This window comes from Phascolarctos cinereus, unplaced genomic scaffold (assembly GCF_003287225.1).
Source record: "Phascolarctos cinereus isolate Bilbo 61053 unplaced genomic scaffold, phaCin_HiC Scaffold_726;HRSCAF=1367, whole genome shotgun sequence".
NCBI classification, from domain to species: domain Eukaryota; kingdom Metazoa; phylum Chordata; class Mammalia; order Diprotodontia; family Phascolarctidae; genus Phascolarctos; species Phascolarctos cinereus.
This window is the reverse complement of record NW_027556098.1, coordinates 167,851,761-167,923,849: the sequence shown is the minus strand read 5'-3', so window position 1 is coordinate 167,923,849 and position 72,089 is coordinate 167,851,761.

Here is a 72,089-nt window from a genome sequence, read left to right as displayed (position 1 = left end):
GGAATTAAGCTGGTCAGGAAATGAAGAGATAAATGACCAGGAGAGTTCATTTAACCTTTCTTCCTTCCACTAGTAAAGTTGCATAGTGCTTATTTTTAATACCACCTGATAAGAATCATGCATGACCTCCTCATGTTAAATGCTTAAATAAATTTTATAAAATATAAAACAAATTTCCCCACCACAAGAGTTCCCAAAGAATTTATGTTAGTACACGTTTAAAATCACAGTGTATTTACTACATCAACAATTTATACTCTATACCATTTTACACTTATTTTAAAATTAGTCTATAGCACCTCCCTCCCAGGCTTGTGAGAATTCAATGAGATAATAGGTATAAAATCAATTTGAAGATCTTAAAGCACTATATAAATATTAGCTCTTATTATTACTAAGTATCTAGAATGAATTCATTTCAATTAAACAAATATTTGTTAATCACTATGTGCAAGGGACTATGGAGGGTCCCAGAAGATACAAAGATGAAAAAAGGTGAGTCCTTGCTCCCAAGGAATTTAAAATCTATTTGGGGGCAGGGGTATACATTGTGCCTACATTTTAATTAATGAAAATTCCAGACAAAAAAAAGAAATCTGAGGAGGGAGAAATCACTTTTATTTGGGAGAGTCATGTATAATTTCATGGAGATGGAAATACCAAACTTTGACCTTGTTGAGATGAAAAAGGAGTAAATTCTGAGATATTCTGAGAATATCTGTTTGAATTCACAAAGGTATTAGAAGGTAACAGGAAATTGGAAAATAGAGTTGTAGTTAGCCTGGAATGTCAAGTGTGTGGAGCAAAGAGTGAAATAAGACTAGAAAGGTAGATTGGAGACAGATAATGAAGACTTTTGAGTGCCAGACTAGGAAACATCTATTTTGTTCCATAAGTGATGACATCAAGAAAATGGTCTAGTCAGATTCGCACACTATGAAGATTATTTTGGCAGCTCTGTGAAGGATAGATTGGAGCTGGAAGAGATTGGAGGAAAGTAAGGTAATTAGAAAGTCTTTATCATAATCCACATGAAAGGTAATGAGGACTTGAACTAGTGAGGGGGTCCAGTGTTATTGTAGATTTGAAATCCACAAGACTTGTCAATCATTAGCATAAGGACAGAGAAGAGTCAAAGATGACTTTGAAGCTTCTTTTATATAATCAAATCATATTTTTACAATTTTCTCTTCTCTTTCTCAGTACTTTAATATTCATACCAATGCTTTCTCTCTTTTGATCATATCTAATTTATCCTTTATATATTTTGGTTTTAGATAGCTGTTGGCATTCTGCCTTTCCCCTTAGACTGTGAGTTCCTTGAGAACAGGAGTTATCTTCTACCTTTTTTTGTATCCCCACTGCTTACCCTTCTTTATTTATACATTCTAGTATGTTTTTCTTTATCTTCATCTTGTTTTGTTTTGAATTATGTTTTAGGTTGTTTCCTTTTGAGGAAGGTCCACATCTTTTCAGCATTGAAAAACTCTCTATAATCTTGTCTTCCCAACTTCATTCCATCATCCCTCTTTCTACTACTCTATGCTTCAATCAAACTAGTTTACTGCCTTGGCTTTTGTTATCATGGGTGCTCAGAATTCTCTCATTCTCCATTTTATCTCTCTATCAAAATATTCTTCTTGTGTAAGAATCAGAGAAATTAAATTTTATCATTGCAGTCCTGTATAACCTTATCCCTGGGGTACAGCTATTTGTCACAATGGATAGAGTGCTTGGCCTGGAGTCAGGAAGACTCATCTTCCTGAGTTCAAGTCTGGCCTCCGATGCTTACTTAGTTGTGTGACTCTGGGCAAGTCATTTAACCCTGGTTGCCTCAGTTTCCTCATCTGTAATATGAACTGGAGAAGGAAATGGCAAACAACTCTAGAATCTTTGCCAAAAAACCTCAAATGTGAGTTACAAAGAGTCAGATCCAGGACAGCTAGGTGGCGCAGTGGATAGAGCACTGGCCCTGAAGTCAGGAGAACCTGAGTTCAAATCCGGCCTCAGACACATAACACTTACTAGCTGTGTGACTCTGGGCAAGACACTTAACCCCATTGCCTAGCCCAAAAAAACAAAAACAAAAAAACAAAAAACAAAGAGTCAGATCCTATAGGCAACAGGGAAATACGGAAGTTTATTGAGTAAGGGAATGACATGATCAGTCAGATCTACATTTAAGGAAAAACACTTTGGCAGCTATGTAGAGAATGGACCAGAGACTCAAGGCAGGGAGAACAATAAAGAGGTTGTGACAGTACTCTAGGTAAGAGGTCACAAGGACTCAAATGAAGGTGATGGCTCTTTGAGTAGCAAAAGACAACTTCACTGGACCTCAATTTCTTCATCTGTAAAATGAGGCGATTACACTAATGATTGCTAAGATCAGTTCAATTCCATGATATCCAATTTTAACACTCTACAAATTATTCAATTACAACATCGTTCACATGACTCTGATCAAGTTTCTATTTGCTTAAGACCAGGAGAAGAAGAGATAGGGAAATCAGAAAAGGAAACCACTTGCTTATTTTTCAGATACATGACTAATAGGATGGAAGTCAGAACAGGGAAGACAATGGAGGAATGTGTGTTGTCAAGCAAAGGGAGAGAACAGTAGCCACAATTAGAGAAGTAACTATAGAAGTGTTTGATAAGTAGCATTTGTCAAAGACCAGATTTTATGGAACAAGAAAGAAAAAAAGAATCATCTTTGGTGACAAAGATGATTCTCTAAAATGATGACACTGACAGGAGCAGATCTGTGATGAATGAGTGTGTGAAGGCCAATTTATGAAATATAGACAGACTCCAATCAAAGCCCTGGACTAGCCTCAGGTACTGGCTAAATTTAATCGAGAATATGTCATTTAGAGATGGCCTTAATCTTGTATTCATTTTCTGCCATTTCATTAAAAGAAAAATTCTCAAGGAAACTGTAAACCAACTGATTTGTAAATTGGACTGTTTTGTATACACTTTTTAAGAAGTAGCATAATCACTGTCATTCATGGGGGGAAAGCTTGCTATAGTCAGAAAGATCAAAGATTCATAAGAAAGATTTTTTTTTGAAAGCTGATGCTTCTGGCTTCTTTAACTAATTGAGAAATTTTCTTTACAAGAACAGACCTCCAAGCATTCTGGTTACTGCCAACAGCTTTAACATTACAGAGTGACTGCTTCCTGCTTCAGGAACTTACTTAGAGTTCAATGCAAAAGGATGCTGATGATTTGAGTTGGACTTCATCTATTTGTCACCGCGTGTTTGTAACATGCAAACAAGTAATTACTGCATCGTTATCTTTCATATTTACAGGTGACACCCCTGCCAGCATCATTTACCACAAGGACGTGTGTGAAAAGACCACACTTATTATTAATATTGAAAATACTTAAAGATGATTTTTTAAAAAGAAATATATGGCTGCTTCTAATCTCCATCAGTAATATTACCAGAATTTGGTATTCAAATGCTAATAATCCATAGAAAACTCATTTTTAAAATCAAGAAGCAGCATTCAATTAAATGCTGAATTGATATCAACTGTTAATATTATATCCAGCTTGGAGCAACGGGAAAATAGCTGGAGCATTCCACTGGGGGATAAGGCTGTTGGACACGATTTTGTTTGATTGTTTTCAAATGCCTGTTATTACCCAGCCCCTATATTTCAGAGATCAGGAATCCTGAATTCCAAAAAGATTTAAATCCAGAGTGCCTGTCTGGGTCAGCTTTTTTTCAGAATTTAGCTAAGCATCAGTGATGCGCTTCAAACTCTTTGAAGTATAACTGCACTGTGTGCACAAGTTGATTTTCAGTTTAAGCTAAATTGGCTAAATTCATTGCTATGAGGTGAATGGACTTGGGATGGCAGGCTAGAGTTTCATCATGAGAAAGGTACTAGTTAGTATTAGACCTGTCAGGATAAAAACCAGATGAAGAAGAAACTGGACTTTAAACATCTACTATTTGTCTAACTGAACCAGAAAGTTTGCTATGAAGCCACTGGTCCTCAGTTTTTTGTTTTTCTTTTTGTTTTTAAATCAAACATACATTAATTGAATGGGAAATTAAGTTGTTTCTTCTATCCATGTCCCCATCTCAACACCACCCCCCCTTCCTTGTCTTCTTAGCCCTGACTTTGATATAATTCTCCATGCCTGGATACCCTTCCTCATCTCTACCTTTTAGAATCCTTGGCTTCCTTCAAGATTCAGCTCAGTCACCACCTCTCCAACTTCTTCACGAGGCCTTTCCTACTCCCAACCTCCATCTACCCAGGGCTGCAAGAGATTTCCCCTCCAAGGTTACTTTCACCTGCTCTATCTGAGCTTTGTACCTACATATGTATTTACGAGCTCTCCTTCCACCACCACCACCACCACCACCATCACAATATAATTTCCTTGATGGAAGAGGCAGTTTTTACTTTACTTTGTATCCCTGGCACAGTGTCTGACATACAAGAAGCACTTGATAAAAACTTGTTGATTACTCTAACATACACAATTTAATTCATTTTAACCTTTTTTATACCTTGAGAACAACTGAACACAATAAACATTATTGTAGGAATGATCTCCAGCCTATTTCTTTACCTCACAGACCTGACTTTATCTTTGTCCTGGGGACTTTCCTCCCTTGATACATGCTGTTTATTCAGGCATACCAATGGTTGTGGAGCTCCTGGCCATGTCTCCTCTCTATAGCATAGGTTTAGAGACATTCATAAATATTTTTTGATTTTTGTGCTATTTAAAATGCTCAGAATTTATAATCAATCAAAATGGTGGAGAGGTTAGCAGCCACCTTTATCCATGGGCCCCTAGTTGACTATTCTGGTCTCTAGGTACTTTGTCAGTCATATTCCTCTCCATGTCATAGCTCATGAGTCCCCACAATATGTTTGCTTTTACTAGTCAGTCAAAGGATGCATTTAGTTAAAAAAAAAAAAAAACAGAAAGTACAATAACATGACAGAAGAGCATTTATCCTCCCCGAATGAGACAGAGTAGACCTCTGTGGACATCATCAGTAGTGTCTCAACATCTGGGTAACATATGTGGCCAGGACATCCACTTAGAAGTGGGTGCATGTATCAAACATGTGTAAGCAGGTCACACACATGGAAGGTCAACTCACATTTGTGATGTTGCAAAGATGCAGACATTGGCTGATACCCCTACATTTCTCATAGGTAGATACACTCCCCTCCAGATGTTGTTCTTCACTGGTCTTTGCAATGTATGAAATCTCAGTAGTCCTTCTAGGCACTAAATCTCAGGTGCTCCCCACTGGGCATCTCTCTTCAACTGGCTTTCACCTATCCAACTATGTTCATGATTCCTTGGTATCCTGTCCACTATCTAATAGGATGCTCCTTAGAAAGGCTGTCTTCTATAGAGAGGGTTATAGCCCTATTAATCAGCATTCCCCCACCATTTAGATGGGGAATACTGTGGTTTGTAAACATTTTCCCCTACAGATTGGGCTACATAGTCTTTCAACTTTCTACTGTGTCTCAGTTGACATTTTATCTTCATAGCTACCCTTTATTCTGTCCCATAAATTTTAAGGATACTGTAATTACTCAGGCTCTGTCAGCAGAGGAAGGCTACTGCTCTCCTTATTCTGGCCTCTCAGCCAATGGCTAAGAAGGTCTCTCATTCAGTCAGTCTGAATCAGATGGTAACCAAGAGCTAACCTTTTCTGTTTGAATCTTCCGAGTTCTCTGACTACTCTCTTTTCTACTAATTTCTCAATCTCCCAGTTCAACTGTTGTTCCTAAAGAACAGGCACATATTTTAGCTCTTAGGTCTTTTTATACCCCCTTGGCAAGGGTTTTATAACCAGGGCTCTACTTCCTCAGATAGAAAATGAGCTGAATAATAACGTGGAGAGAAAACTTTAAAATAAAATCCTCCTTACGTTCAAATATTCTACACATGTAGCAAAAATTGGGCTGCCGAGAAAAGTTCAATGGACTTCATCACACCTTGTGTGCCCCCCCATTCCCCAAATCATCAGCACCTGGTCTCTTTCATTTTTAACTTCACAGGTATTTATGAAATAGTTATTATGTTTAAAGTATTGTACCAGACAGAGATTTAGTTAAATATAGATATAGATATAGATATGGATATGGATATGGATATGGATATGGATATAGATATAGATATAGATATGGAGACAGATATAGATATAGATATGGATATGGATATGGATATAGATATAGATATAGATATAGATATAGATATAGATATAGATATAGATATAGATATAGATATAGATATAGATATAGATATAGATATAGATATAGATATAGATATAGATATAGATATAGATATAGATAGATATAGTCTGGTGCTTACTATATTCCAAGTACTGTGATAGATTCTATCTATCTATCTCTCTGTCTATCTATCTATCATCTACCTATTATAACGTGTATACAAAGGATTCTTAAATCTACATGTCTTTCCTCGAACACCAGTCCCATATTATCTTGTTAAAAATCTTCATGGGGCATCTAGGTGGTGAAGTGGATAGAGCTTTAGCCTTAAAGTCAGGAGGACCTGAGTTCAATTCCGGCCTTAGACACATAACACTTACTAGCTGTGTGACCCTGGGCAAGTCACTCAACCCCCATTGGCCAACCAAAAAAACAAACAAAAAAATCTTCACCCAGTTGTCCCATTTGTCATTTCAAATTCAACCTACTCAAAATAGGATTGATTTTTTCATCTACCAACCCATATTATTCCTCACCCCCAACCTCTTTTCCCCCAAAGTTCCTTATTTCTCTTTAGGGCACTGACAACCTCACAGTTACCCAGGTTCATAAAACAGTTACAATCTTGACTCTTTCCTCTTTTTCAGCCCCCACATCTGATCAATTGCCAAGTGTTCTTTATTTTTGCTCCATAACATCTTCTCCCACCTCACCCCCTTATCTTCAATCAGATTTCTACCGTACTGATACAGTTCCCCTTCATTTCTTGTCTAGTCTCTGTTAATTGCCCCCTAGGTGTTCTCATTCGATCCATTCTCTCCTTTCTAATCTAATCTCCACAAATTTACAAAACTTTTTTTTTCTCTAAAGACCAGGTATGACCATATCACTCTTCAGCACGAAAACCCTTAGCTCAATGTAACTGGCTGCAAACTCTCTCCCACATCTCTAGTTGCCTATTAAACCTTGCCAAATGAATGTCATGTAGATGCTTCACACTCACCTTGTCCTAAACAGAACTCATTGTCTTTTACCTCTGCAGACTATGCCTTTTGTGAATTTCTCTATTTCAGTTGAGGCCACCAGCACCCTTATGGTCACACAGGTTTGAGGTCATCCTCTTATTATCATTCTTACGTACTCCATATTTCTCAGACTTCCCATTTCTATCTTCAGTTGCCTTCTATCCATCTCCCTCTTTCCATTCACACAACTGTTTTCCTAGTCTGGGGCAGCTAGATGGTGCAGTGGATAGAGTACCAGGTCTAAAATCAGGAAGACTTGAGTTCAAATCCAGCCTTAAACATTTACTAGCTGTGGGACCCTGGGCAGGTCACTTAACCCTGTTTGCCTTGGTTTCCTCATCTGTAAAATGAGCTGGAGAAAGAAATGGCAAAGCATTCCAATATATTTGCAAAAAGAAAAAAAAGATGAGTCAGGAAGAGTCAGACACTACTGAAAACAACTAAATGACAACTTCCCTCCTTCAGGCCATCTTGTCTCTTTCCAAGCAATTGCACAAGCTCCTTGCTTGTTCTCTTAATTTCAATTCTCTCCCTTCTTAGAGTGGGAGCAATAGGTCCCTGAAAGACAGGCTATGGCATTTTTTTCTTAAGGTCTTGTCACATGAGCTAGGCTAGCTTTTCCTATGGCTCTATCCCACAGGGGTTGGGTTACTTTTTCCTTAAAAGGAATGAAAGCATCCTCAAGACTTAATTCACTCAGAGGCTAAGGCTTGAACCATTAATGTAGTTTCCTGGTGCCCTAATTACAAAAGCCAATGCACAATGAGTCAAGGGCTCCTCCTCTGTCACTCTTACAACCATGAGAAATCAAATTAATGCTGCATATTCTTTAAACATCCTTTCCACCTTAACGCTAAATAAATTGGTATTTCTTAGCGGTTAGATCAGCTGTAGATCTCCTATTTCAGTCTAAACTCCAGTAGCTCACTATTGGTTCTAGCATTAAACACAAACAATTCCTCTGTTTGATATTTAAAGACTTTCATAATCTGGCTGTGACCTACCTACTCAGACTTATGTATTACTCCACTTCATATACTCTATAGTTCAAGCAAACCGTACATCTTGCTATTAATGATAATTATAATTATTGTTAATGATGATGATGATAGCTTAGATGGCACTTTAGAATTTGAAAAGTACTTCATATTTTATCTAATTTGATTCTCACAATGGTCCTGTAAGAGAGGCTCTATTATTGGCTCTATTTTAAAGACGAGAAAATGAAGACACAGAGAAGCTAAATGTCAAGCCTAGAGTCACAGAGCTAGTTAGAGGCAGGACTCAAACCCAGATCTTCTTGACTCCATTATAGCATTGCCCATCCTGTACTTCTGAATGGATTGTTCACCATGCCTGGAATATGCTCCTTTCTCAGTCTGTTGCTTAGAATCCCAAATTTCCATCAAAGCTAACTTCAAACAACACTTCCTGAAAGAGACCACTGATTCCTCTCAATTGCTAGCTCTCCTTACTCCCCCAAAATCATATTGTATCATTTTGTAGATACATGTATGTGTGCATGCTCTTTCCTCCCCTCACACAGTCCTAATAGAACATAATATCTTTGAGCATAGGGACTATTTAATCTATATCTTCATATCCCTATCCCTTAGCACAATGCCTTCTACCTATCAGAAACTTAACAGATACTTATTGATTCATTGATTATGGTTTCCTACTATGTTAGTTCATGGATAGAATAAAATCACCTTTGTCTGGCCTTCAAGGTTCATCACTGACTAGTTTCAGCCTGCCTGTCCATCTTGACTTCACTCTATTCTTCATTACATGCTCTGAATTCTAGACAAATTGGACTACTCTCTATCTTTCATTTTACTATCAAAGTGAATTTCCTTAAATGTAGATTGGACCATATTATCTCACTGTTCAATCAACTACAGTAGTTTCCTATTGCCTTAATGATGATCTATAAACTCCTCATTTTGCCTTTTAAACTCTTTTTATTCCCCAGTTCCAACCTATCCTTGCATCTTTTCAGACTCACCATACCTTCTTCCCCTTCCTGTCCTCTGTAATCTAGCCAAACTGGCCTTTTCTCACATGGCGCCCCTGTATTTGTGCCTTGGCATTTGTCTTTTCCTAGACTTGAAATATGGGGCAGCTAGGTGGTACAGTGGATAGAGCACTAGTCTTGGAATGAGAAAGACTCATCTTCCTGAGTTCAAACCCAGCCACAGACACTTATTAGCTGTGTGCCTCTGGGCAAGTTACTTAACCCTGTTTGCCCCAGTTCCTCAACTATAAAATGAGCTGGAGAAGGAAAGAGCAAATCACTCCAGTATCTCTACAAAGAAAACCCCAAATGGGCTTACAAAGAGTTGGACATGACTTAAATGACTGAGACCTGGAATCCACTCCTTTCTCCTCTCTACTTTATAGAATCCTTTTTTTTTCTTTAAAACTCAGTTCAAGTTCTATTTTCTGCCATTGCTGGACCCCTCTAACTGCTATTGCTCTCTCTGCCTGCCTTGTACTTATCTACCTTGTATCACAAAATCATAGATATAGAGCTGGAAGTGACCTCAGAGATTATTGATTTTGAGCCTCATATTTTACAGATGAGGAAACTGAGGCTAAAGTTAAATGACTTGCCTAGGGTGATATAACTAATGTCTTACGATTTGAATTTGTGTTCCTAACTCAAAGCTCCATGTGTTATATACACCGAGGCAACTTTTTATGTTTACTTTGAATATACACTTGTCTCTCTGTTTTTGAGACATCGTCATTCTTTTTGTTTAATAAATGCTTGTTGACTGACAGATTGAGTAAACCAATTGGTGTTAAGACCATAAATTGCAAAAAATTTGTTCTTTTGTACTGGTAGAGAAAGTTTCTCAATTGTAACTCCCTAAACTGATGGAATCCCAAAATATGCACCACAAGAAATAGAAATATGGAATCCTTAAGTATATAATGAAAGTATATTTATGATGCCTTCCGCCAACCTAGATATAGACTACACTACAAAGCTCCATAATGGGAAATAGCATGTCTTAATCAAATATTATACCTCTCTCAGTGCCCAGAATAGTTTGAAACAACATAAGATCACAGGTTTAGAACTGGAAGGGACCGCAGTAGACATTTAGTCCAACTCTCTATTTCACAAATAACAAAAATGAAATAGAGGGAATTTAAGTGACTTGCCCAATTAATTAGTCTGGTCTCCCTATACTGTTACTACTTTTCTGGTTCGGCTGTGGAACTGAGGAGAGTCTACAAGGTGAAATGTTTGGCTGATCCTAAGGGTCTAATATGACTGCTGTAAAGAAGATGGATAGGGATTTCTAGTTATTATCAGATGAACAGAGCCAGGAGACACCACCTATCTTCCAAGGCCTATCATTTATAAATCTATGTCCTTTACAGAAGGGAAGACTTGTTCATTGAACGATCAGAGAAAATTAAAATGAATGACAATAATTTGGATAATCTAAATGGGAACTCAGACACAGCATAGGCAATTAATGACAGTTGGGACTGAAAGAAAAAAATATTGAAAATTATTTTAAAACTCACTTTAATGAGAAGCTAGGAATGTTAGGCATCTAGTCAGGAAGACCTGACTTCAAATTCATCCTCAGACACTTAATAGTTTTTATAATCCTTGGCAAGTCACTTAATCTCTCTCTGCCTTAATCTATTGGAGAAGGAAATAAAAAACCAATCTATTATCTTTCCCAAGAAAACCCCAGGGACAATATGGTCCATGCAGTCACAAAACTTGGACATAAGTGAACAAAAACAACAACAAAGAATGGTCTCTAAGACAAAACCCTAAGCCAGAACTATGAAAAGGATCCAGGTCAGTTTGCCGAAGAGAAAAATAAAAGATAACTTTAAATACATGTAAGCTACGTGAAACAGCAAACTGTGGATGAGATAAACTAGAGCTAAATCTGAGTCTCAGCGTGAATTCACAAGTTCTTAAGAGGAAGATGCATAACATCTGATCTCCAGACTTCACCGGCCGTCGGCACTAGGCTTTCCTCAGCTTCTGGGCCCACTAGTTCTGCTTCCCGGGCAAACACACACATACCACTCGATGCTGGGCAGGCAAGCCCCACTACACCATGGTGCCCTCTTAGAAGGATTAGAATATCTAGATACAGTCAACCCTTGAAGGAGGGGGGTCATAGAAATTGCTTTCAAGTTCCTATTAACATAAACAAAGTAGGAGAGAAATGCCTATATTGATACAATTCACTATCTTTTGTTTACTCTTACTCCTCTGTGTAGCCTACAACCCAGCAGGAGGCCTTTTAATGAAAACAGCTCAAGTTATGAATGGCATTGCTCAGCTCAGGCTGATGCTGTTTGCATAAAGTAGGGAGCAGGGAAGAGTGTATGGGGGAACAGACTGGGGAAGGCAGAAAAGCAAGGTGACTTTCTTCATTCTCAGTGAGAATGAAGCTGTATTACTCCAATGGATTCGCAATATCCTTGATTCAGAAGTTACTTCCAATGGTACAGATTACAGTACATCCATACCTGCCCATGTTAAGCAACTTTCATGTCTGGCCTCCCAAAAGAATCTCCCCTGAGGTGCCAGAAGCCTTTCTTATCTACTCCTGACATCAGGAGAATACCAAGTACAGCAACCTGGATGTCCATTTGTCATTCCTGGCACCTTTTAGAGTGGTTTTATTACTTACGTGTGTGTGTGTGTGTGTGTGTGTGTGTGTGTGTGTGCGTGTAATTCTCAGAATATCAGGCATAACTACATTTGCCAGACAACTTTCCTAAGTTCAAGGCAATCCTTATGCAAGTGAATTAATGGTCAACAGTCCTCTAACTAAATTCTAATCATCTTCTACCAGGGAACCAATTTAACTGTTTAAAGAGCTATGGGTCCAACAGGTAATCTCATGTACAAATGGGATTAAAATCACCCTAGTCCATTTTGGTCTTAATATCTTAATGATATGAGAATAGCTCTCAAGCAACCAATCACTCAGTAATAGGATTTTGATGACACATCAACTGTTTAGAAGCCACTAGATGAAGTGAAATGATATCAGACAAGAAGTCTGTTCCAAGTAGCTGAGGGACTTTTGTCTCATTTTGTGAGTCTTTTTTAAAAGCAAAGAATTAGTTGGAATCAGGGAGTCTTAGAAAGTGGATTTAACATGGCTGCACTAGCTGAACACCTGAGAAGAAATGATGTAGAGAAGGGTAGGAAAGGAGATCCTGAAGCTTCAAACTTGAGTCTCCTTCCCCTCTCCCCTTTGTCAGTAGTACAACCTTGTCAGCTTCTAAGGGTTCAGAGAATGTTGGACTTCTCACCTTTCCATTAACGTCATCCTAGCTTTATTCCCTGAGACAACAGTGCCTGGTGGCACTCATCTTTTGGAAGCCAAGGTCATACTGGATGCAGATTCATCACAATCTGATGATTTGAACTTCCCAAGAAAAGCCCTTCATGTGACTAGGAGCTATGTTTACCCTTTGCCATTATATAATCTCAAAGCTTGAGGAAATTTTCTCCTAGACTCTCAATGTACTGGTGAAAGACTGGGTCACAGTCTTTAGAAGGCATATTTTATACCAGCTGCTACATATCACTGTATAGAAATCATGTATTTTTGTGGATTTTATTTTGTACACTGCTTCTTTACTGAAGCTATTGCTTCTCTCATGTAGTTTCTTCATTTATTGATTCTCCAGGGTTTTCTAAGTACACTATGACATCTAAAACTTGAGGTATATATTTTTTATTCCTGTCCTCTGATGACTATTATACCTTTAACCTCATTCTCTTCTGTTATTGTTATTGAGAGGTCAGGATACTTGATAAACCCATTACAAAAAAAAACCTTCCAATTTTTTTCTATTGCAAATAATGTTAATTCTTGGTATTAGATAAATTTTGTCTTTGATAATATTTAAGAGATCGTCCATATATTTTGCCTTTTGTAGTCTTTTTAATAAAAATGGATTATCTGTTTTGTCAAAAGTTTTCTCTACTATTGGAAAAATAACTTTTAAAAATTATTTCTGTTGTTTATATTAGTTATGCCAAATGATTTTCTAATATTGAATATTCATAAAACTCTGTTATAATTCCAACTTGATCATAGTAAATTATTTTATTTTTATTACTGTAAACTCCTAAACATAATTCTACTAAATTTTTTGTATCAGATTTCATTAATGAAATTAGTTGACAAATCTCTTTGTTTTGTCTGTATATGATTTGGCTATCAAAAGCCAATTTTTAAAAAGGGTTTCAGAGTGTGCTTTCTCCATATATCTTTGAGAATGATTCTTGTAGCATAGGTATTAATTGAGCTTTCAGTATTTGAAAGAAAGCACTTGTAATATATCTTACCCAGGATTTGTCTCCCATCTTTCACCTCTGGCAGTTCATTTATTAGTTGCTCAATTTCTTTTTCTGAGATTGAGTTGCTGAAAAATTCTGTTTACTCTTTTGTTAGTTTGGGCATTTATATTTTTTCAGATACTTGTCCATTCTTTTTGGATTCTCAGTTCTGCTGGCATTATGATTGCCTATATTATTTTCTGTTAATGTTTTCAACTTTCTTGGTGGTGGCTTCACAGTGGTCATATTTTTTTTTTTATTTTACTAATTGGATTTTCTTTCTTACTCTTTATCCATCTGAAAATGGCTTAACAGTTTTGTAGACCTTTTAAAAATAGCTGTAAGCTTTCTCTCTTAGTTGTATAGCATTTTTTCCTTTCCAAGTTTTTTTTTCTAATTCTCTAATAATTTTCAAGATCTTTTTCTTTTGTATTTCATTTAGGGTTGCTAATTTTTTATGTTCTAGTTTTTTGAATTAATGTCTTATTTACTGATGTCTTTCTATTTAGGTAACAAACATTTTTAGAGAAAGATTCAGGTTTTTTGAAATACGCATTTTTTTCCTAAAGACTACTCTAGCTAGGCCCATTATGTTTTAATTTGTTATAATTACTTTTTAAATAATTTTTCACAATTTTTATGATTTGTTCCTTCCCTACTCATTAATCAGGATTTTATTGCTTAGTCACCTTTTAGGTCTGTGTCTTTTCTTTATTTTTCATTTAATACTATTTTATTGCATTATAGTATACGCTTGATGTGCTTATTACTATGCCTTTTTATATATGTGGTTTTTTTTGCCCAAGAACATTATCATTTTTGTAAAGACTACATAGAATATGAAATTAGCAAATATTCTTTAATATTCTTTCACATTCCAAACTCATCAGAAATCATTCAATTTTAATTTTTCCAAAAACTTGTTCAGTTCTATATTTTATTTCTTTTTAAAGAACCTTTCCATTGGTTTTATCCATAGATCATAGAAGAATATTAATATCTCCTACTGTTACTCTTATTACTCTTATTTTCTTTTGCAACTGATAATTTCATAGAAACTACATTCTTCAGTGTATCTATTCATCTAGCTATGTACTTTTTTCATGATTTTTTTCACAATCTATGGCTCCTCTAAATACATCATTTCTTTGTTTCTCTTGATATTATCAATTTTTTTATCTTCTTATCTGAAAGATTGAAATAAACAGGAAATGGAGGCTGGGGCCAGATTATGAAGGACTTTAAATGTCAAACAGTGGAAATTCTATGTCATCCTACAAGTAATAGGGAACCATTGGAAACCTCTTAAGAAGGAGAGTGCATTAGACTTGTACTTTAGGATTAGCACTTTGGCAGCTATTTGAAGGATGGATCAGAAAGGTGAAAAACTTGAGGGAGGGAAACCATTGAGGAGCCTATTGCAATATTTGAGACAAGAATCAATAAAGGTTTAAACCAGGGTGGTAGAGATGAGGGGTCAAAAGTGAAAGTTTGTGGGAGAAAATAATTTGACAAGGCTTAGCAACTAACTGGATATGGGAGTGAGCATCAAATAATGTACAAAATACTTTAGGAAACAAGATCAGAAATGATATTAAGCACATGACACCAAGAAAACGACTGATAGAATTATCCACTACACAGTTTCATTATATGACTGAACATGGTCAAGACTGCTATGTCATACAGCACAAAAGTTAAGATTTCATACATTGTGGAAGAATAAGTCAATCTGTAGATTTTAAGTCTGAGATTATAAATCTAGACCATCTTTTTCTTCTTCTCCCAAATAATCCACTCTTGATTACCACCTCATAATTACATCAATTTTCTCATCACTCAATAACAATGATTGTTAGAGAAATATTGTTTGCATTTTTAAATTCAGCATAAAAGTATAAATCACCAAGAAATTTCCATGTGATAAAGTGTACATTGAACTATATCTTTTCTTTTTAAAATGAAGAAACTGTATCTCAGAGAGGTTAAATTAATGCTTTCAGTTATACAACTAAGAATAGTATATGCAGAGACTCACTTCAAGTCCAGTACCCCTTTGCCTGTCCCATGCTGCCTAATAACTCAGAGAAAGAACTTAAAATGATTTAAAAAAAGAAAAACAAATTTCTAGGCTCAATTTGAGCAGTCTAGCCATTAAAGTGTCTGTTATTAATAAACAATGTTTAAGGAGTCTTTTCCCTTCCACAGGCCACCCCAGGCCCTTTTCAGGTCTCTACCTCCTTTCTAAATAACTTTTCTTAGCTTCTTAGTATTACAAATACCTCATTACTTTGGTCTTATAAATACTTTGTTCATCCCTGAATAACTGATATTAATTATCTAAAGCACTCTGGTTTCCACATTTTCAACTCCATAACATCAGAATTTTTAATTGTAATTGCTAATTTTTTCTCACAAAATGAAGGATTGCCACCTGTATTATTCTGAAATGTGACCTTTAAAACTTTCTCCAGTACCTTTCTTTGCCAATGATGATAATAATTTATATTTATACAGTGTTCTCCAGGGTTCAGTATAATTTCAATATATGGCTTCATTTGATCCTCACAAAATCTCTGTGAATGCTACTATCTCTGTTTTAAGAGGAAACAGGTTTAGATAGGTCACCTGAGCAAGGTCACATAAAAAGAAAGTGGCACAGCCAGGAATTCAGTCTAGATTTTCCTTATTCCAACAAGGGTGACAAAAGGTCTCAAGTTCACACACTTCATGAGGACTAGAGAAGGATCAGAATTTAAGAATACCTCGAAGGACCAAGTGGCATCAATAAAACAGTTCACTTTTTTATCAATAAGGCAAAGAAAAGAGAGATTACAGATTACAAATTGAACATTTTTTATGAAGTAAAATTATATGTTCATATTTATTGGTATTTAAGGTAAATTTATACAGATAGAAGAAAGAAGTATTTATTATTTAATGTACTTCCTTGTAATCTCTTGTTTAAGAATCATATTTTGCATATTTTTGTCACTCATTTGCAGCTAATATACTTTTTTTTATTTAAAATGCTTCCATTGTACTGTTCTAACACTTCAAGGTGTCACAGATATGACCTATTTTAGCTGGGCAAGTACCTTTTGTCTCTAACCGTGGTGACTGTAACTTCTGATTTGCTCCTTGGGTAATCTCCAGTAAGCTTTGTATATATTTTTACCTTTGTATATATTCTCAACAACTATTATTTAAGTAATATTTTCAAATATATATTATCTGTCAATGAGGGACATTTACATAACACTGTAGAAAATATAATTAGGTTATCTCCTGCTTGCTACTTTCTCTTGAATGACATCTAGCTATTTGGTCAAGAATGTCTACTTCTGCCTTATTCTTGCAGAATAGGATGGTATCCATCTTGTCATTTGGATTGTTCTCTCTTGAATCTACATATTTGGAGGGAGAATATTCATACTAGTAAGAGCCTTGAATCTCAGACTGGTATGAAGTCACTGGCAATGCAGACTCCTCATCAGATTTCAAAATCAGAGTTTCATGCAGTGGTCTATATGTCTTTGATACTTCTGGAAATTCTCTACAATTCAGATGAAGAATTCCATCTAGAAGCACCTAGGCTGTGCAATTCTCACAGAAAGCTCAAGGATTGTAAAATAATTGCCACAGGTTAAGTGTAGACTTTGTTAAACAGTGATTTCTTGAGCTTCAACACTGTATTTGTCGGTACAGTGTATCATTCCTTCTTGTATCATCTTTTCCATCTAGTTATCATCCCCCAAATAAGGGAATCTGATGAACAAGTATTTGTTTTCAGTGTCCATTGCGGAAGAAGGATCAGGCCTCTTCTGCTTAGACCCTAACGGGTGGACCAAGGAAGGACTGGTTCCTTCTAAAACTGAAAAGAGGCAAATTTTGGTTTAATATAGTAAAGAACCTCATAATTATCAATGTTCTCTAATCAATCTAATCAAGGTTCTCAATCAATGGAAGTCTCCAGATGAATTCTGGATGATCATTTGCCAGCTACATTGTTCAGACCATCATTCAAAGGATAGATTCAACTAGGTGGCTTCTGAATGTACTTCCAACTCAAATTTTGTGATTCTGAGAATTACTAAGTTTTTTCTCATATACATGCATACTAGTTTTAAAAATCTTTGAGCACAGAGACGTTGGGGTTTTGTGCCTTTTATATTTATCCATAGCACCCAGTAAAGTGAACAGCATACATGTTTATTGGCAAATTGAGGAGAATACATTTCAGCCATTGTGTTTTATTTCTTTTAAAGAATGGAAAAGTATCTCATCCACAAAGTTTCCTTCTGTAGAATATAGGCTCTGTCTACACAGTCGGTGGCAGTCACAAAGAGAACTATTTAGCTTTTATATATTAAAAAAATGAAACTGTTTAAAAGTAGAATTACCTGCTTTGGGAAGAAATTGGTTCCTCTCATTGGAGGTCTTCAAGTAAAGACTGGATAATCATTTATAGGGTATATTGCAGATAAGAGTATTTTTTTCAGATATGTATTGGACTACGTGGCTTTTAGGGTTTTTCCTAGATATGGAAGACTGAAATTCTATGGCCATCCATTGCTTGCCATTATATCACAGCTATCTCCAAATCACCTTTCAATTTCCCTCCCTGTCATACTTTTTATTGTGTCCAGGCCTCTTTTCATCTAAACATTTTTTCAATAAACCATCAAAGGAAGAATATAATTTAAATGAAGAGATCTAGCACAAAGCTTAAGGGAAGCTAGGTGGCACAGTGGATAGCATCAGGCCTGAAGTCAGAAAAACTCATCTTCCTAAGTTCAAATCTGGCCTCAGACACTTACTAGCTATATGACCCAGGGTAAATTACTTAACCTTATTTTCCTCAGTTTCCTCATCTGTAAAATTACTTGGAGAAGGAAACGGCAAAGCACTCTACCGTCTTTGACAAGAAAACCCCAAATAGGGTCACAAAGAGTCAAAGATGACTGAAACAACTGAACAGCAAAAATCACAAAGCTATTTTTTATCAGAGTCAAAGGAATATCTTACAAAGAAATAAAGTGAGGATTTGTTTATAAAACACATATACCAAAACTGTGAATTTTACTCAGAAGATGGACGTGGCTCTGGAGTAAAGACAATGTATAAATGTATGAAATAGTCATTCTTTTTCATTAGAGTGAGGCAGCATAGTAGAGTGCAAAAAAGCAATGGCTAATGAGATAAAAACACCTTTATCTCTGTCAATTGCATGGATTTATTTTTATCAGATGTTTCTATTATTGGTACAGGAAGCTTCCTTTATCAATTCAGGGAAGTATCAACCTGCTCTGTAAATTGTTGTGGATTCCACCTCCCTGGAGATTTGTCTGGGTGCTGGAAGGGTAAATAACTTGCCTAGTATCACTCAACCAGTATACATCAGATGTAAGATGTGAACTCAAGTCATTCTAATGACTTGATTCAATTCAACGAATCCTGTCAATAACCCTCAAATGCACATTGGACCAAAAGCACAGTGTATCATTTATCTTGTCTGGCAAATTGATAGGACTTGGTAATTTTTTTCAAAGTGAGAGTATAAGGTAGTAGGAATGCCAAAAGCCCAAAAGTTGAACCCAGGTGACCCAACTGCCGTTCAAGTATATAATGCCCTCGAGTCAAATGTTAGCTCCTTTCCTTATCAGACAACTCATTGTCCTTTAAAATTGAAATAGCTCTGGTATTCATGCCTCATCAGTTACTTCTGCCCCTTTGGGTGGAGGGCTGAAGGGAGGAAAGAACTCCAAGAGCCTCCATTTAAAGATGTTTCCCACGCCAGCTATCTTTTCATTTCTGACCAATGTGCTCCTTGGACTGGGAACTACCGTGACCTGTGCCAAGTAGCTTCTGCCCCAGACCCTTCTGCCCACCTTTCAGTCAGTTTCCTTTTGTGTTTTATCTCCATCCATTAGATTATAAACTCTGTGATGACAGGGATTGCTTCTGTTGTTCATATTTGCATGTCCAACACTTTGCATAGTGACTGACACATAGTAAGCACTTAACAAATGCTACTTAATTGACTATCTCATTCATATGGAACTTGAATATCAATAAAACATTTCCTTCACAGTAACCATCTGAAGGAAAAATGTCATAATCCTTATTTTACATTTGGGAAAATTGAGGGTTACAGAGATTTAATGACTTGGTATACTTCCATGACAAGGGCAACTAGGTGGCACAGTGGCTACAGTACTACACCTAGAGTGAGGAAGACATCTTTATGGGTTTGAATCTGGCCTCAGACACTTAGTAGCTGCATGACCCTAGGCAAGTCACTTAACCCTGTTTGCCTCAATTTTCTCATCTATAAAATGAGGTGGAGAACCACTCCAATATCTTTGTCAAGAACACTCTGAAAGGGGTCTCAAAGAGTCAGACATGATTGAAAACTGAATAACAACAATATTTTTCCACAGCAGTATTTTAAATCATCTCCTGATACTAAAAAAAAGAATTATTTCCACTACAACACAGGGTATATCACTGATTTGCCACATGGCCTTAAGTAGTCATTCATTCAGTCATTAAACATTTTATTAGACACCTACTATGTACCAGACCCTCTACTGAGCACTGGGAATACAAATTCAAAAAAGAAAAAAAAACAGTCACTGTTTTCAAGGAGCTTATAGTCTATTTGAGGAAGACCATATAAAAGGAAAGTAAAGTGGGCTGTGGGGGAAAGAGAAGGTACCCAGAGCAGAGGTTCATCATGGAGAAATCCAGAGGAATATGGGCAAATGGGAAATGAAGAGATAATCTCTATCGACTCCAGTTTCCTTATTTGTAAATGAGAGGGTTGGATTAAATTGCCTATGATGTCTCTTCAGGATCTAAAATTCTATGATATACAGCTTTCTTACAAAGTGGTATTTATATAGTCTTTTAGAGAGTGATATGATTTTGTTATGCACATATTCCATATTGCCTTCTGTTTACAATTAGAGAATTATCTGAAACTCAGATTTGTCCCCATTGTCACACAGTAGGTTAATGTCTAAGGTAGGACTTGAACCTTGATCTGCCTGGCTTCAGGACCAAAACCTTATCCATTACTTCTGGCTCCTTCTCTGGGCATACAAAACCATTCAAATGGCCTCATATTCAAATTATACGATAATACCATACATCAAAGTTGCTCGATCAATTCGGTTAATCAACGGTAGCTGATTACTCAGTCTTATAGACATGGATTGAGTTTCTAGAGAATAATAAGGGTAAAATTTGCTTCCAGATCTGTGAAAGTCTTAATCTAAAACTGTAAAACAGGCCAAAAAAGACAAGAATTACCATTATTGAAAAACATTAACTATTAACCAGGAAAATAAATAACCAGCCTACTGGGACTATGAGTAACTTAAATGCATGAATCAAACACATTGCTACAACTCTGGGATACCAGAGTCCAATTATAGCACCAAGATTGTTATTATTTTAATCTAATGTTTCACTAGGTTCTAAGATATGTTTTTTTGGCTTTCAAGTCATTATCAAGGAAATGGCTGGCTTTATTTGACTCTGAATATCATTTGCCTTTCAGGGAGGAAAATGGATAAAGCAAACCTGCTGTGTGAAAAAAGAAAAGAAAAGGATTTATTGTAGTATTTCAGTGAGGACATTTAAAAAACAATCTTGACAAGAAACGCAATGCTTTAATTCTAGTGTTGGTTTCTATCCAAACTAGCTTTATGCTTTTATTTTCTGTGAGCAGCAGAAGTGGTTACAAAACCTTTTATGAATTGAAGGCTTCCAAGACAGTGTTACAAGCCTTGTTAGACATGGCATTATAAGAGTAAAAAGATGCAAAACTCATATTTCCTTCCTCCCTTCTTTTGAAGTGAATGCACAGTAAAATGATGTATATTACCTTCCTCATCCTGCTCTTGCAAGTAAACACAGAGCATGTCCTGCATTTCTTTCTCAGGGGCCCAAAGTTGGACTAAGGGCATTAGATTCTGTGTTGGTGATAGGGTCACCTGAATTCAACTTTTGCCTTTCTCATAAGCTTATATTCTCAATTGAAAGAGTTAAACAGTTCCATCAGTGCATCAGAGAAGAGAGAAGATGCAATGCACATTTGGTCCAATGTGCATTTAAGGGATATTGAGAGGATTCAATTAATTAGATTCTTCACAATTTGAAAACAGATGGGAGCTAAATAAAAACAGGATATTGCTATATTGTCAATCACATCAATAGAACTTGAAGTTTGTTGATTTGCCTCCCACTTTAAAAATGCATACAAATTAAAATGCAAATGAAATGGCAAATGTAAACCCATCTTGTAAATTAAAAGTACTGTCATTAAGAAAAATGAAATTAACTCTATGTGCCTATAGTAGGGCAGGTAGGAGGCTTTCATAATGGGTTCAAGCCTATTCTTACATTTAATCACTCTAAGCCTCAGTTTCTACCTGTAAAATGGGAATAATAGTCACACTACTTACTTCAGAGGCTTGTTGTGGGGGAAAGACATGGCAAACTTTAAGATACTCTATAAATGTAAATGGGATAGATGGGAAGGTAGATTGAAAGCCATAAGAACCCTATTGGGATTGTCACAATGTTCAGAGAACGTGAGGAAATCTTCTAGCACATTGTGTGGAATCCTTGTGGTGACATTATGGAAGGCTATGGACAATAGTGAAAGATTGGTAGGCATGCATAGATTACATCATTGGCAGGAATATTCAAAATGTTTCACAGAATCATGTTAGTATCTTAATTGGAATTTCTATTCATATCATTGCTACTTATCTTATTTTCATTTTCTCAATGGAATTCAAATAGAAAAGATCCTGCAATAAGTTGCTATCTTACATTTATTTTATTTTTATTGTTCTATAGACTACTGTCAGGTGAGTGAATAACTTTTTTTTGTTGCTGAATAAAAGCATTGTAATTTAAGCTCATTTTCTGTGGGCTCACTAAAAATATCTTCTCATTGACTCCATTAACAGATGGGAAGATGAGGATGATGAGTTCCTCATCCTGGTCCCACATGATTTAGATTTCTTTTGTTATATTTCTCTGTATTTTTTTTTGGTCTGTGATTTAAAAATCACAAACAACTTAATATTGAAATGCCTATTAAAATAATGCTCTTAAATTTGTACGGTTCAATAGTATATCTGTGTTACTATTGACAATAGCTCTGTCTGTGATAATGGTCCAATGCCAATATGTATTTTGTTGATTTTTTTTGTCTTCTTTTTTTCTGATTTCACAAGGATGTTTTGAGGCATATATATATATATATATATATATATATATATATATACACACACACACATACAGAGAGAGAGAGAGAGAGAGAGAGAGAGAGAACAGAGAGGTAAACCTGGCATAATGGATAGAAAGTTTCCTCAAAACCAGGAAGTCCTAGGTTCAAGTCCCATTTCAGCCACATACTAGCTTGTTACCTTGAATGTCATTTAATCCCACAATGTTTTAGGCAACTCATTAATACTACAAATTTGTGACAATGTGATAACTGCACTGGTGGAAGGAGCTTTCTCAGCTGAGAGTTCCCTATATAAATGAAATCACAAGTTTAGTTCCTATCTCTATCCTATCTACAATATGGAAATTAGTCTTTCACTAGTTATAAGACAGTGAGCTCTTAATTGTAGCCACTAACTCTTTGTGTTTGGTAGATGCTAAATTTTTACAATGTGTATTGATGTATTATACTATTTTTAGTGTTATTTTTGTTTTTGTCTCAATTCCTATGATATAACTTTGTAGCATATTAACATGATAGATCTAGTATTTACTAGGTGGTTATCTTCTCCAACATCATCACTGTGATGCAGAACGACATAGCATTCTTAGCTAGAGAATTGGGAAAATAGGCAGGCCAATTAGTAAAAATTCAGGCTATGAATTATATTTAATAACTGACTATTATTAGAGAGTTTCTTGGCCTAGAGAGAACAGTGATATAAATTTGAAGTTATTTTGAAATCTTTTTATGTAAGACTTAGAGAAAAGGTTTTATTCTTTCTAACAGTTTTTGTTCGTTTGTTGTTGTTTTTAAAATGGACAGAGGTAAATTTAAATCTGTATTTTTAAAGGATCGTTCCAAATTGTACTGACACTATAGATGGTCTACTCATTGAAAATCTATATTATGTATTTTCAGAAATGACAATTTCTTGATATTTATATTTGCTGAAGTGCCAGATGATACTATGTTAGGAGCCTATTCTATGCAATTGTATTATCTGATTTTGAGTTTCTCAGATTCTTATGTATAAATCAATCTCTGATGTGATAGATAATACAAAGCACCACAAGATCACAATAAGTTCTTCAACTGGGTCTGCCATGATAACTTTAGACATCTCTGATATGAATGCCTTTGAAAGAAAGTATTGTCTACAGAAAGTCCCAGATACCATGAAGGTATGGGGTGCCCTGTGGAGTCAGGCATTAAAAAGTAAAAAAAAGGTGTGCCCCAGAGGCAATTGTAGAGCATAAATTCCCCATACGTATCCTACTTAAAAATTATGCACTAGTGCAGTACTAATTGCCTTGATATTATTTTCTACCCAACAGGAAACACCATTCTTGCTCTGCTTTTCCCCCATTCAAGGAAAGAAACTGTGGGAAGATGTAGCTTTGTTTAACTTTGAAAGGGTTCTGCCACTTTTTCCATGAAAACATATTTGTGGGAGATAGTTTGCTGAACAAGAGCCCTTAAAGAGGCATTTGTCCCAGTAAATCAAATGTTGTTCATTTCAAATAAGCAAAAGAGCATGTATTCTCTATATCTTTCAGTCAATTTGTGACAGTAAAAATTTTGTTAGCTATGGGATTAATATTCTTCTTATTCCTTATTCATCTATTTGTCAAGGATGACTTTGATACCTATGCAAATTAGCATTCTTTTGCCAAGATATAAAAGTTGATTATCGTTTAATAGTTATTAATCACTCTTTGTTTGCTTTTTCCCAATAGCCAACTCTGAGAGTTTTCCCAAGTATTTGATATCTTTCCATTTTTAGTTATCTTGTGAATAGAATGGCTCTACTCCTTCAAAATTGTACTAACCCATCACAGATAAATATTCTATTTTCTAGGTCTAGTCTATCCACTTTGCCCAGGTTGGTTTTCTTTAGTGCCATTTGTATTTCCTCATTCAGCATAACAAGGACTATGAGTTTGTATTCTAAATGTGGTAGCTCCATTGTCATTGGTAGAGAAAAGAACATGTTAAAAAAAAGGTTTTGATAGATCCCTTCTGATTTTCACTTTTTTTTATAATTACTATCTTGTAATAAATGAAAGTTTTACAATAAAGTTTCACAACTGACTTAATTAAAACAGAAAGCAGCTTTACTTTTCTCTCAAAACAGTAATCTCTCATTCCTTAACCTCCCACATTACTTGAACTCTCCTTGAAAACAATTTAAATTAGATAAATTTATAGAAGGGAATGGGAAGGAGGACAGGAATAAGCATTTAAACCATCTACTATGATCTCTACTAAGCACTCTACTAAGTGCTTTAAAATTTTATTTCCTTTCATCCTCACAGTAACGCTGTGAGGTAGATACAATTATTATCCCCATTTTACAGTTGAGGAGACTGAAACAGAGAGAAGTTAAATGACTTATCTAGGGTTGACATAGATCCTTAGTCCCTGAGGCTAGATCTGAATTCAGATCTGCCTTATTCCAGTTGCAGTGTGTTGTTTTGTTTTATTTTTTGTTTGTTTGTTTTCCTATTACACAACTTCACTGCCTAAAAGCTTATTATTTTCCAGACACTATGCTATATGTTTTACAAATATCATTTAATCTTTTTAGAGAACATTCTGACAATAGAAAGTAAAGAGTTTTAAAAAATTGGCCATTGTCCTGATGGCTCCATTTTTAGACACATACCTTGAAAAGTGTTAATCAAAAACAAAGAAAATTAAGGGCCATCTGTCCAAAGATATGCAATTTCAAATACACACACACACACACACAACACACATGCACACACACACACACACACACACACACACACACACACCCCAAACAGAAACGTGGAAGCAACCTAAATGTGCAACAATAAGGAAATTAAATAAATCATGGAACATTAATGTAATGTGATATTAAAGAGAAATTAAGAACAGTGACTGGGAGGAACACAATTAAATCTGAAAAGAAATTTGTAAAATAATGTAAACTAGGGGAAAAATTAGGACTAGAAGAATGTTTATGCACTGTAATCACAAGAAAAAAAAGTGAGAATGAATGAAAAGGAATTCTGCTGAAAACTTGAAGGACTGAAAAATTAATCTGATACTTTATGTACTGAAATTAATTCATTTAAATATTGCTAAATGATTTTAGTTGTTTGTATCAAAGTTAAATGTTTCCAACAAAAGTTTAATTTTAAAAAGGAGTGGCAATTTAGCAGTAATAAGCTAATTTAAATTTTATATCAATTCTATTTGCATATATTATCTAAAAGGTGAAGTGCTAGATATTTAAAAAGTAATACTATTTCACAATTTGGGCATTTTGTTTTTGCTTTTGTTTGTTTGTTTTACTAGTTTGTAATTTCTTCTGTGTGGGGAATTCCCAGTGAGGAAAGTCTGTCTCTTCAGTGTAGAATGCCAAAAGGGGTGGTAGTAAAGAACAAAAATAATACCAAAAATATTATCCTTTTTAAAAATTATGCAACAATCTAGCACCATTCATTATCATGCTATTTTTAATTAAAGGGAAATTCTTCTCTCAATCTGTAATTTATAGTTTTATAGATTTTTTTCTGGTACACTAAGAGGTTAAGTGACTTGCCCAGGGTCACATAGTAGGTATGTGTCAGTGGCAGATTTTGAATTAAGAATTTCCTGACTCTGAGACTAGTTTTCAATCCTCTATTTTACATCTACCTCTTTTGAGGAATATAAGGTCAGAACATTTACTTAGTGAGATACAAATGACATTTTAATCTCATATTTATTTTATTTTTTTTATAACTCTAAGCTCCACATGCATTATACATAATAGATGCTTAATAAATATGCGTGGCAGAGGTTGAATAGATGAGACATAGCAAATTATTAGATACATTAAGTGAGTGATAGAGAAGAATCAGAGAAATATCCAAGAATATAAATATATAAGTATAAATGCATGAGATCAGGGGGATACTTATATTCAAAAAGAAGTGGTGGAGTCCAAAGGAAGAGCAAATTTAGAGGGGAATGATAAGGAATTTGACTTACCACATATTGAATGTGTAGCACTGGTTTGCCACCAAGGTAGAACTGTCCTGAAAGAAGTTAGAGGTGTAAGAACTTGAAATCAGAAGAAAAAGTGAGACTAGAAATGTAGACTTAGGAGTTATCTGCATAGATATACTTGTTGGACCTGTGGTAATGAATGTGATTGCCAAGACAGAGACTTGTAAAAGGCAAAGAGTCCTTGGAGACCACCTATATTTTAAGATTGGAAAGAGGGTGATGAGCCAGAAGAAGTGAAAAAGAAGGAAGAATTAGAAAGGTAGGAAGAAAATGAAGAGAGAGTGGAGGATTGAGATTATGCAGTGCTACATTTGATGAAAAAGTAACCAACAAGGTCAAAATATGGAGACAAGTTAAAGATGATGTGAACTGTCAATAAATGTTTATTAATTACTATGTTACAGGCACTGGAACATTTATTAATCACTTACTATATTCCTCAGGCTCTGAGGAAAGCAAAATTTAAAAAGACAGTTCTTACCCTTAACAAGCTTACAATCTAATGAGGGAAGATAGCACATAAAAATCTTCAAAAGAGAGGGAGTGAGGAAAAGGAGGGTTCCTGAGACAGGAGAATAGTGGATAAGGCAAAGAAGTCCCAGAATAGTGCAACCAGGTGAGAGATGAGTTGTCCTAAATGGAAGTTTCATAGTTCATGGCTCCACCCTCCAAACAGAGGGAGAGGGAGTGGTGATGAGTTGAAATACCAAGCTAACAGAATCTTTCAGGATGATGTTTTTCCAGTAATGAGCTTTCTAGGTCATGGCAAAAATATCAGAAAAGTACCAGAAGTGAGAGAAAATGTGTCTATTTCTTCATGGTTTAATTGATTATTGATTGAACTGGAAAAAAATGCTATTTCATTTGCTAATTAGGAAGTCATGGGAAAAGATCACATTAACCAACATGGAGACAGCAACAAAGAACTGGACTATAGGACATGCTTTTTCTCAATAGGGCAAGGTTCATCCATGAGAAGAGCCATCCCTACATCTTACCTCCCCTGCCACACCATACCATGCCAAGAAAATCTGTCCCCAATGTCAGGCCCCTACTTGGTTCCTGTCACAGGGACCACCACTACGGTCACCCATGTATTTGAACCCATGTATTCCTGCCTAGTGTTCCTGTATACACACACACACACACACACACACACACACACACACACACACACACACGAGCATAAGTGCACAGTACAGTTATACACTTAAAAATAATTATACCAAATGAGAAAATTAGTATTTTTAATTTTTTTTCAATTCAAATAAAGATGTCATTTGTTTTGTCATTACTGCTATCTGTATTTGTTACTTACATTTTCCCTTTCTCTTACTGAGAGTGATCAGAGTCTTCACTGGAATTTTAGAAAAATCTAGATTTGGTAAGAAAACTAGACCTATACCCATTTAGGCTAAAATGGCAGTAGGCATTTAATAATTCTTGCTAAATTAAAATGTATTATATATCCACATTTCACAAACATTTAAACAGAGATGACTGGAACAGACATAGTTTACTCCAAATATTAAAAAGTATTCAACAACATATTATAATGGAAGTGTTTCTTCCTCCTTTCTTTTAGTCACTCATGCTCTTCAGGTATCACTGATGACCTGCTAAATGGAGAGAGGACTGAGAGAAGCAGAACAAAAAATCAATTTGGTCTGCTACAAAACTACCAGCTAACACCTACGGTGTGTTTTCCAAAACTAATTTATAAAGCCACTTCAATCTAATTGTGAAATGTGTATCATATCAAATTACAATTAATTAAACATCTCTTCAAAACTGTCCATTTGTTTATTCATTCAGTTCATTATTTATTATTTTACTTAAAGAATCCTGCCTTCTTTTATTTGTCATTTTTAATCTATACCATAGGTTTAAATGTTTAAATGGTTCTTGAGTTGATGACAGTGCTTTTTTTGTTTTGTTTTGTTTTGTTTTTTTGGCAGGGGCAGGGGAATGAGTTAAGTGCAACTCATAATAAAACCACATTGAATAGGTATCAGGGGTGCTCAGTATCCATCCTTTAGCACTATGCTAGACAGAGATAGCAAAGGACATAAATTTGTCTGAAGTTAGGGCTATGGAGTTACACAAAGCAGAGAAACAACAAAAACAGACTTGAAAAAGGTCATGAAATCTCCATAGAAATGTAGAATGTGAAAACTGAAAAAGACTTTAGTTGCCATCAAGTTTTACTCCCTTTTTTGAAGATGAGCAAACTGAGGCATGAAGGTATTAAATGACTTGTCGAAGGTCATGCAACAAGTTAGTACTGGAACCAAGAATAGAAGCTACTTCTGCTTTCTGTCCTGACCCAACTCTACTCTGCCTCCCTTATATAATCAGAAGGATTAGTCAGCTAGGTGGCTCATTGGATAGAGCTGGAGTCAGGAAGATTCATCTTTCAGAGTTCAAATCTGGCCTCAGACACTTAGTAGCTGTGTGACACTGGACAAGTCACTTAACCCTGTTGCCTCAGTTTCCTCATCTGTAAAATGAGCTGAAGAAGTAAATGCAAACCATTCTAGTACCTTTGCCAAGAAACTCCTAAATGGGGTCCTGATTGAAACAACTGAACAGCAAAAAACAGAAAGATTGCATTTTTATGGCTGAATACAGGGAAACATTGTTTTTTTTTTTTAAAAAAAATAGCTCCAGTAGTTACTTTTCAAAATTATTTTAGTTTACAGAAATTGAAAGGAATGGTTTACAGAGGTGCTTAATTTTATTTTCCCATTCAATTATTTCTTTTTTGTTTTTCTTCTCTTAATAGAATGACCTGTCTTAGTATTGTATATTGGGTGCTTCCAATTAGGGAGCTAGTATCAATCAATCTTTCCATCAACCAACAATCATTTATTAAGTACATACTTTGGGTCAATCCTTGGGCTACACAGTGGAGATACCATATATAGTATACAGTAAGGTGTAAGGGGTAAAGCTGTTCCATGCACATATATCCCCTCCCCTCCCCCCACTTTCCTGGGTGAGAGTTATAAGCAAAGAAAGAAGTAAAATCTCTCAGACGTACATGGATTCTCTGGACTTAAGAGAATCTCTAACATAAAGATAAAAACATTACATCACTTTTTTGATTGTTTGTTTTTCAAATAACTGTGCCAAAGTTCAGAGAAGCTGTCTTTAGGTCAACATCATATGACTGGTAAAGGCAAAGATCTCATCAATGTGGGTGCTCATTACACTGGTACAGATCAAAACCCATTGCTAGTCATTCATCAGGTCCTATTTTTGTCCCCATGTCCTTTCATACAGCCTCAATAGCTCTACTCAATGGTCTAGAGGCTTTCCTATATACATTAAATATTCTCTAACTAGCAGTACAAGGACAGCTGTCCATCAGTTCTCCCACTCCTTCCTTTTCAAGGTATACATGCAGTTACTGATGTCTACTCTGGTACTCCTTATTCACATATTTTGGTGATGTTTGCTTAGGTTTTGGTGCCAAATATTTCCAATTCAAAGAATTCCTTTTTGTCTTCAAGATAGTTCAACCCACTACTCCGTACATAAAGCTATTCTTGATCCACTAAATTGCTCCCTAATACTCAACCACATCATATTAAGTTTATATTTGCTCTGTATATATTTATTCTGTTTATACTTACATATGTACATGTACATATCTACCCCAATTGAATATAAGCTCTTTGAGATTAGGGGTCATTTCTTTTCTTATTCCTTTGTTTCCTTTTTTCTTCTACCTCTCTCTCCTCTGCTTCTTTCTCTTCTCTCTTCCATTCCTTTCTCTCCTCCTTTCTTCTCCTCTCCTTTTTCTTTTTCTTTTTTATATCTTTATTTCTAATGACCAACACAGTGCTGAGCACAGAACAGGTACTCAATAAATGCTTGTCACTAGTTAATATAGGGAACTCTTACTGTGGATACCCCTTCCACCATCTCAGCAACTCTTCTGTAATAAATAGAATCATCTATTTAAAGATGAAAAGTACCTATGAGGTTACCTAGTCCAATTCCTTCATTTTATCATTGAGGAACATGGTGCCAAAATTCACAAAAATAATGGTAATGTCTGGGATTTGAATTCAGGTCCTCTGAATCCAAATACAGCACCCTTCTAAGTCCCCATCAAATATCCAGCTTAGAGCCTAGGACTGTTGTTAGCAGCACAGTGAAATAATAACTTGAACATGGTCACACAGCTAATCTGTGATTAAAGACTTGATTCTAAGTCGGGTCCTCTACTCATTATGTCTTGTTGACTCTTTTCACATACAAGTAATTAGTAACATGCTTACATCACCTGTATAGAATGGTGCTGCCCAGAAATAGAGCATATATAATTATAAACAAAGATTGAACTACCAATTACAAGTTAGGATTTTTGGCTATCTGGAAGCTATGTTTTTCTGGGTAAGGAGAAAGTCTACATTCACTTAGATATGAGTTAAGCAAGTGCATAGAACTTCTCTGTCCTTCCCTTGCAAAATGTGTAGTTCTGACCTGACAGGAAATTGATTCAAAGTTTAAGATTACTGATTTCCATTTTCAAGATGGTTGGCTAACTTCATCCACTCACAAAGACTAAAACTTCTTGGATGTTGTTTTAGTAGCCACTTTACGAAAGTATATTTTAATAGGTGCCCAAATTGGGAAATTCAATAATTTGTTAATTAAATCTAAGCTACAACTTAATTTCCAAGGTTTGGCTATTGATATTGTGGTGATGGAAGTTTATAAAGGTACATTAAGGTTCAGAATTTCTAAGCAAAATCTGTCAACAAAGTGGGTGGAAATGGCTGCCTCAGTTGAGCCAAATGACACCAAGTGAAGGCTGACTGGGTCTTTTAGGTGTGTCTTATAGTACATCATTTGGACCTCCTCTGGCAAAGGTAAGACAATCCTGATTGGTAAACATTTTAATGAGGAGGCGGGATGAGAATCATCTGAGTTCCTACCTGTCCAGAAAATGGGAATAGCTCTCAGATAATAGAATTCTGCTATAGAGAGTGGGAGTGCTCTACAGCAGCTTTGGTTGAATCAACTAGAATTTCAGTTGAACGGGTGGTAGGTGACATTGTTGTTTCTCCTTCTCTTTCTAAAAGGATGAATAACATCACAGATGACATCTTGTCTTACTCCTTAATTGGATTTAAGTGAAGCAGAGTTGCACAAAGTCATAGGCCTCCCTCTCTCTTCCTGAGTCACTGAAGTCCAGTGGCAGGTCAAAAATCAAAACAACTGATGATGGCTGGATGCAGTAGATGACCTTGGTGTTTTAGACACTTTACCAAGCTCTAAGTGCTCCACAGAGTCTGCTTCAGCTGCCTTCATGGCCATTTGAACGAACTGTTCTCATCTGCCCATTCCATGGTGGGCAGGGGAGGGTTGTCTTCACATCCTTGGGGTGGATATCCCTCTAACTTGCCAAAAGGTTTAAGGCCAGTGATTTACCCTCAACCTGGGGTGTATGGGGTGTTCAGGGAGAACGAGTACTTTTGAGATGAGGGCTTGCCACATCCTTTTCGTGGCTGCTCATCCATCTTTGGTGTCCACCTTCACCCAACTCTTACCTGTGGCTCCAAGAAGCTACAGCATGTGCAGTGGCCACACCCTCTAAACTGCCTTGGTGGATGATTAAACCAGGTTGAGATGGGTAGAGTTACAAAGGCGGACAATATCAGTGTAGAAATAAAAACTAAAATAGTAGAATTGAGACACAAATGACTGGAGGCTACCAGAGTGAAGAGTAGAGGTAAGACAAAGGCTTGACTTTTAGGCAAGTTTCTCCTGGATGTAGGTGAAGTGTCAAATTACAAGAGTAAAGAGTTTAGGCTCACACAGCATGGGAGAGTATTTAACCTATGCCAGCTTGATTAAATCTTAAAAATACAATTATAATCAATTCTCAATTTTTTACCATTATATATGAATTTTGAGGAGAAAGTATAGGAGAAATTTTGGGAGAAACTTTCTTATAGTTTCTATATGGGGTGCTCAGGGAGGACTAGCAGCTCTGGTGTGAGGAATTACTGAGCCCTTTTCAGGACTGATCATCTGCCTGTCACCCAACTCTCACTTGTGGCTCCAAGAAGCTGTAGCATTCACGGTGGCCACAACCAGATAAAGACATGATGGCAGACAGACTAAACCAGTTTGAGGATAACCAACAGGCCTCCAACCTGTTGGTGAGTCAGGGGGCTGTCTATCCCAAGAATGTGAAGTCTTCCCCTGGTAGAATGGGCAGATGAGAACAATGTTTTCCAATGGTCATGAAGGCATCTGAAGCAATCACTGTAGAGTGCCTTGTGCTTGCTCTGACACTGAAGACATCAAGGTCATCCAGTACACCCCAAGCCATTGCCATATGTCATAACCTTTTGTCTTGCCAGTACACTTAGATGACTGGAAGAGTCTTCGTGCAACTCTGCCTCATTTAAATCCAACTGACAAGCAAGTGAAGACATCACTTCTGATGTCATTGGTCCTTTTAGAAAAGGAAGGATTAACATCACTATAGTGTCACACCAGGCATGATTGAAATGCACTTGATTCAAATAAGATATATTTATTGAACACTTACTATGTACTAGTAACTGTATTCTACACTGTAGATACAAAAACAAAAATGGGGGGAAAAATCTTTGACCCCTAAGAGCTTACACACAAGTGGGAAAAATCAATACCTACATATATGTATCTACCCAATATATTGAGCAAATATAATTTTGACACAGTGAGAGTACAGAAAACTGAGGGAAATCAAGAGATGACTTCTGATGGTGGTGATACTTGAGTTCTTTGAAAGAAGCTATGGTTCTGTGAGGTGGGTTGAAGAAGGGTGAGAATTTCAAGCATAGACAGCCAGTGTAGACACAGAGGTGAAAAACAGAACAGCATCTACAGAGGACAGCAAATAAGCTAGTTTTTTCTAAAACTAAGAGTATAGGACCGTCATATGTTATCAGTCTGGAAAACTGGTTTAGAGGCCCACTATGAAAGTGCCATAATAATCCTGTATTAACAAAACCTGCCAATGTTATACTATGCATTTCCTACAGAAAGCTTTAAAGGGGAAACGAGAATTGTTCAAGCTTACGTGAATGTTCTTTGGCTTTGAAATCAAATGGATTTCTACCGCAGGTTCGCAAAAGTTAGGGTGAAAAAATTGTGTTAAAAAGGCACCCAAAGTATCTTGCAGATGCTAGATTTAAAGTTTGTAAATGACAATGAACTCCAAGAAAGACTACATTATGTAGTGGTCAGGAAAAAGAAGGGGGGTAGGGTGGGAAAGTGCTCTAAGGAATGTATCAGTTCCTCTTGAGCTGTCCATCTACATCAGATCAATAGCTCTTCCAAGCATAGGACATTTAAGCTTTCAACTTGAGAAATCGAAGTTCTCAGCCTAAGTCAGGGTTGCAACACAAGTCCATCATGGTCTGTCACGGAAATGAAATGAGTTGTCTTCTGCTCGATTGATGACTGACATAAAACCAGAGGGGAAAGAAGAGGGAAATAAACAAGACACGGGTTTTGAAAAGTTGTTTCAGAGACTTCTGTCAAAAGTTTACACTAAGGGGTCTGTTCTCTGTTTGATGTGCGTGCATAACTCCCATTACCAATAATGAGAGTTACATGGAGTGCCAGTGAACGAGTGAGGGATAGGTCCTGGAGGGATTATTTACTGCCATTATTTTTTATACAAGTTTTACACAGGAAAGCAAGAACTTACCAGATTGGTGTCGGTGTGTGAAAAGACTTGGGGCGGGGGGGATGGAGAGGGTGGGGAGAATGGGAAGTATAAATAAAATGCACAAATATGGAGGAGATGTGAAAGGTCATGGTAGGAATGGGTGAGTTTAAATAATGTGATGATAGAGGCTTTCCACGATGATTGACACAATCTACCCAGGCAATCATTTATCCTGTAAAACAAACTTATACAAGGACTGCAGAAGGCTGGAGAGAACACCAAAAGTATACTCAGAGAATGTCTGGGTTAAAATGATCTTTGTGGCTCCTGCAAACAGGCAAGTGAAACAACATTTGCTGCAGTGACTAACTGGGCTTCTTGTGGCTATTAAAGAAAATAATTTTGTTATCCGTACTACAAGTGGTCTTCTATTATCCAGGCTTTCAAAGTAATTGAACTGAAAATGCATTCTACCAGTATATATGGATACCCTAAATGCCTTGGAGACTACTGAGCTGCAATTCATTAAATATAGACAAGACCCTTTCCTAATCCAACTCCTGGAGCAATAAAAATGGAGAGGGAAATGATGATAAGCATCCTTTGTTTTAAAGGTGAAGTATGGTATTTTGAGAGCTGATATGACTTGGAAGGCAGCGTGGTATGGTAGAAGAGGGCTATATTTTGAGTCAGGGATGCAGGATTTAAAACCCAGTTTGACACTTCCTACCTGTGTGAACTTGGATAAGTCCCTAAAATTTCTGGCTCTAGTTTCCTCATCTGCAAAGAAAGGTGACTGAAATAAAGGATCTTTAAAGATCCTGTAAAAAAAGGTCTCTATTTACAGCTTAAAATCTATGACATCATACCATCACTGGCATTGCTTTAGAGAGCAGTATCTTATATCTCGCAGATGCTACTTACCCCAGAGAGAACCTGAAATTTGAAGCGTGGTTGTCCAGCCTGTTACGAGATTGACTGTGATTAAGTCAGAATACTGCAATGTACTTCCTCTCCCCTATCTGTTATTGATTTACTGTGTTACCTTAGTTAGATATTTAGTCATTCTTTGTCTCACTTCGCCTATCTCTAAAATGGACATCCCAGCCATCTTTTAAATTCCTGATCAAATTCCAGAGCATTGTCCATTCTTAGACAAAGAGTATGGCGTGGGAATTAAGGATATAACTGCAAAATATTAATGTATACAAAATTTCCCTCCACAGTATGCCAGCTGTGCAGAGCTTATGTGGCACAACTGTGAATACAATGCATCTATGCAATGTTTACTGAATTAGCAGTCTCTCTGTTATCAAATATGTAATTTTGTATAGAATTCCTGAAATATATGCAGTATTTACTTCAGTGTTGTAGAAGTAAGCTTCAAGTACAGCTGTAAATTAGTGTTCAGAAAATTACAGTTAGAATATAATAGAACACACTTGGAAACATATGCCAGTAACTCTATACCCCTAATGTGTTCACAGATGTGATTACATACATGGGAACATGATAAAAAAAAATCTTGCAACAAACTCTCATGGCAGTTTTCTTAGTATCACAAAGGCAATTTTATCAAGTTGTAGAAATTAAGCCTGGACACTTTATGCTACAAACAATTGTTGACCCATTAGTAGCATAGATGTTTTTCTTAGGAGTAATCTTAAAAAATATAGTTTTGCTGCTCTGTTTAAAATGAAAAGGAAAAAGAAATTGTGAGGTACATATTATAATTGTATTGCTTCTTTCACCATAAATAACTCAATTACTAATGGTTTTAAGCGGACAAAAAAAATCCTCTGTAACAAGAGCATTGAGTAAAGGAAAGGGGCTTGTTTGCCTCAGAGGAAGGAAGATGGGAGCAGGGGATGTGTGGATGGGCCAAGTAATATAGATTTCCTCAAATACACTGTTCCCAAAAGTCATAATACAGTTTTAAGCTTTAAAGTGATTAAAGTTTAAGATGTTTTAAGACTTTTGGGATGCCCTGTATTTGGAGGACTGTCATGGAGAAGGAATTAGATTAGTTCTGTTTGGCAGAACCAGAAGCAAAAAGTAGAAGGTGTGAAGAAGAAAATTTAAGCTCAGTGCCAGGGAGGGAAATAATCACATCAGATGCATCCCAAAGTAGATGGGCTGGCTGCCTAAAGAGGTGGTGAGGCCCCTCTCAATAGAAATCATCAAAGAGTGGATGGACAGCCACTTGACAGTGTATGTTATAGGAGGATCTGTTTCATATATTGGTTGAAGTAGATGGCTTCTGAGCCCCTTCAAACTCTTAAATCATACGATTATGTGACATCGTACATCAGGGTGCAGCAGATTGAGTTCTGGACCTGGAGTCAGGAAGACTTAGATTGAAATTTTATCGTAGACACCTGCCATCCGCTTGACTCTAGTCATCCCTTTCTATATCTGTTGCACTGTCTTCAGTGTGAAGATAATAATGCCACCCTTCTCCCAGGGTTATTGTGAAAATCAAATAAGATATAATGAGATATAAAATGAGATATAAATAAGATGAGATAAAATGAGACATAAAATCCTTTCTAAAACTTAAAGTATTATATAAATGTCAGTTGTTATCATCATTTAAAAAGATAGTCTTATACATGTAAATTTGAAAATTATGCTTATGAAACAGAACAATTACGGTTAATAGTTGAGTACCTCTTTCCCTTGATGAAGGTATAATTTCTTTATGCCCAGTGCTTAGCACAGTACTATGTTTCTAGTGGATACTCTCAAAATGTAAATTGATGATGTTCAAACTGACAATTCCTTTACCAGTCTTCTTTCCTGGGCCTTGCAAGTGAGGCTCATGTATCAGTTTAGGATCAGACTCACCCTAGGCAAGACCTTTTCCAAAAGTCATTCCCAAACCAGACCCACCTCCCCCTGCTAGCTCCTGCCTCCTGACCAGACTCCTACAGGATATATCTTCACTTGCTCCTGCCCACTATGAGGTGGCTTTTCTAGATCTCACAAAACACATCACAACCTACCACAAGATTGAATTTTGAGGAAGGACGGACAACAATATAACATTATGTCTCCTTCACTGGATGTCTCTTCAACCATGTATATTCCCATGCTTGCATAGTCTGTCCATAACTGTAGTTCTTAATTTCCAGCTGCTAATGTACTAAGCCTATTCCCCATTTCCAACTCTCTACTTTACCCACATCCCCCTCAACCTTACCCTTACAATGCCACACTCTACTTCTATTCACTCCCTTCCAATGTGCACTCTGGAATGCCTTTTCTATAAGTAACAAATGTGATTTCATCATAGACATTGTTCTTTTTCTACTTCATGCATTTCCTGTCATTCATTGATTCCTGATTCCCTTCTGATGGCACTGTGTCCCTGACCACATTTTCTAATGCTAACTAAATTTTCACTCATATCCCTCAACTCACTGGTCATGACCAGGGAAATGACATATTACTTGTCCCGCATTGCCACCTCCAAATACTCTTTCTACCACCATAACATAGCAACCTCTCTTCCTTTATGATCCACATTATTCAGATTTATCACCCAATTCATGCCCTGATGTCAATTATCTACCAACCCCTAGAACATTCTCTATCTTTCTTCACTTAGTGCCTAGCGCATAGAGTTTTTCACTACCTATCTCATTCCCTCATACTAGGGGACTTCAAGATATATATTGATGATCCTTAAAACACCTTAACTTCCAGTTCTTCAACCAACTAAACTCGTATAACTTGCATTCTACCTCAGCCACACACTCACTTTCATGTCCGTGAACTCAGAAATTTATTTATATGATTATAATTTTGGTTATTCCATCTTTTTCTATGCCTTGTAACTTTAACTCTGTTTTCCATCCTTAACAGGCCTTCAATCATCTTTCCCTCAAGGAGTTCTTCACTAACCTATCACCATTGTACTCACTGCACTCTCCTATCTCCCTTATCTCAATCTCTTAGTAAATAAGTTTAATACTACTTTATCCTCTACACTTGAATCCTTCACCCCCTTGTTCTGTCACTGATTTGTTGTTCAGTCATTTCATTCATGTCTGACTCTTCATGACATGATTTGGGGTTTTCTTGGCAAACATACTAGAGTGATTTACCACTTCCCTCTCCAGTTCATTTTACAGATGAGGAAATTGAGGCAAACAAGTTTAAGTCACTTGCCTAGGGTCACACAGCTAGTGTTTGAGGCCAGATTTGAATTCACATCTTCCTTACTTCAGACCTGGCACTGTATCCACGATACCACCTAGCTGCCCTATCACTGATTATGACTTGCCAAAATGCCAGCCTTGGAGTATTTTAACCATCTACTTCAATTCTATACATGTGCCACTAAACAGAACTCAAGAAAATTATGAAACTCTGTTGACTGGTTATATTGCAAATATATGTTGCAAAATCATAACTGGGCCTTTACTAAATTAAAGCAAATTGTTTGCAACTCCCTAAACAATTAGCTATTTCACTCATGACAGCATCTGTTCCAAATCTTCTTGTGTCTCCTCAAGCTACCCATGTCACTTCACTCCTATTCTTTCAGTTAAGGATGTCACCTTCTACTTTTCAGAACAGATTGTGGCCATTCATCAAAAGTGCTCTTTTCTCCCCTTCAACTCATTTCAGACATTTTTCCACCATAATCTTCTCCTTAAACAGTTTCCAATGCATAAATGGCCCATTTCTTTGCCAAGGCAAATCCAGCTACAGGAATTTTTCATCTCAGTGTTTTCATGCTACAATTCTCTGCTGGTTCTTTTCTAACATTTCTGACCATTCTTTCTCAGTCATCTTTTCTAGATTTCCATCAAGGCCACATCTAATAATTATAGTTGTTGCCCAAATTATTGCCCAGCCACTCTTCAGTTGTCTCTCTCTCTCTGTCTGTCTCTGTTTCTGTCTCTGTCTTTCTCTCTCTCTCTCTCTCTCTCTCTCTGTCTCTGTTTCTGTCTCTGTCATTCTCTCTCTCTCTCTCTCTCTCTCTCTCTCTCTCTCTCTCTCTCTCTCTCTCTCTCTCTCTCTCTCATTAGCTTTTGTGAATTCAGTTATCATCCCTATACAGATCTCATATTTTATATATAGCCTAAACCTCTCTCCTCAGCTCTAATCTCAAATCACACAACACAATTTCAAACATCACAAACTGGATGCTCCATAGGTATCTCAATCTAGAATATGTCCAAAACAGAGCTCATGTTACTGCCCAAATTTGCCTCTCTTCTCAACTTTTCTAATACTTTCAAAGTCACTATCATTCTCCTTGTTGACTTACCTCACAATCTTGGTGTTATTCTCATACACTTATCCCATATATCCAATCAATTGTCAAGTCTTATAGTTTATATCTTCACAAGAGCTTTAATATATTTGCCCTTCTCTCCGCTCACACAGTCATCACCCTACACACAGGTCCTCATCATCACCTTATGATTGAATTATTAGCAGTAGCTTTTTGGTTGATCTCTGTTCCTCAAATCTCTCTTTACTCCAATCCATCTTCTACTTAGTTGCCTGGGTGACTAAATCCTCCACGCCTGGAATGTTTTCTCTTCTCACTCTTAACTCTTAGTTTCTCTGGCATCCTTCTATAAGAGGAATTTCTAAAACTGCCACCACTGGTGCCTGACCTCTTAGGTTACCTCACTAAACTGTACATATCTTACACTATATACTTCCTACACTGTATATATCTATATGTTTACAAGCAGTCTTTCCCACTTTAATGTGAGTGCCTTGAGGGCAAAGGACTGTGTCGTGCTTTTCTTTTCATAGCTGGTACTTATTATAATGTATGGCACAAAGCAGGGTCTTAATAAATTATTTTTCATGGACTGACAGATATTTTGGTTTTCCTTTTGTTATATATGGCTACATCAGTGGAAATATGGTCTCATCCAAGAAGGTTCACCTTTCATTGGCATAGATTGCAAGCCATTTAAATTTTCTAACACTGTGTGATTCTTGTCCACATATTTTCATAAATAATGGAATCACAGATTTTCCAAGATGAAAGATATGTAATACAAACAAAGAGCATAAATAAATCAATGTCATATCAGGGACAAATTGGTCATTCAACTTTTTTTCTTCTTGAAGATACCCAGCAAATGGTAGTTCACTATATTTTGAGGCATCCTATCCTATTCTGGAGAACTCAAATCATTAGGATACTATTCCTCACATTAATCCAAAGTTTTCCTCTTTTCCATTTCTACCTATTGTTTTTAGTTCTGTCTCTGTGCCACATAGCCAATCAACAAGTATTTAGTCTACATGTACTATGTGTCACTGTGCTAAGGGCTAGGGACATAAATAAACTGAGAAGAAAAAGGGAAAGAAAAGAGGGAAGGAAGGAAGGAAAAAGAAGGAAGAAAAAAAGGAAGGAGGAAAGGAAGATAAGAAAGAAGGAAGAAAGAAAGGAAAGAAGGGAGGAATGAAGAAAGGGAGAGAAGAAAGCAAGATAGGAAAAAAAAGAAAAAGAAACGGCCAGATGGATGGGTGAGATATATTAGGAAATAAAAATAGTATAATACATTTTAAAGAATTAAATAAAATTAAGATGAAAAAACTTTCAAATGAAAAACTACATTTTATGTTTCAATACTAGGTAACAGGATATATTACAACCGATGAAGACAAGGAATAATCTATGAAGTGAACATATAGAAAATACTACTGTGAAGTTTCAGATATAATCAATTTCAATACAAAGGTAAATCCCTTTAAATAGAAATGGATATTGATGAGAAGTTTTTAAAGGCAGTCATTTAAATACACTGGTGGTATGTTAAAAAAAATTCATTTTTGAGTCATTGCAAATTAATGGATAATTTTGGGATTTAAAGTAGTGTGTACCCTTTTCTATTCAATAAGTGAATGAGAAATGAGTTATCATGATGAAAGAAATATATTTAATTTCTTTTAGGTAAAGAAATATATTTCACATTTATAATTAAAAGAATTTGGATGATATCTAAAAGTAATTATGTTGGGGGCAGAGCCAAGATGGCAGAGTGAAAGCAGTAACTTGCTTGAGCTCTTCCCCAAACCCCTCCAAATACTCATAAAAAATGGCTGTAAACGAATTCTGAAGCAGCAGAACCCACAAAAAGACAGAGTGAAACAAATTTCCAGCCCAAGACAACCTGGATGATTGATCAGAAAGGTGTTATCATGCAGGGTGGGAGTGGAGCGCAGTAGCCGGCCACAGTGAACCTGGAGCAGGCCTCAGAGGACTGAACAGCGGGCAGCTGTGGAGGTTTCCAGACTCCTCAATCCACAAATGCCAAAGACAACTTAGAAGGTCAGTGGGAAAAGTCTGTTTCTGTTGGTGCTGAGAGAGGAAGGTGGGGTCTCAGCTCCATTCCCCAAGAGCGTGGCCCTGGGTGGGGGGCAGCTGCTTCCCAAGCTTCCAGCCCATAGACAGAGGGGGAATCCACTGGCTGATCAGAGGGAGATTGCAGGGATCTCTCTGCTGGTGCTGAGGCAGGAATCTCTTGCTTTGCCCGTGCTTGGATCTGGGCCACAGTTCTGGGCAGTGGTGCTGGGGTGAGGAGGAATGCTGGCATGGTAGAGCTTGTAGTGGCTGTGGAGAGGAACTCTTCCTCACAGTTACAGGACGGAAAGGAATACTTGTGGTAACAGGCCAGGAAAGGAGTGAACACCTCACCCCTTATCATAACACCTTGGAAGAACTGAAAATTTACAGGTCCCTACAAGTATCTCTGAAAACAGCTGTACAAACCCCTGAAGCTTGGGACAGTACATTCTCCACATTGGAAGCAGACTCTTACCTTAACAAAGAGTTTAAAACTCAAGTAATTGGCTGGGATCATGAGCAAGCAGCACAAAAAGAGTCAGACTATTTTATCTTACTTTGGTGGAAAAGAAGATCAAAATATACAACCAGAAGAAGACAACAAAGTCAAAGCTCCTACATCCAAAGCCTCCAAGAAAAATATGAATCAGTCCCAGTCCTTGGAAGAGCTCAAAATGGATTTTGAAAAGCAAGTAGGGGAACCAGAGGAAAAACTGGGATGAGAAATGAGAGTGATCCAAGAAAATCATGAAAAACAAGTCAACAGCTTGCTAAAGGAGACCCCAAAAATACTGAAGAAAATAACACCTTAAAAAACAGCCTAACCCAAATGGCAAAAGAGGTCCAAAAAGCCAATGAGGAGAAGAATGCCCAAAAAGAAAAATTGGCCAAATGGAAAAGGAAGTCCAAAAGCTTACTGAAGAAAATACTTCCTTAAAAATTAGAATAGAGCAATTGGAAGATAGTGACTTTATGAGAAATCAAGACACTGTAAAACAAATCCAAAAGAATGAAAAATTAGAAAACAATGTGAAATATCTCATTGGAAAAACAACTGACCTGGAAAATAGATCCAGGAGAGAGAATTTAAAAATTATTGGACTATCTGAAAGCCATGATCAAAAAAAGAGCCTAGACATCATCTTTCAAGAAATTATCAAGGAAAACTGCCCTGATATAGTAGAACCAGAGGCAAAATAGAAATTGAAAGAATCCACAGATCTCCTCCTGAAAGAGATCCCCAAAGGAAAACTCCTAGGAATATTATAGCCAAATTCCAGAGTTCCCAGGTCAAGGAGAAAATATTACAAGCTGCCAGAAGGAAACAATTCAAGTACTGTGGAAACACAATCAGGATAACACAAGATTTAGCAGCTTCTACATTAAAGGACCGCAGGGCATGGAATATAATATTCTGGAGGGCAAAGGAGATAGGATTACAACCAAGAATCACCTACCCAGCAAAACTGAGTATAATCCTTCAGGGGAAAAAATGGTCATTCAGTGAAATAGAGGACTTTCAAGCATTCCTGATGAAAAGACCAGAGCTGAATAGAAAATTTGACTTTCAAATACAGGACTCAAGTGGAACATGAAGAGGTAAACAGGAAAGAGAAATCATAAGAGACTTATTAAGATTGAACTGTTTACATTCCTGCATGGAAAGATATATATTTATAACTCATGAGACCTTTGTCAGTATTAGGGTAGTTGGAGGAAAAAATTATATGTATGTATGTATAGATAGATAGATAGATAGATAGATAGTAGTAGTAGTAGTAGAGGGCACAGGGTGAGTTGAAGATTAAGGGGTCATATCTGGAGAATAAAATTAAGGGATGAGGAGGATTATACTCGGAGAAGAAGAAAGGGAGAGGTAGAATGTGGTAAATTATCTCACAAAAAAAAACAGAAAAGAAAAGGCTCTTACAGTGGAGGGGAAATGGGGGAAGGTGAGAGGGAATGAGTGAATCTTATTCTCATAGGATTTGGCTTAAGGAGGGAATAACATACACATTCAATTGGGTATGGAAATCTGTCTTACCCTACAGGAAAATAGGGGGAGAAGGGGACAAGAGAGCAGGGGGATGATAGAGAGGAGGGCAGATTGGAAAGGGGTGTAATCAGAAGTAAATACTTCTGAGGAGGGATGGGGACAAAAGAAAGAATAGAATAAATGGGAGGGCAGGATAGGATTAAGGGAAATAGAGTTAGTTTTTCACAACATGTCTACTATGGAAGCGTTTTGCATAACTGCACATGTACAACCTATATGGAGTGGCTTGCCTTTTCAATGAGGGTGGGTGGGGAGGTAGGAAGAGAGAAAATCTGAAACCTAAAGTTTTAAAAACATATGTTTAAAAAAAATGTTTTCACATGCTATTGGGAAATAAGAAATACAGGAAATGGGGTACAGAAGTCTATCCTGCCCTACAGGAAAATAGAAGGGGAAGGGGATAAGAGAAAGGGGAGTTGAAAGAGATAGAAGAGAGGACAGACTAGGGGAAGAGGTATTCAGAATGAATGCCATCTTGGGGTGGGTGAGGGGTGAGATGGGGTGAAAATTTGGAACTCAAAAACTTGTGGAAGTGAATGTTGAAAACTAAAAATAAATAAATTTATATTAAAAAAGTAATTATGTTGCCTATGCATATGTAATATATACATATATGTTATTTGTATATATCATTATCCTAATAATGGACATTTTTGCTATCACAATTAAATGCTGCTGTGGATATTTGGGACCTTTCTTAAAGGTTACATTCAATACTGAGTAATATATATATTCCTTAATATTCCCATTAAGAAGATATCTTAAGTCTTTCTAGCATAACTTTCCTTGCAGTCTATTAAGTTCTAATTTTTTCTTTTTGTTTATGTTTATATTTGATTAATCTACCTCTGAAAGAAGAATAATAAAATATCCTACAATTATGTATGCCATTTTTCAATTTGATTAGCTTTTATTTTATTAATTTATTTAGATGTTGTACCCTCTGGTGAATTTATATTTAATAACATATTGTTTGATTGCCCGTGGTGCTTTCAAACATAATGTATTCTCCTCTTAAAATTTTTTGACATTGTAAATTGTTATGTGTGACTTGTCTGATATTATGATTGTATTTCCTCTTGTTTCTTTTTCATCAAGCCTTTCATTTTTCATATATATATACACACACACAGAGAATTATACAGAATTAATTGTAGTATTCAATTTTCTTATCAATTCTATTTTGTTTTTTAAAAAAATTCATATGTAAGAATTTGAAAGAAATGATTGTTTCTGTCTTATATTAATAGCTAATTACTGAATTAGTACCAAATTTTTCCCCATTTCTACTTCCTCATCCATAAATAAACTAGTGTGGGAAGTGTTGGGCAAAAACCCAAACAAGCTGAGAGAACTGGTGAATTGCTATTTGTTGTGTTTGGCCAGACAGTTTTGAGGTAGAGTAGATTCCTTCTTTGGTATGTATATTGATAAGCCTCTTTGACCAAGATTTGAATGATCCAAGTCACATTTTCCCGAAACCTTCATTAGAATGAGCCCACATCTCATTATAATATTCATTCTCTCTCATTACTTGTTGACCAATCAGAGGTGATTGCCACTTTCAGGAACACCCACTCTTCTAAAAGCATGTAAATTGTGAGCCCACCACCATGAGGGATTTTTGGCATTTGAGAGTACCACTAACTTCTTTTATTAATAACATGCTAGCCTTATTAATAAAAGGACTAAATAACCCAGAAATTATGTCTCTCAAACTTTTTGAGCATCACAAACATCAAAGTCAGACTTGTTTTACACTATGTATTCTTTTGCAGTAAAAGGCCAGTTGAAATAATGTAACATAAATTTTCAGTGAACTCAGCATATTTTCATGAATCTCTCCATCTCTGTTCAGCAGCACATGAATAGAATAGAAAGAGTTTGATGGAGTAATCCCTGGTTGGGGTTAGCAAGGTATGATCACCAGTTTGTCAAGGGTGCAAGAGATTCAAGTGTAGAAGATTCCATGGAATTAAACTGATTCATTAAGGAGTTGAGGCAGGGAAGGGAGGAGAGTACAGCCAGTGCAGGCATCATGGATTAGAAAAGAACTGAGGGATAGAAATATTAAAAGACACAGTAAAAATGAAAAACAGGATTAAAGGTGATAAGGAAGGGACAAGTATTGAAGGATGAAATATCAGACAAAGGAATTTTAGAATTCATACACAAGGAAGTGGAACATTTGTAAATGATGGCATGATCAACAATATAGTAGACTATATAGAGTGAATATAATAATAATAACAACAACAATGAGAGTTAGTATTTGTATATCACTTTAAAATTTGTAGAGCAATTTATAAATATTACCTTACTTCATTCTCAGCACAACTCTGGGATATAAGTATTATTATTATCTCCATGCTATAGATAAGGGAACTCAGGCAGGCAAAGTTTAAGTGACTTGCCCAGGGTCAAACTAAGTATTTGAACTTGTTTTTCAACTCTAGGTCCTGTACTGTATGAACCGTGCCACCTGCCTGCATGAGTATGTTGAAGAACTGTGAACTTACGATATCTGAGCATACGTCAATGTACGTATGTTGAAGTTACCCTAGTATGAGAGTAAGAGATGGAGAGGTGAGAAATACTATGAGCCAGGATGTAAATTCCTTAAGGAAAGAAGGAAAATGTTCTGGGAGATAGAAAACAGATGCCAAACTCTAAATGGGATGAGCAATTGGGATAATGTGAAAATTAGAGGAGAAGTTGACAGTGAAGCAAGATGTTAGAAGGGCCAGTGAGGATCTAATGAACAGAAACAATAAGCCTTAGCACTCAGTTACATTAAAAATTAGAGTTACCAAATATCTTTACTACTTTGGAGATGGTGATCAGAAAGAACACTAAATTAAAAGGAGCAGAAGAAAAAAAGGTTATACACCAAGACTGTGAACCAACTCTTGTTAAATGAATAAAACAATAAAAAATTAAACTTAGAAAGGGAACAGTGCAAATATACCCTCTGCATTCTCCTAGAATAATGGAATAGCAAGAAAAATCCAAAATGCTCTAAAAATTAACAAAACTTTAACAGAAAAAAATGAATAGAAATTAGGGCCGAAAATAAAGTTCTCAAAAAAGAAATAATGATAAATACATGATTATACAAATCACACACAAATCTCTGTGTGTGTGTGTGTGTGTGTGTGTGTGTGTGTGTGTGTGTGTGTTTTCCTGGTTATTTCCTTTTCAAACCAGAGTCATGCATCACCAACTATGTCTTTTACATCCCATATCTTATATCAATGATGGCTACAGAGGTTTAGATGATGTAATAGCTTTGGCTAAATATGGTTTGAATTCTAGAAATAGGTTAAAAAAATAAAATCCTTGATATAGGTTATTGGAAGTCAGCATGATACAAATGGAAAGGGCAGGAGTTGAAATAACATAGGTGCTAGGCCTGACTCTGCCAATAATAAGTGGCAAGTCCTTGGATTAATCACTTAGTGCCTCTGTCCCTTGATTTCCTGTTTTATAAAGTGACAAGTTTGGAGAAAATGACATCTATCTACTTCTATTTAGAGATTAGAATAATAATGTTATAATTGTTATTATTATCACTAAAATAAATACATATTTATATAGCACTTATTATGGTGTAAGTACTGTACTAGATGCTTTACAATTATTTCACTTGATCCTCAAAACAACTCTGTGAGATAGGTGTTTATTATTATCCTGTTTTAACAGTTGAGGAAACTGTGGCAAATAGAGGTCAACTGATTTGCCTAAGGCCACACAGCTAGTGAGTGTTTGAGGCTGGATTTGAACTCAGGTCTCTTTGACTTCAAGCCCAATAGTCTTTCCACTGCACCACCACCACCTGTACCACCACCACCACCATCACCACCACCACCACCATCGTCATCATCATCATCATCATCATCGTCATCATCATCATCATTGTCATCATCACTTGGTCTCTCTATCTCACCTAGGCTCTAAGTACAGCATCCACTCACAGGCCCAATCTCACTACTCATCCACATAGTTGCTCTATTTCCAACATGGGCCCATTCGGCCCCTCCTTTTGCAGGCCAATAGTATCTCACTTGAGGGAATTACAGTATTGGTGCCAGACTTGGTGTGAATACTAAATTGGCTTTTATCCTTTTGTGGCTCAGAACTTCTGAGGTCAAGCATTCCATCAGCCTCAGTCTCCCACGTAGCAGGGATTACAAACGTGTACCACACACATATGCCTGGCCAAAGTTATAGTTTTGGGTTTTTTTCTAAAAAAAAGTACTCCTGTATGGACCAGTCATAAGAAGTGTATAAAATACTTGTTTCTGCTATTCTGAGATTTAATTCTAGATTGTTTTTTTCCATGAATAATAGGCTGATCATTTTTATAAGTTTACCAGTTTTATCTCAGTTGTAGCAGAAGATATAGCTGAAATTCATGCTTTTCTTCAATATCTCATTTAAAAATCATATAAGACGAGGTGAGATTTCAATAAGTAAAGGTTGCTAGTAGTTCACTTCTGGTTAATCAAGGTCTTACTGTACTTCATATAACCCCCAATAAATACCTTGTTCTTTGTTGGATTGTTGAATCATCTTCTGGTACAAAGAACAATGCCAACTCAATCATAGGTTCTTCATTCACTTTATAACTAGTACATAGAGCTTACAAAGACCTCAGTTTTCATGGCCCAGAAAAGAAAGAAGAGTTAAATGGAAATATTCATGCAATAATAAGTTTTCCCATGATATTTGCTCATGAGGAGTCACTCAGAATTCTACAGTGAAGCCTCATGATATGGAATGCATAGGTTTTCTTTCTAGTTGCAAGATACCATGGTAAGACCCACAAGAGTTTCTAGTCAGGATAAATATTCCTTTGTAAGTTATTGTTGGAGGATGATGTTAATCAGGCATTTCATGGCCTGCTCTTTGAGTTAATGCTCGTAATCTAGTGAATTGTAAGGGGGAGACTAAGGTGAATAGGACCTGATAGAAAAGACTTTTTATATAGAACCAGAGATTTAATTCAAAAGAAAATCCCCACCTCTACCATAAATAATTTTTTTTTTCTACTTGCAAGATGTTTCCAGGTATAATTATGACAACCAATTCCATGACAGTCTATAGCTAAGGGAAGAAAAGTTGTTTCCTTTCCTGGAAATGATCATCAGTGGAACAAATTAGATTCACAGGTTAATATTCAAAGGAATATCTACCTTTCAACATAGATAACTCAAAGGTAGAGGCTGAGAGCTTTCCACAGGAATGGTGTCAACTCATTCAAATATATCATAATATACTCAAATGATGCAAAGTAGGATGTTACTAGGAGATAGGTCCGCGATTGTTAGGTAGAAAGAGTGAAAATAAATCAGTCTGACCATATTGCTTGATTTTACTGTACTGTGTCTTTCTCCAAAAGATCCTTCTCCAGTGGATCAATTTGTCATCAAGAAGGTAATCTATATTTACTTTGCGGCAGGTACTGTAGCTCTTAGCTCTGCATTTAGCTGATTCAGCTTCCATCCAGACTACTTTGACCTCAGAAATATTCCCTGCTAACTGTCCTCCTGTTCACTCCAATTTGTACTGCCTAAATGCTTACTGCTGAGTGTCCCTCTGGCCATTTTGAAAGGTGTTTCATCACACTACAATAAACGTGAAATACTGATGCACTCAAAATGGCAAAAAAAAAAAAAGCAGCTGGATATCGACATGGGACTGGACAGGGGCATTTATTACACTTTCCTCTCATACCATTGTCTACCTTTGGCAAAGGAAGATTGTAAGTGTCCCTGGTGGTCCATGCCGATCAATACTACATGGGAGTTAAATTAGACCTCAAGTCAAGCACACATCCACCTTGGCTGAGATACCTTCAACCTAAAGTCCCTAGAAAATTTACATTTTTCCACTAAGTTAACCAATAACAGAGTGAAATGAGTGAGAAAAAAAGCAGCTGTCTAACCAGCGTCTTGCATCCTTTACAAAGGGCTATGGTCCAAATTTCAGTCTTTTTAGGTACCGTACCGAAAATTTCAGATGATTGTTAATTTATTCAACTATTACTAGATATCATAGAATCTGAGAATAAAATTTTAAGTTCTAACCTTCAAGAATCACAGGGACACTAAAATCTGTGGGGTTGGGAACTTTTATTATTATCTATATATTTTTCATATATCAATTTCAGCATAACTACTTATTCATCACATATGCTAATCTCTTAAACTGAATTTGAAAACAGATTTTTTTTGACAGTTTTGCTCTTTATCAAGTGAAGAGTTTAATGATTTGGCTAAATGATATAAAGAATACAAGGAGAACTCTACAATTTGCCCGGCATTCCTCCCCAATCTTAGATCTACATGCTATATATATAGTGGCTAAAGATGCTACATTTTGAATTAGAATTAGTGTGACTCACAGCTCTACTATTTTATATATTTGTGACCTTGGTTAAGTCACTTAACCTCTTTAGGTCTCAATTTTCTTATATGTAAAGTGAGGGGGCTACATAGATGAGATCACCCTTAGATGTAGATCTAAATCTTTAATTCTGTGATATCTTTTTACACAATGATTTTGTTTGGAAGCTTTCTTTTATGGTATTTTTTAATGGAAGATTTTTAAGAACACTGAGCTGTGGTTGAAAACGTGGGTTGGACTTCCTGAAAATTTTGAGTGGATAGCTTTCAAACCACAGCTGGGAAATGGTGATCACTATTCCCAAGCCAGGGAGAGAGGTTCTCAAGAGTAGTAGGAGTGGGAGCAAGAGTAGTAGTGGTAGGATCTGTTCAGCTGCAACAATATAGGGGGAAGTGGGAAATGGAGCTAAGAAAGATGGGGGACTCAAGCAGTTGTGTTAAAACAAGCTGTTGCCTAAAGAAAATGGAGTAAAAAATTGGGGGGAATAATTTTGTGTAGCTCAAACTTTCTCTGTGATCCCAATATCGAAGTCTGTAGTCTGTCTCTAGTAGCAGAACACTAGGTCTACTTCTTAAACTGTTTTAGTCTTTAATGGAAAAGCTCACTCAATTTAGCATCCTCTATCAACAGAAACTGACTCAAGTTTTTTGTCACCACTCCAATACACCTGACTCTTCCTGGATTGGGAAACTTCCAGCCAAAGTCCTTCCTTACTCTGGAAGGAAATCACAATAGTAAGAAGTGTCTGATTTTTTTTTTTACTTGGTAGTGCTAGTAATAGGAATATGATCTGCCAAGTGCTGTAGCATAGAGAGGGCTGGGTTGAAACAGTGCTTTTGGTAATTAGGAGCCATAAGGAAGTCATTTCAAATCTCTGAGGCCTTTGTTTCTGGATCTATAAAAAAGGGGAACATAATATCTCAGAGATGTGAGAAATGAGATGAGTTAAAGTGTATAAAGCACTTCACAAATCTTAAGATACCAACTTGTTATGAAAATCATAACTATCAAATAATAGCAAGTATTTATATAGTGCTTGAAGGATTACAGAGCACTTTACATATACTATTATCAATATGATGCCAATTATAATCACCATTATTTAGGTCTTATATTTAAATTCAGGGGAGTTCAAATTGAAAATGTCTTTTGACAAGTTGCTACCCTCATTTCATTCTTTTATCTTTAGTTTTGAGTGAACTACTATGCAGGTAAATAAAATAATGTATTTTTAGAAATTGAGTAAAAGTATTAGGAAAAAAGTCTGAACTTCTATTGACTCACAGAAAGGATGTTTGGGACAACATCGAAAATACACAGGCTATATTATTATTTTTCTTAATGTGAAATAATTAGTGTTTTCAATTTCCCAAAGCTCTATTGGCTCCTTTTAATCTAAGTGGTACAGTGGACAGAATGTCAGTACTAGAGTAAGGAAGACTCTTCTTAAATTTAAATCTGATCTCGGGTACTTACTACGTGAACCTGGGCAAGCCACTTAACTTTGATTACCTCAGTTTCCTCATCTGTAAAATGAACTGGAGAAGGAAATGGCAAAGCACTCCAGTACCTTTGCCAAGAAAACCCCAATTGGGTTCAAGAAGGGTTGGACATAACTGAAAAATGACTTGATATCAGCAGTCTAAAGAAGAGAATGATGCTGAAAAAATTTCAAAAATCTTAAGGATTATTCCATTGGAAGGAGCTTCGCCTTCATTGAAAGAAAACCACTGTAACAAACTTAGGATAGATTTAAGAAGGCAATGTCATAAACTCAAAGGGAGCCTGGAAAAGGAATCCAGTAAACTGTGTTGTAATCACAGTTCTGCCATTAATAGGTTTCAGGACTTAGGAAATTCCAGTCACCTCACCAATGATTCTCAGCCACTTCAGCTACAAAATGAGGGAGGTTGGATTAGATCATCTCTAAGATTCCCTTCCAGCCTTAGAAACTCTGATTCTAAAATAAAATTTCTGACTCTGATGGCTGCTTAATATATGCAAAAGTTAAAATAGACAGACTTTGGAATCTCCCTCTGGAAAGCTTCAATAACCGGCTACAGTCTCATCTGTCTGAAATGGTTTCACTTTTATCCTTCCTGACAACAGTTGGTGGCCTAGAGGACTTCCAACTTAAGATGTCAAGATTTTAACCATTTTTGTTCAATTTTATACTTGGAAATAAGAAATCATAGCCCAACCCGGCTTTCACATCTGATAATGAAGAAAGTGATGAATCACAAGCATCTTATATTGCCCAGAAGGGTAGCTGCCATCATCTTTTATTTAAAGCTTCTCCTCCATCCTCACCTGCCAATTACTTTCAAATATTAAATATTGCTTATGCTTACCCACAACACTTTTAGAGTTCTAATGAGGAAAATCAGTAACAGGGTTTAAGAATATTTATTTTGAGAGAAGGAGAAAGGATGCACTAAGCAGGCTATTCCCAACCTGTTTGGTGTTGAAGAAAATTATTTTGAAATATGAATCAGGTGAAGCCAGATGTCTTCCTCATGTAAGCAATTTAAATTCAATTTGTGGCAGAAAGTGTAGCCACTCATGGATCAATAGACTGCATTCAGCACAGCTGACACACTACACCTGATACACAGTCAACCTGGCTGGAGAGCTATTACTCACACCTGAGGTACTTTCCCTCAGCCTTTATCATCAGGTATCTCTCCTAGGATTACAGGTACTTGAGGCTAATTAGGTCTGCTCTATTACCTGCCATGAATGTCCCTCTGTTTCCCCAACAACCCGTTTACCTTCTTATTTCAATGAGATAATTGTGGTGGTACAATCCACTCAGGTAAAATGATAACCTTGCACACGCCCCGACTATCTTTATCTGCTTAAAAAACACACACGCACACAAGACCTCAACAATAGGAAACACAAGAGGGCCGATGAGATAATAGCTGGGCTGACCTGTTACAAGTTTACCTTATTTGATTCTCTGCTTTTCTCAGATGTCCTCCTTCGAATTTAATTATGTGATTAGGGCTAAAGACTATCAACAAATGATTCCTCCCTCCCCCAGATCAGTGAATTGAGGCATGTAAATTTCCCAGGCCTTTTGTTTGCAGGCCCAGCACCTTGCTGACACAGGGAGGCAGGCCTGAGGCAGGGAAAGAAAGGCAAACACTTGTATTTACCTGCTGTTCTTGCTGGCTCCAGAATGAGAAAGAGCCGCAGCCTGAATGCTGCATTTGTGCAAAGTTTAAGAGGGAAAAAAAAATGAATGAGTTATTTTTTCAAATTAGCATTTTATTGTAATTGTGAGGCATATCCATAATGTCATTAAAGCATTAGACTGCGGACTGAAGGGACCCTCTGAAAAGGTTTGCCATTGGGCTCCTTTATAACTGCCCTTCATCATTCAGAACAGCCTCCCTTCTTATTATGTTTGCTAATTATAGCACAATTATATTTGATTAGATGGCACAGATACCTATATGGGATATTCTGTTATGAAGCAGTTATGCGAGGTTAAACCAGATCTTAGCCTGGAAACTGTTCTCTGAGCTTCCTATGTGACTATGTGACAGGAAGGGCTTCCAGCACTCACTGTTTGGGCCTGTGCAGACACCATGTTCCTTCCAAGACAATACAGGCAATGAATGTTCTAGTAGCAAAGAGGATGATGATTATTTTTCTTTTATGGGTAAATAATTCATGACCACCCAGCCTCCTTGGCCAACTCACCCCTGTTCCATCATCCTGAGATTATTCATTCCACTTAAGTTATTCCATGCTAGACTGGAAGATGAATATTCTCAGCAAAAAACTTCTTGAGCTGACACTGAGTTAACCCAGATTTCAAGAGTCCATCTGCTGTTTTGTTTCTTTAATTAAGGTCTTAGATGTCTTTTTACTGGGTCAGTGGCATCAAACCACCCAAGAACAAGACTAGGGAAGTAGCAGTCTGCCTCTCTAAAGTCACCTTCCATTTACTTATTTAATTACACATTAGTGCTCCATTTAGAAAGTAAACTCATTGAAGGTAGGAACTTTTTTTTTTTGCCTTTCTCTGTATCCTGAGTATATAACACGGTTCCTGGCACATAGTAAGTGCTTAATAAATGCTTGTTGACTGACTGACTGACCACGTGGACACTGAGAACTGGCTATCTTGTTCTTTTTCTTTGGTGAGGCAATTGGGGTTAAGTGACTTGCCCAGAGTCACATAGCTAGTGAGTGTCATGTGTCTGAGGCCGCATTTGAACTCAGGTCCTCCTGGCTCCAGGGCCAGTGCTCTATCCACTGCGCCACCTAGCTGCTCCAAGAGCTGGCTGTCTTGAAGTAAGTACTTGTTGCTTCTAGGCTGGATTATGAATATACACTATGTATAGGATTTTTATGGGGGGGAAGGAAAGAAAGAAAAAAAGGGAAAAAAGAAGGAAGGAAATAAAGAGAAAAGAAGAAAGGGATGGAGGAAAAGAAGAAAGGAATGAAGGAAGAGAGGAAGGAAAGATGTGTTTAAGTACTTTCTATGTGCTAGGCATTGTGCTAAGTGCTTTACAAATATTATCTCATTTAATCCTCACAACAACCCTAAGAGTTAGGTGCTATCACAATCCCAGTTTTACAGATGAAGAAATTGAGGCAGGCAGACAGACATTAAGTGACTTACCCAAGGTCACACAGTAATAGTCCAAGGCCAGAACTGAACTCAAGTCTTTCAGATTCCAGGCCCATCCCTTTCTCCACTGGGCCATAAACTGCCTCTAAGATGGGTACATGGAGGCTGAAATTGCTACATATATTCTTGTAGGAGTCAACTACTGAGTGCACCTGTACCAATAATGCAATTATTTCATTAGGTGCCAGTTGAACCTTATTATAAAGCTAACAATGAGTCAAGATTTCCATGGTTCTAGCTGTAACACAGGGGCTACTTAGCAGCTTACCCTTAAGCAACTCACTGAATCTCTGAGACACAGGACCTCATCTATTAAATGAGAGTTTGTCTTTTAAAATTCTATAATTCTGTAATGCCTTGAACTCTTTCCAGAACTGTTACTACCACCAGCAGCCAAAAAATTAATGAAATATCAGTGAACCAACTGCAGCCGATGGGGAGATTTTTTCAGACGCAGAAGGAAGGTGCACACTTATGTCACTGTGTACACCAACATGTTCAGAAGATGATATAGCACTTGGGTATGTATACAACACATGTAAGGGAACACACCTATTAGTTTGGAAAGGGGTTTGAAGCAAGAAAATTAAACACAAACGAACAAAAAACCTAGAAAACCTTCTATGTATGCAGACCTCTGATGACCAAAGTTTCATCACTTCCCTCAATACAAAATGCCCAGTCAATTCCAGGCCTGAGAAATGACATTCCTAAAGCTTTAGGGCTGTCAGCTCAATAGCAATGTAGGTATTCTTCCTCTCCCCCTCTTTGCCTCAGCTGGTGCTCTTTCTGACCATTTGATTTTAAAGGTGCCCACAGCAGTCAAGTCCCAGGACATCCACTACAAGCTTGAGTCCAGATTCTTGTGCTGAATTCCCCCATGTTTTATAACTTTCACAAGTTTATTTCCTTCAATATAGTGCATTAAGGACTTTGACTCTGCTTTAATATTAGAGGCATAGAAACAAGAATAGTTTTTTTTTCTTTTTTTTTTCCCCTTTTCTAAGAGGCCACTTGAACTACATTGCCTGATTCACTCATAAGCTCATCTTAGAAAGCATGCTTGCTCTTCTTTGTTCATAACCTGGCCTTGTGATAAGGCTAAGAAGGAAGAAAAGGATGCCTAAAGCATTTACAAGACCTAGAAAACCTTATTTAAAGGGGAAAAATACAGCACCAATTTACTATAGAGCCATCCGGATCTTTTACCATGTTATGTCAACTCTCATGGGGACCCTGCAAGGGGGTGGTTACAAGCACGAGGAGGTACAGAGATAATGGCTAAAATGCAGCTAAGTGTAAATGATTGAAAGATATTATCTGTCATTGTACTTCCAAATCAGAAGCCTCAGGAAAGTAGAGTTTGTTTGTGCTTGAAGTTCAGTAAAATGCTGGACCTGGCTCAGTTCTCTAAAGATTTCCATAAAGTCATTGTGATTCTTATACATTGTATTGTTATGAACTATATTTATGTCTTTGGCAGGGCACCCAAACAAAGAAAATAAAGTGAGGAGCTGGTGAATGGAAGAAGATAAAGTAAAGATGACTCAAACAGTACAAACATATTTTAAGGTTCTTTATATCATCGTGGCTATTCAATCGCTGCCTTAAAAATGCAAGGTTCATGAGAGCTGACATTTATATATCCGGTTTTTTATAGCAAGCTATCCAGCTTGGAGTCTTGCTTAAAGTTGGGCAGAAATTCGAGGGAGTAAGAAAGAGGCTAGATTCATCAAAGGTATAGTGACACATGTATAACCAATATCAGATTGCTTACTGTCTGAGGGAGGGGAAAAAAGGAGGGAGGGATAGAATTTGGAACTCAAAACTTTTTTAAAATGTTAAAAAAAAGTTTTGATGTAATTGAGGAAAAATAAAATAATATTAGAAAAAAGTAGAGTGATACATGGTTCTTTTCTATCCATTACCTCTGTTAGACAACAAGCATTTATTGTTTATTACATTCCAGGCCTTGTGTTTAGCACTACCCATACAAAGAGAGGCAAAAGCATGGTCCTTGATCTCAAGGACATCACATTCAAAGGGGGAAGAAACCATGCAAATAAGCGTGTGCATAAGACAAATCTACTGTCTAAGTAGAAAATATGTCAGGGCGCAGGATTCTATGTCTCCTTCAAATGGCAAAGAAAATGAAAATGATGACATGACCTAAGGTTTGGCCAGAGCTTGTCGGCCAGTTCAAGCTTCAGGTGCTAGGATAGGACATGTCCTTTTAAAGATCTCCATAATCCAGCCCCTTCTTACCTTTTCAGTCATTTTCATGCTTTACTCTCCTCGATGTAGTCTGTGATCCAACAGTCGTGATCTTGATTTACTTCACAAACAGTCTCCTAACTTTGTGCATTTTCACTAGCTGTCTCACTTACCTAGAGCCCTCTCCTTCCTCACCCCTGCCTCTGGGCTTCCTTGACTTCCTCCAAGTCTCAGATAAACTCTCACTTGTACAAGAAGACTTCCCTGGGCACCTTTAATATCACTGCCTTCTCTCTGGGATTACCTCCAAATTAGGATGTATATGTCTTGTTTGTACAGAGTTGTTTGCATATTGTCTCCTGATCTAGATTGTGCTGTCTTTTAGGGTAATGTCTATTTTTGCCTTTCTTTGTATCATCATTATTCAGCACAGTGACTGGCATGAAGTAAATATTTAATAAATGATTGATGACTGACCAACATGCTATTTTACAAAAAGGAAAAACTAGTTCTTTGTGTCCTGAGGAAAGGAAATTGGACCAAAAAAGCAGGAGACCCACATTTCAGTCTTGTGCTTTTCATCTGATTTGTGATGAGAGCTTGGACTTATCTTTAATATATCTCTGTCTCAGTTTCCTCATATGAAAAACAGGGATATTATTTTCTTATCTATCTCACAGGTCTATTGAAAGTGAAAGTCAAATGAGATGAAGAATGGCAAAATATTCTGAAAAGTATAAAGCTGTGTAGATACAGGTGATCAGTGGTTAGCAGTAAATTTGAGGTACCTAGGCTAATTCAAGAGGAAATGAATCAGAACCAAAATATATTTTGAATTATTATTTTGAAAATCAATTAGGAAGAGACCATAGAAAGGCAAATTCATTCTTTTTACAGATGAGGAATATTGGGATTAAGCAACTTGTCCAAGATCAGATCAGATAACTAGGGGCAGATTACCTTCACTAATTCCCAATCCAATGCTCTTTCTGATTCCTAATGATTCATCTAGAAAGCTGTGATTGGATCTAAAAAAAATTGCAGCTGTATCATTCATTCAGATGAATCCTAATCCAGGAAGTAAATGTTTAGGTCTCACATTGAGCACAATACCTAGACCTCTCTCTCTCTCTCTCTCTCTCTCTCTCTCTCTCTCTCTCTCTCTCTCTCTCTCTCTCTCTCTCTCTCTCTCTCCCCTTTAATCTTTTCCATGCTTCACTGCCACCTGACTCTCTGTGAAGTTAGTGTAATTGTAAGTATTATATAGATTTTTTAAAACATTATTAATTAGTGACTATTTTCACATTTTCAAGTCTCTTCCTCACAACAATTCTATAAGGTAGGTTGTACAGGTATTACTGTCATTTTACTGATGTGGAGACAGTTAGAAAACCAGAGGGACTTTCCTAAGTTCACACAGCTAATAAACATAGAACCTGAACCTAGATCTCCTCCTAGTCAGCACTCTCCCCACTACCCTAGAATTGAATGAAGGAATGAATGAAGAAACGATGAATGAATGAATGACTCTATGATAAAATGAATGATAAATGAAATAATGATGAATAAGTATCTTAGTGAATGAATAAACAAATTAATTATTAGTGGAGGGATGAATGAATGATTTAATTAATGTATCCAAAATGTAATTACCAGATTACTAAGCTATTATAACGTTCAATCTCAGAAAATGTTAGAAAAGCCTGAGGCTCAATGTGATACTGACATTATTTAAGCAAGTTGTCCATCTTTAATCTGGGTCTTATTACATTAATCAACATTATGATTGGTGTCACTATGAACTAAACACCAAACTATAGGAGAGTGCCAAATTTCACTGGCAAGGTTACTAGAAACATGAAATGAGTGATATTTCAGAATACACCACAGTGATCTGTCAGAGATTTATTAGACATCCTGACTACTGACAAAAGTGGCCTATGTAAATCTAAGTACTGACACAAAGTACTGACTCTAATAACCAGAAGAAAATACATTTAAAGTCCATAGAATGATTGGCTACTGGCAAACAAAGTTAGGAAAATCAAAGGTCAGATATCCTAGTTTTATACATGTACTCTGCCTGTGGAGGAACATATATTGATGTAATTTCAAATTAAATCAGGGTAAAACAAATATTAATTGAGTATTTTCTTTGTGTAAGGTCACTTGATTTTATGTCAGAGATTTCTTTATATGTGCATATATTTGAATATATGTGTACTTTATTTTTGAAAAGCACTGAATGGAATAATACATAAAATGTACAGGCTGTTTTGATTCATTTGAATGGACAAGACTTTGGAGTGGAAAAGAACTGGCTACAAGTCACTGAACTTGGAAAATTCTACACTTTCTGCACCAGAGCCCATGATTTTGTTTTAAGTAAAATATCCCTGTACAGTCCAGATTATCATACGTATTATTGCAGCCTAAGAATGATTTAGTGAACTCCTGATGTGTTCCTTTGGACCAGAATCATGTTGCGCTAGACAGGGACATGTGGCTTTCCTCTTGGATCACAAACTTTTATTGAGCATCCAAGAAGCCAACGACCTTGTAATAGTAACCATTATTCTTGGGTCCTCAAAGTCTTTCCAGACTGAGAAAGAATCATCCTTCACACTAGGTCTTCAAGGCTTGGCAGTTGAGGCTCCTGTATGACAGGAGAGAGTTGAGTTGAGGATATTTGTCTTGGTCCCCAAAGTTTCAGTCTTTTAGAATGGTTTTATATATTTTACCTGAGACATCAGAGTTCTCTTGTAGTCTTTTAAAAATAACAGCTGGTACAAAATTACATGAGGTTAAATAAATCTATAATATTGCCCATATCTTAAAGTTGAGAATTCCATGCAAGAAAGGCATGGCTATTATTCAACAAGGGTTAGGATAACAATAACAACAATAATAATAGCTAATATTTATATAGGAACTATTACGTGCCAGGAATTTTACAAATATCATCTCATTTGATGCTCAAAAGAACCCTGGAGGGTAGGTGCTATTATTCTTACCATTTCACAGGTGAGCAAACTGAAGCAAACAGGGTTAAGTAAGTTGCAGAGGGTCACAAAGCTAGTAAATGTCTGAGGACAGATTTGAATTCCAGTCTTCCTGACTCCAGGCTCACATCTCTACTCATTGAACCACCTGCTGGATCTTGGGGATAATTTTATACCCTTTGGCAATTTTCTTCACTTGGCATCTATCCCTAGGGCAAAGCCTCCTGGGAAATCAGGAATTCATCATTAACTTAGCTCTATTCAATCTAGACATTCTACACCTCCATCCCCCCTCCACACACACAAAATGCCTTATGAATTCTACCACCATGACCTCAGTCATTTTGGCTCTATTCCACATCACCGACCTCATCATTCTCTTTAGTCCACATCTCTTTTTGCTCCTCTGGGATCTTTTTTTTTTTTTTCCTCTCCCTTTGGGACTTCAGAATGCCATCTTTGAGAGTTTTCAATCCCTCCTAGATTGACTTCCAAAAAAATTTTGGTCTATGGAATGTCACTTTATCCTATCTCTTCTCCCCAAAAGAGTGAAATCTGTCAAGTAAAACTAAAGAAAACAAAAAGTTCCCATTTTCATTTATGTTGCAAGAAAGAGGAGGATCAATGAATGGAAAGGATATTATCATTAAGAGAAGAGAAGAGTTTATTATCTGCTCTGCATTTGCAGAGAGAGGCCCAGCCAAAGAACAGACAATACATGTCCCCTGTCAATAATATATCATGTTTCTGTGCCAGACTTTTGATCGATTTTTAAAATTCCTCATCTATCTCTTCTTTCTGTCTAGGTGGTCTGTAGTATACACTAACGCTAATACTTCTTATATTACTAGTTTTCATTGTTCTTCATCCAAATGCTTTTCGCCATCTTTCCCCACACTTACCCCCAACCAAACTAAAAAAAACAAACCACCTAGTTTCTGGATTTTCTCACATGCATAGCTTTCTATAATATACAGATTAAATCCCTTCTTTTCCTTTTACCTGCTTTTTTATTTTGCAGAAAGTACACCCTTCTGGAGCTAATCCAATCACAGGTCTCATCAACATCTGGGCTTAGTGATTTCTATAAGGTATAATTTATCTTCTTGTGTTAGAAACTTTGGTTCCTTTCTGTTGCTCATGCTTCAGGCATTTGTAGAAATTTACAGGGAGAGAGATAAGAAACATGTAGTTACAAATCAGCAGCTGGCACTGGAAGATATTTCTTGAGATGGAATTTCAAAAGAATATATTCAATGATCTTCAACCTATACCTATGACATTATTGAGCCTTATTATATGATCGCAAAGGAAAGACACACACACATAAAAATCAAAATTCTGCAGAATCAAATCACATGTGGTCCAGTATAAAATTTCCTATCTATTACACTTGAGTATAGAAAGGACATATTTAGCAAATAGCCTTTGAAGTCCAGGAAATTACAAGAAGCATTACGGATTCCTTAAAAAAGAATGGGACAGTCTGAGTATCACCATTTTACACATGCACACGTGTCCTACTGTCCCTGCCACCCAGGTGGTCATGTCTCCTATAAAACTGTAATGTTGAGTCAAGTAACCTGTTAGAAACCCACAATCTCTTAACCACAGCCACCTGGCTTGTAATTATAGTCCTCATTATAAATAGATATAAGCTTTGAGTGATTAGTTATTGTGTACAAAGTATTCAACCACAGACCACCTGATTTTCATGTACCACAGCACCTTCTCCTTCCTTTGATACTTTCTAGCTATTAATAGAAAAACACCTGTTTCCTGATAGTTCGGAGCTGGAGACATACATTTAGATGGAAACAGCTGGGAGAAAGGTCCTTAGGAAGGACAACCAAATGCGTTTCTTACCACCACAAAGCTTTCTGTTGGAGCTGCTGATGGAAGCAGTTAATCCTACTTTGCAACACTCCTGTGCCAGGCTCAACAAACAAAGTGAGACTGGGGAAAGTCTTTAACTACTGTGGAAGGATTAAGGAAATCCTACAGCAATGAGAGTTGGATTTCAATCTGAGGAAGGAGACAAAAGACACTTCCAAAACCACAGGTGAATAACATGAGCTGCAAAGCCCCAACCTGACTGAATCCAGATTTCTCTGCATCTGTCATTAGTACCTGGTTAGATTTAGCTTGCCTTCCATAACAGAGGAATGTGATTCCATGGCACCACAGAAATCAAGTCAAAATATTCTCTTTAATCAAAATGAAGATGCCAGAATGTGTGACTATTTGGTGGCTTAGGTGACTGAAAAGGGAGAAGTCAGAGTAAAGTTAATAAGGATTTATTAAGCACCTACTATATGCCAAGCACTGTGAAAAGTACTGATACAAAGAAATACAAAAAATAGTGCCTGCCCTAAAGGAGCTAACAATTTAAAACCAGAAAAACATGTGAACTACTATGTGCAAACAAGATGTATACATAACATTTAAGTAGGCTTGGGAAAAGAAAGGTTTCTTGCAGAAGGTGGGGCTTCAGTTGAGACTTGAAGAAAACCAGAAAGTGGAGAGGAGGAAGAAGAGGAATCCAGGTATGTGGAACAGCCAATGGAAATTTCTAGGGTTGGGAGACAGTTAACAGCAGTTATCATTCATATAATGCTTACTATATGACAGGCACTGTGCTGAATTTTTTGTTTTTTAAGGAAATTGGGGTTAAGCGACTTGCCCAGGGTCACACAGCTAGTAAGGATCAAGTGTTTGGTCTGAAGCCTGATTTGAACTCAGGTCCTCTTGACCTCAGGGCTGATGCTCTATCCAGTGCTCCACCTAGTTGCCCCTGTGCTGAATTTTTTAATAATATCCCTTTTGATCCTCACAACAATCCTGGGAAGTGGGTACTATTAATATCTCACTTTAGGGATAAGGAAACAGAGACAAATAGAGGTTAAGTGACTAGCCCAAGGTTACACAGTAAACTTTCAGCAAATGTCTAAGGACAGATTAGAACATGATCATGGGTCCCTGATGGTGAGCCTAGTCCACTGCACCACCCAGCTGAAGTGTCCTACGTGAAGAACAGCAAAAAGACAGTGTCATTCCACCGTAGAGTAGGTGGAAAGGGGATAACGCATAATACTGACGGGGGGGGGGTGACCTGGACCCCAAAAGACAAAGAGCATGTTTCTGGAAATAACCCAGCCACCACTTCCCCCTCACACTCTCCACATCCCCCCATGAGAAAATTCTTTCCTTATTACAGGCACAGACAGAGTTGACCCTGTTAATTCCTCAGATAAAAGCTATCTCAGGGGTGCCTGCCCCAAGGACTCTTTTCTCTGGTGCCTGCCCAAGTACGTGCTCTGGCAATCCTTCTATTTTGTTCCCTCAACAAAGTTATCCCTGGGGGCAGCTAGGTGGCACAGTAGATAGAGCACCAGCCCTGGATTCATGAGGGTCTGAGCTCAAATCCAGCCTCAGACACATAACTCTTACTAGCTGTGTGACCCTGGGCAAGTCACTTAACCCCATTGCCTAGCCAAAAAAAAGCCCAAACAAACAAAAAAAAAAGTTATCTCTGTTGACTCCCAGAGTTTTCCCATATATTCAGCAGCCCAGCCCCCAGACTCTTATACATGCTGACCACTCCCAACTCATATCACCTCATTAGCATGCTTGGTATTCTTTCCCAGTCTCTTTTTCATATAGGCTTTAGTGTCATCCTTACTAATTTGCAGGTTCCCTAAGGAACTTTGCCCATTTCTATTGATGTCACAATAAACTTTGCCACTAGACTGGAAGATGATTTGAGTGTGTGAATTTGTTCAGGCAACTCTGCCTTGTACCTGACATTTTGGGGTCCCAGCACCCCTAAACCATGTTAGCACCCCCAAACCTCATCAACATGATGATGGGAAAGGTAAGGAGGGTCCTGGCAAAAAAAGGACTTTAAAAACCCAACAGAGAATGTTTATTTAATACTGGAGTCAACAAGGAGCAAAAGGAACTACTAGAGTTTATTGAATAGAGATGGACATGGTCAGAGTTGTACTTTAGAATGATCAGTTTGATAGCTGAGCGGGGACAGGTTAGAGTAGGGAAAAACTTGAAGATATTGACCATGGCTATGGTAACTTGAATGTGTGTTACTAGCTAACAGGAACACGTGCATGCCTCTTAGCCTATTGAGGATAAGACCAAGTATAAGTGTGTATGTCTGTGGATAGATAGATAAATAGATAGATAGATAGATAGATAGATAGATGATAGATAGATAGATAGAAAGAAATAGATATATATAGATGCATGCATATATACAAACTACAAATATAAACATACATATATGTTTATATAAATATGTATAACAAACATATTTGTTATACATATGCATGATTTATTTGTCTATGAGCATATGTGTGTATGTAAATGAGAGCAGGCATTTTAAGAGTGTTATAGTCCCAAAATGACTCAGGATGCTATGCTCAGCAAGGCTACCCACTAGGTATTCTAGGTTGGTTTTACAAGTCAAATGAAGGAACATCTCAGTGGCCTCACATAAGGCACAAATGGATACAGTGCTAACTTCTAGTGACAGTGTCTTGAGGGGAGCTCTGATGAGATAACTTATAAAAGTCATTTCTGACTCTAAGATTCAACAGTTTTAGAAATAACACTGGATAAGGAATCAAGAGATCTGGTTATATGTATATGTATATATGTGTATATATATGTATATATATATATATATATATATATATATATATATATATATATGTCTGTATGTATACACACACACACACACACACACATATATATATACACACATACACATTACTGATTAACTGAGTGACCTCAGTTGTGCAAACTCTGTTTCAGTTTCAATGTGTGTGTGTTGTATTTATGTATACATACATGCATATATACATATACACATGTGCATGTTTCAGGATCTTGTGATTTGATTGGAGAATGAAATACTGGATGTGGAAATTTCTACCAATGAGAATTAGCAAGTCATCTGGAGCAATCAACCATATTAGCTAGCCTCTCCTCCTGCTTAATAATCTTGAGTGGATCCCTTTACCTCCAGGATCAAATTTAAAATTCCCTGTTTGGTAAAATCATTCATGACCCTTCTTATCTTTCCAGTCTTCTTATATGTTATTGCCTTACACATATTCTATAATCCAGTGGCATTTTCCTACTTACTGCTCCATGCATAGGACTCTCTATGTCCTGACCTTCTGCCATTTCATTGGCTAAACCTCAAGCTAAGAATGCTCTTCCATCTCATCTCAACTTCCTACCTTCCTTCAAGTGGCAGCTCCCATTCTGCCTTCTGCGAGAAGTCTTTCCCATTCTCCTTCACTGCTTGTGTTTTCTCTCTAATATTACTTCCCATTTTCACTATATATATCCTGAATGTACATAGATGATTGTTGTCATGAGCAGTGACCTTATTTTGGCCTTTCTTTGTATCCCCATGTTTAGCATAGTGCTAGGTACATAGTAAACAATGTTGATGAACTAGTTTTAGTCTTAGGGAGCTGCCTGGGGAGCTAAAAAATTAAATAAATGACTTGTCCAAAGTCACCTGGAGTATGTGTCAGCAGCAGGATTTAAACCTAGGTCTTCCTGATGCCCAAGTCCAGCTTTTAACCATTATGTCATGTTTCTTCTCATTTTTATTAGCATATGTAATATATGGCAAGGCCTTTTATTTCCCACTCTCTCATAAGGATGTGAAGAGTAAATAATATTTGAATTTGAATAACAAATACAATAAGTTCTTCTGGGGCAGAAATTTCCTCATTTTCTTATTTTTATCTCCATTGCCAAGGACATGATAGGCACTGAATGTGTGCTTTTTATCTATTCTTTGTAAAACAATATTTTTAGTGTATATATTAATAATATGGTAACTATGTATATGAAGAAGAATTTTTTTTTAAGGCAATTGGGATTAAGTGACTAACCTGGGGTCACGCAGGTAGTAAGTGTCAAGCATTTGGTCTGAGGCTGGATTTGAACTCAGGTCCTCCTAACTTCAGGGCTGGTGCTCTATCCACTGCACCACCTAGCTGCCCCAAGAATTTTTATACTTAGCAAAACAGGAATAACAATATTGGTGGTACTTGATTCACAAGCTTGTTATGCTCAAATGAGATAATTTACATAAAGTGTTGGGCAAACAAGTTAATCAATCCACAATAATTTACTATGTGCTAAGGGTTGGGAAAGCAAAAAAGGCAAAATTAGTCTTTGCCTTCAAGGAAATTGAATTATGTGAGAGATAGTATTATTATGTATTAGTTGTCTAAGAAGTAGAATGTAAGCTTCTTGAGGGCAGGGACTTTTGTTTCTTGACCTGATGTCCCAGCATCTTAAAAGTGTTTGTTGATATGGAATTCATTGGTGTGAACAAACCCACATCCAGTTTCAATGTTATTTTACCACACTGCCATCTACTTGGGTTTTTCTTTGACACCATTCCTTCTCCTAGTCAGAGCCTCCCCCTCATTCTTCCCACTGACTCTAGATTCAGGGTGGTTCCTCCACTTAGCTTTTCCTGATTCTACCTCCATGGAGTCACACTAATCCTACAGCTTCTCTTTCTCTCTCAGACTGTCCTACAAATTACCTTCATCCCAATAGGTCCCTCTATATTCAGTGGGGAAAAAAAAATAAACCAACTTATCCTGGCTAGTTCAGCCTTTCTCCTTGAAATGCTTGGCTTCCTTTTATTTTCTCCTTTAAAAAAAAAAAAACAGAAAGAAAGAAAGGGCGTTAGAGAAATATGACTGTAATTAACAACTGACAAAAATATCTGGGCTTGAGCTGAAGTGGGAAATCACAGAGGTTAGTTACTTATTTTCTCATGCATTTACCATTTGTTCTCTTTTCTCAGGGAAGTTGAAAGACCTGAGGTTCAAACTTAATAAGGCCCCATACTGTTTCTAAGAGTATTTACAACATGCAAAATATAAGCCAGTGCATTGCTTATATTTAAATTTGTTTTCACTCATCTGAGTTATTACACAGTATGCCATCCCTAAACCTTTTATAATAAGGAGCACATGTTTCTCAGTCAAGAGAAAGAATGAAATGTTCAGCAATTTGAGCTCTTTAGTATTGGGAAGGTGACAAAACATTTATATGTATCCAATCTATTCCTCTAATTCAGCTCCAGCATCAGGGGAAGCTGCCTGAAGTACACAAGGCTTTTGCTGCAAGCCACTCCTTCTTTGGAAATAGCTGAACCAAATAACAACTTCAGGACAAGACCAGGCAGTCATTTTCAATGCACAACTTTGGGGAAGGCTCAAAGAAAGCAAATTCTCCAAGGGGTTGTGCTGACTTCAGTGGGCTAGGTTCTACAACTTTCAACAGCATTTTCCTAAAAATGATAAACATTCTCTATTTTGTTTAAAATGAACATGACCATTAAGAAGTGAATTGAGCAAATGGTTATTTAAAATAGAGTTTTATGTGTGAAGACACAGTTTTTAACTGTAACTTGTTCTTTTTGAGGAGCCATGTTCCACTATATCTTAAATCCTTACTTCATAACAAACTAACATAACATAACAAATGGGGAGTGGGGTGGGGGGTGGAACAGTTTCAAAGTGAGGAATTCAAATTCTTAATGGTGACTGTAGCAAAGCCTTCACCAGATAGATATTCGATCATTGTGTGATTTCCCACTCTTTGGGCAATTATGCACACTACTTTATGAGTCTAATTCACAACATATCTTTCATCATGAACAGAAAAGAATATACCAGGAGTTACTGTAACGTTATGGTCATAATTTCCCTGGAATGCTAGAATGAGATTCCATTATATATTTACAGACTTGTGTGTGTGTGTGTGTGTGTGTGTGTGTGTGTGTATTTACCTTTCAAAGTCTCTCTGAAGAATTTTGGTATTGTGAGACATGGGAGACATTGGCACAGAACCGCCAAGTGTGGCGTGTCCACATCAAAGAAGGCATGGTGCTCTATGAGCAAAGCAGAACTGTAGTAGCACAAAGGAAACCTGCGATGTGCAAATTTAGAGACCTCTCCATCCTAAATGTTCAAATGGACTATTTGGGCCCAACCTGTGCTCATATTCTGGCATTAGACTGATCAGCCACTGTTGAACACACTGCAGCTTGACCCCAATATCATGATGTCATTGGTGTGCTTCAAGTACAAAGGATGAATGACAACAAATATATGTGTGTATGTGTATAGTATATGTTATATACATATATATATATATGTATACATATATACGTGATACCTATCTTACAAGCTAGTTAGCATGTTTAAATTAATTGATTTACATAAAATATTGTTTACATATTATATACCATACACATGTACATATTTATGTGTGTGCTGGTATGTGTGTATATGTGTGTGTATATGATACATGGACATAGAAGAAATGCATGGGACATACATATTTATACACATATATGCATGTATAAATGCACACACACGTATTTTATATATGTATATATGATACATGGACATAGATGAAACAAGTAGTACATATATATGTATACACATATATGCATATATAAACACACACACACACATATATTTTACTCATATAACTTATAGTCTTAGGGAGTTGCCCTGGGACTCCAGATATTAAGGGACTTGCCTCTGGTCACCTGGCTAATACATGTTACAGTTAGGACTTGAATCCAGGTCTTTCTTCCTTGTACCATCCAGCCACTAGTTTCTTTTGACTCTTACCAAGGCCTTCCTTTCTATAGGGCTAGGGTCTGAACTCTCCATTCTCCATCAGTATCTCTGCTTACTTTGACTCCTCAAAATATCATAGTCCCAGGTTGTCCCCTCAACCCTCGCTTTTCAACTTCCTTGTGTATGTTGTCTTTCTTGTGTGTTGTTTTTTCTTTTTCTTATTTGTACCCCAGTGCTTAACACAGTATCTGTCTCATAGTAAGTGCTTAATTAATGTTTATTGAATTTAATTGATCTTTGAAAGCATCTTCCCACTTCTATATTTTTTTTGTATAACAAAGGATAAGTTATATAGGACAAGTCTTATGATCTTCATTCCAAAGATTAGAAAATTGAGCAATAGAGACAGACATTGTTATTTACCTCCTGTTACAGAAGGAGTTAGAGTGTAAATTCTAGGCCTAGATCAAACCTAGATCTTTTGACTCCCTGGAAAGGAGCCCATTTTTCACAAAGAAACCTCAGGAGAGAACATTTAGGGACTCTTGTCTTTAACAAAGACTTTTTTTCTCTCCATCAATTTGACCTGCCCAGGTTATACCTTTACGTCATTCACCTTACTTTGCCAACTCTAATATTGATGAGGCATGGCTATGTCTTTCCAAGGTTTCCATAATGAACATATGTGTAAGTAAAAACTAAACATTCACTAGGAAATTTCTACTTCCTTTACTAGTAATTGTTTTACTTTAAAAAAGGAAGTATTTTCAACATATTTATTTTCATTTTAAAATAAAATCTATAATGGTGCTTAGGGCCAGAAAACTACTTTTTAAAAGCCCCAGGACAACAGCATATAAAGGTCATCTATGGTGCCTTTGTAAAAGTGCTTCTATGTCAAAATCAGCTCTAGGCAAATGGGCAAAACTCTCTTCAGCCCCCAGCTCCCTACAAAGGCTTTCACTATTCAGTCATTCTTTTCTGTGCCCTCCCCTCCCTCTAAAAGTGCCCAGTTCCCTCAAGCTAACTGCAACCTACAGGAAAGAGATATGGTCACAAGATTTAGTTTAACCTGCTATTTGCTTACTAAATTACCTTTCCCACGGAAAATTTAATTATAAAAAAGAACTAGTAGGGGCAATATTTGTCCCAAAGGAATGAATCCCAGCAGTAAGTCCCATGGTGTGTAGCAGGGAGAGGATGTATGGATATTAAATGCAGTACAGCATAAATCTAGAGATGGAAAAGACCTCAGAAGCCACCTTGTCCAAACTGCCTTGTTTTATAAATGAGGAAACTGAGGCTTAATCTGCCACACAGGTATTAATTATCGGAGGTAGATTGGATCCTGGGACTGCGGACTCCTGAGGCAGAGATGCTGGGGAAAAAGTACCTTCCAGGGCCTATTGTGATTATATCAAATATAAGAATGCTTAATCGACCTACAAATTAGGACATCCCTGTTTTTTTTCCCACCTAATCCAGATTTAGACAAAATTAACAAGTAAGTAAAGTAAGGTTATTGATGCTGATTATCCTAATGGGCACTGATTCCATATCTATGACATCTCAGCTACCATCACTTACTTGGTACCTTTACTACCTTGAGGGGATTCCACCTAGGAATGATTGCCACAGTGTTCCTCATTAGACATCTCATAGGGTAAACTTTGGGGAAAGGGTGGCAAGTAGGGCTTTTTATTTTGCTCAGATTATGCTATATCAGTTCATTTCACTTCAATTCAATAAACATTATCTAAGTACTTACTTTGTACCAGGCACTGTGCTAAGTGCTGGGAATACAAATAAGAAAGAGAAAGACAGTCCCTGACTTAAAAGAAAATAAAAAGAAAAGGGGAAAAAAAGGTTACAATCTAATTCAGGAAGACAACACAAAAAATGAGGATGGAAAATCCTTCTGAGAACATCCTGGTATATCCCAGGGCTGACAAGTTTGCAATGGCCTTTTTTGCAAAAGGGAAGTCAGGTATTGGATGAAAAGCTATGGGTTATTGTCTTTCAAAGATGGACCACGCAGAAACAACAGAGAGCAGAGTGAGGTATGTTGACCTGACGTACTGGAAAACTGCAGAGTGGAGCACTAAATTCCTCTCAAAGCCTTCCTTTAGAGAAGGCAGGAATTGGATTTCCAGCTTGTTTCACTTTCCATCTGTAGCTCTCCTTACTCGGCTCTCTGTTGTTTCTATGTGGTCCACCTGAAGACCTAGGTGGTTGGTTTTACCAGGATGCTTTCAGGGGATTACACCTCAAGTATTACTGAACAGGGGCAATGATAGTGGGGTGGGGTTATGTGTGCTCCATGGCACTTGTTCTGCCAACCTGTGTAGCACCTGGATGGCCTGAGATAAGCAGGGGAGAGGAAGGAAGGCATTTCCTTTCCCCCATGTTGGTCCAGCTTCATATTACCTACCTATATTCTATGAAGAGAAGTACATAAAACAGCCTCAAATAAAATGCTATGACTCTTTAAAGTAGGGAAAGTTCACATCCACAGGGAGAAGTGGGCAAGTGTTCATGGAAGATTTGTATCAGAACGACAGCCTTGAAAGATAGTTTTTAAAAAACAAATGATGGTGAGGGGGGATGAATTTTAGCTCTATTATCAGTCATTATTCCTTTGGAGTGAATCGTTCATCAACCAGATAGTTCACAAAAGAAAGTTACCTGGGTCCTTTGCTAGAGGAGAAGAAGGGTTAGGTGCAAAATAAAGTGCACTAGCCTGGATAAATGGTCAACTGTGAAAAGAGCAGAAGAGGAATCTGAACAGGTAAGGCCCAGCATTAAGATACTAGGTTAAAAAAAAAAGCTACTATGTTTCTGGGGATGGGGGTGGAGAAAACAGTTTGAAAATTGTTGGCAGTTTTACACAGAACCTCAGGTTGTCAACATCAGGTTTGAGGCCAAGCAGTGAAGAGGAAAGTAAAATCAATCCTTGGTTGTAGGACTGATTTCTAAGAAGGGAACAGGGTATTCATAATCACCTCAATATATTTTTCTCCATTTTGTGTTTTAGAATACACTTCAGTGGGATTTCTCCTTAGCTCTTAAATCACATGCACCCATAAGGAAGCAAGGGCAGACCTATCACCTTCAGGTAAAAAAATTTCCTCCTCTGACAAACTTTTTTTTTTAATTTAACTTCTTAACTAGGCATTTTACAAATTATTTCACATACATCAGGGGTTTTTTAAC